Genomic DNA, 60,948 nt, shown 5'->3' with positions numbered 1-60,948 from the left:
CGTTGGATCTCACAGATCGGGACCCTAAGGCCCCCACCCACTCCCATAGCAAGGCTTAAACTGGGGCCTGCATTGCAGGGCCGGCTGCCAGCCCCAGCTGGGTCGGGAGAGGCTGCCGGGCTTGAGTGGGACGGGCACCTGGGCAGACCCACTTGGGGCTGGAGGAGTAATTCCACACACAAGGCAGAGCTGGGCAGCGGGACAGTTTCCAAGGGATTGTATTGAGGTTCCTGGTCATAATAAATAGAGCTACAGTGAGACCGGCACGGAGCGACTTCACGGCACGGAGCCCAAGGCTACACTGCCAGGGCGCCAGCAGGGCTTGCCGTCCATTGGCTGCTGCCCTGGTACCCACCTCCGAGCTCAGCAGCCTTCATCTGCTCCCCTCCCTCACCCCCTGCTCCTCAGGGACGCAGCCAGGTCTCGGGGGGGAACAAAAACCTCCAGGGCAGTGGCTTTGCGCCGGGAGTGGGGGTGGGGGGAGAAGGGGGCTAAGGACAGCAGGGAGCACCCTGTCCCAGTTCCCAAGCCGCAGAAAGGGGTGGGAGGAGCAGGTCTGTCTATCACTGCTGCCAGCCAATGGAGAGGGGGCTGAGATGTGGACAACAGAAGGTGCAGGGGGGGGGGGGGAGGGGGAATTTGGGGGGGGGGATGGGCAGGGTGCTGTTCAGAGGCTGCGGGGGAATGGGGAGGAGCAGCAGCCTCCTGGTCACTGTGCCAAGGCCTGGCTAACATCCTGCACCAGCATGGTGCCAATCACCATCTTCTCACTGTTGACAGTTAGGTGGGCCCTGGCTCCTTCCTTCCGCTCCAAGGTGATGAGGACGAGGCTCCCGCTGGTCACCGTCTTGGCAGCGAACCTGCCCATGGGAAAGGAGGGGGCATGAAGGCACTGTCCTAGGGCAACACCCAGCTCATCCCCAGGGCTGTAGCCCAGTGCCGGGAGAGGTGGCCCTGAGGCAGACAGCCTGTGCCTCAGCACTGGGTCTCTAGCCATCCCTTCTGCCTGCGTAGCACTGGAAGGGGCACGGTTGGGGCAGGGACTTCCCGCTAATGGCTGCTCCATTCACCCACCTGGTGTGGCCAGACCTGCCGACCACAGAGCTGCCTTGCAAACCACAGGAGAGCTGGGTCACAGCCTGGAGCCCCTGTCCGGGCAAGGGACTGCCACAAGCAGCATGCCAGTGTCACATCCACTTTACAACAGTGTCCCCTGGTACTAATCTAGCCCAGGAACTGGCCGCCAAAGGCACCAGGAGCTGGCAGATCCCAGAGCAGCACAGGCAGGTCCCAGAGCGGGTGAATGCAAAGCACTGAGTAGAACATGGACCCGCCCCAGCCAGTGCCTGCCTGTTTCCCAATGGGGCAACAGGGGCTCTGGCCACAGCCCCTCTGTAACCCACAGCTCCTCGGTGCGGTGCTGTCTCCCCCAAGGGATGGCCGGCTGCTCCTTTCAGCTCCAGCAGTTGGGACTTGTGTGTGTAGATCGGGGTCCCCCGCACCTGTACTCATTGTCTGCTCCGCAGGGCACGCGGCTGACGTTGGCGGCTGCCGTCACTCGCTGGACGATCGTGTGGTCACTCTGGCATTTGTCCGGCAGCGTCAGCTTCTCCGTGATCTCACTCATTCCTGTCAGCTTGCCTGGAAAGGGGATTGGAGGGGGGTTAGCCTGGGGCAGCTCTGCAAAGGGTTGGGTGGAGCTATCCATGCGGCTAATCCGGTTTAAAGGATGGACATGGACAGGGCTGCATCCAGCCCCCTGAGACAAGCACCTTCCCTGATTTGAATGGCAGGGCTGAGCTGCCCGAGGACCCTCCCTGCAGCGGCTGGCAGAGGTAGGGCTGGGCCTTTGGCAACAAGGACGAAAACCATGCGGGGTGGGGTGGAGGGGAACAAACCGGTGCCAGGGACCAGTTCACGCAGGACTCTTCCAGACACCAGCTCCGCCCAGCATTTGAGGACCCAGGTGAGCTCCTTCTGCTTGGGCCAGTACTACCCCAATAGATTCTCCTGCAAGAACATGGCTAGTGGTTCAGGCGATGACCTGGCTCGGAGTCAGGTGGGGGTAGCTGTCTGGGTCAGTGTCAGGCTCTCTAAGCCTGCAGAGTAGTGCCGGGCAGGGCCAATGGGCTGGCTCTAGTGGCACTGTAACAAGCTCCTGTTGTGCCTTGCTGCTTATGTCAAACATCAGAGGCCCAGGAATAGCGTGTGCTAACTATACATGTGCCAGACCTAAGGGCACACCCTGCTGCTCCAGCTGGTTTCTAACACACAACACAGTGAGTGCCACTAGAAGGCCCACAAATTATTTAAAGGGACACTACCCTATTCCTATGCATTACATCAATGGGACAAGAGCCAGGAGGGCTGCAGAGTGCCTGTTCACAGGGGTGGGGCGAGATAGTCCCTTGGGGGCTCCTCCCAATTCACCCCAAGCCCTGGGGTCCTAAAAGGCCTGAACCCCCCCGAGCACTTCATGCACTGGCTGGGGGGTGGTCACACTCTCCCTAGGGCAGACCAGTTCCCCTTGCCCAGCCCATGCTGGTTCTGACATTGGGCTGGGCCTCCTGCACTGGCTGGCCTCAACCTGTTATTGAATGAAGTCAGAAAGCTGAACCCCATCCGGGTCTCCCCGTGTGAGCTCATCCCTGGGACGGCTGTTTGTAGTGGGGAGCTTTGCTGCAGGCTCCGATCCCACTGAACTGTAACTGTGCCTCGGAGATTGCTCTAACACTGCACAAGAAATGGCTCAAAGGCCATTAGCTTCACTGGAGCTTGTGCAACCATGTCCTGCAGGCACTGTCCATTGTGTGTGAAGGGGGGAGGGGAGCAGACATTCCCTCCTTCACCTGCTAACAGGGCTCCAGGGCTCTCTACCCTGGGCCCAAGTCAAACGATCATCATTAAACCAGTGCAGGGTGGCTGTGAAACGCTCCCATTCCAAGTGAGCAGCGTTGTACCATGGGCCCTTCTTGTCCAGCCTCCTGCAATAGCCACCAGCAGCTCCTCACAAGGAAGGCAACCCCCGCAACACACTGAGCCAGCTGTCCACTGCTGTCCAGCAGGACGGGAGTTCTGCCCCGGCCCCGCAGTGCTCGGCTTAGCCCCTACCGCTGCAGGAGGTCTGACCTTAGCCTGCCGGCAGCAGAGCCAGCCGTGGCACTATTGGCCACAAACCCATTTGGTTCAGGAGAAAAAGCTAGAAGTAGTTAAATATCTTGAGCTTGGCTACAGCCAGCTACTGAAAGGGCTTCCTGACAGGACAGGCGGGGCCCAGCTGGCACAATGGGGTGACATGAGGCTGGACTTGCCCTAGGGAGACAAATGTGGCAGCCTAGGGGAACTGGCAGGAGCCCCCTCGCTCGTTTCACCTAGTCCAGCGCTAATGCTAGGGCCCAATCCGGCACTGGCCCCAGAAGAGGGGCTGGACAGGGCAGCAGGCCTTTTCCATTGTATACGACTAGGATTCTGACATCATAGAATAGAATAGAATCATAGAATATCAGAGTTGGAAGGGACCTCAAGAGGTCATCTAGTCCAACCCCCTGCTCAAAGCAGGACCAATTCCCAGCTAAATCATCCCAGCCAGGGCTTTGTCAAGCCGGGCCTTAAAAACCTCCAAGGAAGAAGACTCCACCACCTCCCTAGGTAACGCATTCCAGTGTTTCACCACCCTCCTAGTGAAATAGTTTTTCCTGATATCCAACCTGGACCTCCCCCACTGCAACTTGAGACCATTGCTCCTTGTTCTGTCATCTGCCACCACTGAGAACAGCCTAGCTCCATTCTCTTTGGAACCCCCCTTCAGGTAGTTGAAGGCTGCTATCAAATCCCCCCTCATTCTTCTCTTCTGGAGACTAAACAATCCCAGTTCCCTCAGCCTCTCCTCATAAGTCATGTGCTCCAGACCCCTAATCATTTTTGTTGCCCTCCGCTGGACTCTTTCCAATTTTTCCACATCCTTCTTGTAGTGTGGGGCCCAAAACTATTTTTTTAATTTTTTCCTAAAAAAAAAAAAATAGCATGCCAGAGTCTCGTTCGTTATTGGAATTAACCAGACAAATCGCTCTACCAACTAAGAACGGCCATGCACCACCACCCACAGAATCGAGAAAGAGCTATCAATCTGTCAATCCTTTCCGTGTCCGGGCCGGGTGAGGTTTCCCGTGTTGCAAGCAAGTCCTGCCTTTGGAGAGAGGCAAACCCCTTCCCAGTGAGGGGGTGGGAATGCGAGGGGCTAACAAGCCTAGTGGGCCAGTAGAACAGTGCAGGCAGCCAGCCCCAGGCAGGAGCTGCCAAACAAAGGCCTGGGGAGTCCAGCTCCAGCCTGCTGGACTGGGGCAGGCCCGAGGGGGTGATGTTTGCAGTGTCAAGGCTGGTGGGGAATTGATCATTAGGGGACATTGCTGTAAAGCTGCCTCCAGCAATGACCTCAGGAACCATGAGACTCAACTCTGGTAGAGGCTGCACTGGGCCTGGGCACACCTACCCATGGATGCAGCTGCAGTGGGAGGCGGACTGGCACAGGGTGAGGACTATACATGGAGGACGGAAACCCCTCTATGTCCTACCACGGCTCTCTGAGTTGCGGACCGCCCAGAACCTCAGCACCAATGAAATTAATTTCCTCTAGCTCCCCACTCTTCTCTCTGTGCCCCTGTACCCCCAACACCAGCCGTTCTGGAGCTCTGCCCACGACCCAGTTTGGATTACCCCACCCTCCACCCCATGATCCAGCTGGCAGGACCATGCTTCAGCAAAGGGCCTCTCCCTTTACCAAGCAGAAAGAGCCTGGGAATGCACATGTCAGCAGCCTCCCTGTTGCCATGCTGGTATGGAAACCTGAGGGATGCTGGCTTCCAGTGTGGTACCCTGGCAGGTGGGATTGGGGGGGATGGCCAAGCCCCTCCTGCAATTTGCAGACAGACCACCCTGGGTGCCCTGGGTGCAGGGCATGTAAAGCTTCATGTTGATTGGGGGTCCTGACATTGCACTGATGGTGCAGAGCAATGGCGCACCATAATGGCAGCACAGGTATGAGAGGTTGTGGCTCTACCTACCACCTGTCACCAAGAGAGGGCGCCAAGAAACACCTATTGGAATTTAACCCTTTTGTGTCATGGGCTCCCCTTCATCTGCCTCCCCGGGAGCTCCCTGCTGCTAGAGCATGGTGCCTAACTGGGTGCAGCAGGGGAGGGAAGATCCCTCTGCCACCAAACCTTTCCCATCCCCAGTCTGGGGATTGTGGAATAGTCACCTGAGCTCCCCTCGCCTGCAGCTCTCAGGATCTGGCTGGGACCTGAGCATGGCCGCTGTAATGCAGCCAGTCAGGCAGGCACTGGGGGGTCCTGGCCAGCCAGATGAGTTCCTGGGACTGCCAGGCAGATTCTGCAGCCTCAGGAGGTTCAAATCTGACCGCAGAGCTTCCCCTATCCCCAGCCTGGGCCCGTCCCAGCGAGCACTCAGAGCTGATCTGTAACCTGTTTCCAGGTGAGCCATTAGACAGGAGTAGCCCTCGAGGCCACTTTGGGCACAAATCCTCCACCTTCCCCACCCTCTCTGAGCCGGGCTCTGGGGATGGTTGGGCCCGAGGCGTGTTACGGCACTCAGAATAGGCGCAGGTGCATGCCACAGTCACGGCCTGGTGTGGCCAGCTCACAGTGCTGAGGGCTTGTGTTTAGGGTAAGGATGCTGCCAGGCAGCCCGCACTGGGACACCAGGGACCCAGTGCCTGAGTGCAGCTCCAAAAGCTGCAATGCAGGAGGGTGGCTGGTCAAACACTCGTGCCAGATGCTGGCTGCTCCTCTGAACCTTGGGGGGCTGCAGAGTGTGGCTGGGAGCATCCCCAGTGCAGGCTCGGGGGGCAGATGGGAATTGGGAATCCTACCAGGGCAGTGTCTCGGTGGCATCTGAGCATGTCTGCTTTCCCAGCCATTTACATACCCATACCGGGATTGGGGACTGAACCTGGCACCTGAGCACCAAGAGCCAGGCCTCGGCCTAGAGGACTGACTCCAATAGGCTCAGCCCAGAGGGCAAGCCGTGACCACACACACAGCCACTCCCATACGGATCCAGGGGAGTCACCAGGAGAGTCCAGAACCACGAGGGACAGTGAGGTAGGGAGACAGGCCAGCACCCAGGGTCCAGACCAGGCAGGGCAGGGAGTGGAGGCAGGCTGCACATTAACACGGAGCTATCCTAGGCTGGCGCAGGAGGAAGATGCGAGCCCTGTGGAGGGAGGGGAGGCGGCAGAGCAGTGGCTGGGCACACCTAGAGGAGGAGGGGCAGTGAGTGTAGATAGGGTTATCATACGTCCAGTTTTCCCTGGACATGTTCGGCTTTTCGCTCTTTAAATAGTCATTCGGGGGGGATTTCTAAAAATATCTGGGATTTCCCCCCGGTCGGCTATTTATCGACTGAAAAGCGCCTGACAGGGCAGCAGAGCGCCGCTTGCACTGGGGGCTCGGCAGCCAAAGCCCCTTCCCGGCTCCCCCCATCCCCTGCAGCCTTAGCACACCGTCCGGCAGTGCTGGGGGGCGGGGGTGTGTGCCTGTGAGGGAACGCGGCGGCGGGGCTGGCAGCGGCGGCCAGAGCCCCTCCCCCGATTCCCCCCTCCTCCACAGCCTCAGCACGCCGCTCAGCAGTGCTCGGGCGGGGCGGGACGCTCCTTGGGGCACGGAGCCAGACACCTGCTCTAAGCCGAGCGGCACGGTAAGGGGACCGGGGAGTTGGAGAAGGGGGGCAGACAGGGAGTGGGGGGGTTGGATGTCGGGAGTTTGGAGGGCAGGGGTGTGGACAGGGGTTGGGACAGTCAGGGACAGGGAGCAGGGGGGCTTAGATGGGTGGGGGTTCTGGGGGTGCTGTCAGGGGGTGGGAAGTGGGAGGGATTGGCTAGGGGGCGGGGCTACCCCCCAATGGAGTGTCCTCTTTTTTGAAAGTTCAGATATGGCAACCCTAGTGTAGAGCCAGGGTGGAGGAGAGGGTGACGCATGGTGAGAACGGCAGGGTGGGGGAAGTGACCTGAGCAGCGGGAGATGGGGGTGGGAGAGGAGCTGGCCAAGGGCACCCGCCCGTAGCCCCCCGAGGAGCTGCAACCCCACGCTTAGCCTGGATACTGCAATTCAGGCTGCAGCTGCCCTGGTCTGATGCGGCAGAGCAGCCTGTGGAGCTGACAGCACCAGCATGCACTGACACTGCCTCAGGAGCCCTGCACCTGCAGAGACACGTCCCAGTATGCAATGCTCTGCTTGGTTCAGTCACCCTCTGCTCATACCAGGGTGGCCCATTGCATGCTGGGAGCATGTTGTCTGATCCCAGACAGCCCCCCGGAGAAGAGACCCCCAATATGACGGGCCCACACCGTGACCTGCTCGATGAGGCCTTCTGGATTCTGCCTGATGCTCCTTACTGCTGGGGGAGCTCCGTGGGGCCCTGGGAACCCATCTCCTCCTGAGCCCTCTGGCGGTGCTGCGCCACATCCTCCCCCCCCCCGCCTCAATCTCCAAGGCCAGGCCCTAGGCTGGGGAGGGGGCTAAAACAGTGCTAGCTTGCTGATCTAGAGAGCAGCTCACAGCCATGGACTCACTATGGGGCTGGCAGCAGAGCTAATGCTAAGGCTGGTAGAGGGAGTGGGGGAGGTAAGGGGGCAGCAGCGTCTCCTCCTCTGGGAGTCGCTCCTGGAGCTGCGACTTACCCGCACCCGTCCTTAACAGCTGTGCTAAGGAAAGCAAGGACGCAGAGGGGAATAAAATCGGTGTTAACATCAGCCGTTGGCACAGCCCCGCAGAGTGCAGTGCAGGGAGCCCCGCCTGGGCTAAGTTGCTGGGGGGGGGGGGCGGAGCTAGAAGTCACACAAGCATCAACTGAGAGGTGCTACCAGGGAGTGGCGGATTAGCCACTGGGCCTACGGGACCCGTGCCCAGAGGCCCTGGCCAATTGGGGGGCCATGGAGCCCTGGGCAGGTGGGGAAAGCCCCCGCGCCATGACCCTGCTCCTGGGCAGCAGGGCCAGGCAGGTGGGGCCGTGGGGGAAACCCCTGCGCCTCTTGACCCCGCTCCCCAGCAGCCAGTCGGGGGAAACTCCTGCCTGCCCCTACCCCTACTACTTGGCATTCACACTGAGTGCAGCAGCGGGGGAAGCCCCCTGCAACTCTGACCCCGCTCCTCAGCGGAAACTGGGGGGCAGCAGGGGAAGCCTCAGAACCAAGACCCTCGCTGCAGCCCCGGGACTGGAGGAGCTCTCACTACCTGCTGCAGCCTCAGGGCTGGGGGAGCGCTCACTCCCTACTGTGGCCTGGGGCTGTGGTGGGGGGGAAAGAGCTTCTCCAGACTTGGGGCCGCAGTGGAGAGGTGGAATGGGGGGGACCTTTGGTGGAACAGGGGCGGGGCCCTGGGGAAGGGGCAGAAAGGGGTGGGGCCATGGGCAGGGTCACATACAGAGGCCTGGACCTGTCATTGGCCAGGTGAGGAGGGAAGGGGTCATGAGGTCTTTCACCCTGCTCCGAGTGCCAGGGATGCTGGACTCTGGAGACCTCCCTGCTTGGGCTGGGCAGGGCAGGGAGGGAGGCTGGGTGCCCACAGCAGGGTGAGCTTTGCAGACGCTCTAGAGGCAATCAGCACGCTCGCTCAGCACTCACCTTGCTCCTTCTTGAACTCGTTCTCACTCATGAATACTGGGGCCATGAGCTCTCCCACCGGCGGCTGGATGGAGACGTAGAACTGACGCGAGTGGGTGCTGGAGGAAACATGCCACAGTGAGAAGGACCCAGCCTGGTTGACCCCGGGGAGTTAAGGGCAAGTGTCAATCCCCACCATGCTCTGCCCTGCATGCCAGGCCCAGCTCACCAGCAGTGGCAGCCACCCCTCTGAGAGCGCTCCAAAGCCCGGTGCAAAGGGGGAAGGTGCCACTGCCCCACTACAGGGGTGGGGAAACTGAGGCACAGGGGGAGGAGGGTCAGCAGCAGATCCCACCAGCGCTCAGCAGCCAATGCAGCAGCTTGTTACCATCCAGCCCTTGATGCTCTCTGGACAGCAGGGAGGAAGGAGCTCATCCGTGCCCGACCAGACACCCTGTTTCTAAGCACACGCTCTGCCATGTCAGGCAATGGGGCAGCCCAACAGCTCAGTGCCAGATGGTGGGCTACGTGCCCACTGCTGCCTAAGAGAAGGCAGGTCCTGGCTTAGTTCCCTTCTAAGGGGTGTGTGTGAATCCATGGTGGTGTGGGAGTCACTGACTGAGGGGGCCAGGAACAAGAACACTTCTCTGCTTCCTCATCCTGTAGGGCCCATTTGTGAGCCCCCTCTCTGATCAAAACAGCAGCACTTGGGCTGGAATGGCTTCGCTGTGGACTCACACGGGGATCAAAGCCACCCTGCGCTGGTAACACCTGAACGCCTGGCATTAGAGCTCCACTAGGCTCCACAGTTACCACCCCACTGAGATGAATGGGGCACAGCCCTGCCCTGGGGTCCCAAGGTGATGTGTCTGGTGGGCCGGATCTGGGGCCAAGAATCCGACCTCCTGTGGAAGGGACGCACACCAGCCCAGCCGAGCGCTGACGAGGGTCCTGGAGCCTTGCTAAGAGGGGTAACTCCTGCCTGTGCCCGTGGGGGGCAGGGAGGGGAACTCACCACAGCTGGAAGTTGGCCGCCTGGGTGGAGTCGCAGAAGTCGATGCCCATGATTATGTTGGCGGTGTCGCCAGGTGCTAAGGACTCTGTAAGCACAGGGACAGCTTGTGACGCAGACATAGCGGTCTCCACCTGGGCTGGGCCAGGCTGGCAAGGCACACAGTCATGGAATCCCCTTGGTCTCTGGAAGGCAGCCTAGGGGAATCCCAGCCTGTGATGCATGAACTGCAATGGCTTTAGCCAGCTCCCTGCTGCACATACACCTCAGGCCAGGTCCTTCCATGAAGCCTACAGGGGTGTGGGGTCTGTGTGTGTGTCCTGAGGATGCATGTGCAGCCCTCAGCCTGTGACTCCGCCCACAGGGCCCCGGGGGAGGAACGCTGCTCACTTTGGGGGAGGGTTCCGCCACCTAGAGGTGCCCAGGCCGGCACGGCTGACGGGGGCTTCCTGCTGGGACCTCCCAGGTGGGGCCATCAGCCTGGGAGAGGCCAGTGCCAGTGACGTGAGGATCCATCCCCCATCCCATGGCAAACTGGGGTGCAGGTAAAGACACCGTTGCCCTCGAACTTACCCCCAAATATAGTGTGCCTGGGTGACAATTAGGGCCCCATTCTAGTGCCCCCCGAATGACTCCTAGGAGATTGCAGCTGCAGCACATGTAGGCAGAGGGGCCCAGATCATGTCTCAGCCAGGCAGCTTCGTGAGGCATCTTCTCTGCCCTACCCCCCGATTTTGGTCCACAACTGAGCAGCTACCCCCACCCCACCCAACACAGAGCATTTGGTGGCAACAGCCTAGCTGAGGGGCTCGCAGCCTGGCCCTGGCAGTGGGAGGGGCTGGCCGTCTGGGCTCCCGCTGGTCAGCGTGAAGCCTGCATCCTGAAAAGCCCAGAATGTGCATCACGCCAGGGAGCCTCACTCAGTGGGCAGCATCAGGCTTCGCCACCGACTCACTGCATGAGCAGCCCTGGCTGCAGCCCTGGGAGAGCGAGCCTGCCTTTGGGAGCCCCATCATCCCAGCCCAAGGCCAGCCGGCTTTACCAATCTCCTGGAACTCCTGGATTCGCATCCCAGACACCAGCTTGGGCTCGCTGACCCGCAGGTTCTTCACCTCCGACTCTGTATTGTTGGAGAACTGGATCTGCACGGCCACCATGTGGGGGTCAGGGGGGAAGGGCTGCCGGTTGAAGTAGTACTCCACCGAGAGCCCCTCGCCCGCCATGCGGTGCAGCAGCTCGTAGGTCTTCACGGTGCTGAACACGGGGCTGAGCATCTGGGCAGAGGGAGGGAGAAAGGCCGTTGGCACACGCCGGGGGTGAGTCGCAGGCCGGGGAGCAGTGATGAGCCAATCCCTATGCTCCAAGGCAGGGGAAGCGAAGGAATCACTTCAGGAACTGATCCCACCTCCACTGCTACCTGCAGATGCCTGAGGCCCTGGGCTGGGGGAGCAGGACTCTGGGTGACTGGGCCGGGCTTGCGAGTCCTTCCCCCTTTTGAGCCGTGGCATTGGGACAGTTTTTGGAGTGGGGGTGCTGAGCTGCACCCCTCTTACCCCTGTCCGTGCCCCTTACTGCCCCCTAGAGCTGGGGCCAGGAGCAGGGCCGTGGCTCTGGGAGGAGGGGATGCAGACGGGGCTATGGCAGCAGAGGCTAGGGCCACAGCTAGGGGTGGGTGCGGAGCCCTGGGCATGGGGCTGGAGGCTGGGACACTGGGGCCAGTAGCAGAGCCCTGGGGACCGGGGGCCGAGCGGGACCCCGGGCTGGCAGCGGAGCTCCCAGGCGCGGGGCTGGCAGCCGAGCGGGAGCCGGGGCTGGCAGCGGAGCCCCCTGGAAGCAGCAGGGCAGGCAGCCAGGACTCTGGGCAGCAGGGGTGCAGGGCCGGTGGCCAGGAAGGGCCTGTGCCTATGCTCTTGGGGTGGCCTTGTTCTCCCAAAGGAACCCCAGGGCCTACCTGCTGCCCCATCACTAACTCCCAGTCCTCCACAAGAGGGGGCGCAGTGGGGGATCCCCCGGCAGAGTGCAGCGCAGGGGAGGCCTCACTGTGGCTTTCTAGGCCTCCTTACGCAGCGCTCTGGAAGGCGGGATCCAGCGGCAAGGCCGCTGTCCCAGCATGAAGAACCAGGGTCACTCACGGTAGGAATCAGCGAGGCGTCGGTCAGTGTGAGTCCCTCCAAGTCAGTCACCAGGCTGGTGGAGACAATAGCTGGGGAGGAGGCTGGCTGGGGTGGAGCGGAGGTGACTGCGAGGCAGAGACAAGTGGGTTAAGAACAGGTGGTAGCCAGGACTGTCGAAAGCCCAGCCCAGTCTGTCGGGACCAGACAAGCAGGGGCAGGGAGGGTGTCACTGGTTACGAGTCTCCTGACGCCTGGGGTTTGTTCTCCCATCAGTGTTGGGAGTGGCAGGGGTTGTGCAGGTATTGCCCAGAGCCTGGGGGGGGGACACGACCCCACCCCTGGTGGCTTGGAAAGTGGGATATCCAGGAACGCCCAGCAGAGCCCTCTGCTGCCCCTGTTAGCAGCCCAGGTGGACTGGCAGTCACTTGATGAGACTGCAGGAAGTAGCAGGGAGCCTGGGAGCCGCTGGGCATGGGGGTGGGGCACTGCCCTGAATACAGACTATGAAACTGACAACCAACCGCAGAACAGAGCTGAGTGTGGTGCCTCCTCGGGCAGGTCTCATCCAGGGCCCAAGCCCAGCCCCAGGGGCGCTGCTCGCTCTGCCGCTGCCCAGAGCCTTTGGTTTTGCTCTAAGCTACCTCTGCTGGTGCTGAAAGGTGCCAGGCCCAGCCCAGCAGCCACAGCACAGTAGGTGGCAAGGCTAGCGCCCACTGTGCCACCCAGCCCTGCCCTGGATGGGGCACTAGGGCTGAGAGGGCATCTCTATCTCCAGGGTGTGCTCACTCCTCAGCCCCGCTCCCTTGCCCAACAACAAGGGAGCCAGTTAGTTAGAGGCCAGCTCGGAGAGTGGTTTTGTGATGGGGACACAGAGAGGACAGAGACCCGATTCACCACCCCATTGAGAGCGAGAGTGGCTGTGTGGGTAAAGGTCTAGCAGGGGAACCAAGAGACCTGGGCTCTATTCCCAGCTCTGCTGGTGACTGTGGGCAAATCACATTTTCCTCAGTTTCTCATCAGTTCAATGGTACACTTTTCAGCCAAGCACTTAACAAAGGTGGTCAGTAGCATCACCCCCATTTTACAGATGGGAAAACTGAGGCACAGAGAGAAGCGACTTGTCCAAGGTCACCGAGCAAAGCAGTGTAGAACCAGGACTAGAACCCAGGTCTATCCTGTAAGCCTCCCTGGGGGATTGGAGAAGGATTCATTGTAAAGTATTTGTAAAGTGCTTTGAGATTCCTGGCCAGAGAGGAGCAGCGGATCATTAATTCGAACTGGCTGAAAACTTTTCACTGAAATAATTTTTTTGACAGAAAATAGCTTTTTCTTTGGTGACAAAACCAGACATGTTCATACACAAAAAATCCATTTCCATCAAAAACTGTAGGGTTTTTGTCATAAATGCTAAAAAACTTAATTTGTCAGTTTCTGGCAACCAATTTTTTTTGGTTTTTACACAGAAATGTCAATTCTCAGCAACCAAAACACACAAAAAAATTGTTCCATTTTAAATCCATACCAAAAATTATTATTATTTTTTTAAATGGAGATATCCTATCTCCTAGAACTGGAAGGGACCTTGAAAGGTCTTTGAGTCCAGCCCCCTGCCTTCACTAGCAGGACTAAATACTGATTTTGCCCCAAATCCCTAAGTGGCCCCCTTAAGGATTGAACTCACAACCCTGGGTTTAGCAGGCCAATGCTCAAACCACTGAGCTATTCCTCCCCCCTTTTCTGAGGGAGACAGACCAACATTTGTGCCAACATTTTTCATAGATCAGAATTACTGTTATCTAGTTGTACTTCTGTAGCCTGGGAGTACTAGGCGCTGCACAAACACAGAACCAAAAGGTGGCCCCTGGCCCATAGATCTGCAATGTCAGAGTCTTAACTTCCTAGTCAGACTTTCCACAGGCCACTCTCCATCACCCTGGACATCCTGGGACAAACCCAACCTGACCTATGTGGGCCAGCACCACACAGCACAATTATGGGGCCAGGGGTAGACTCTTGTGCTATTTATGTGGGATGAGCTCACACATCTTAGAACGTGGCTCTTTTCTCCTTAACTAAAGAACGGTTTTCCATGGTCCTGGAGGGTGAATTCCCATGAGGGAAATTTCTCTCCTGCCTGGATCCCAGGTGCTCACTCAGACGCTGAGAGAAAGGAGGGTGGGAACTAGGGACACCAGGTTGAAATCCCCCCCATGCAAAGGGTTGGGCAAGGCCTAGGCACCAGAGGAAGAACATGCTCCCAGCATCTGCAGCCACATAATAAAGGTAATGTCAAGGCTCCCTCAGCACCATGGACAGATCACACAGCTATGAAGAACCAACCAGCAGGCAGCTCATGAGCCCAGTGGGAGGATATCAGAACTACATGCATAAGCACTCCCTCCCTGTGCAAGGACACAGGCGCTGCCCCTTTAGAGCATGCAAGGGTCCCAGAGTGCTTTGCAGGCAATTATGATTATGCCAGGGCCAGGGAGGCATTAGTTACATCTCGCAGTGGACTCAGGAGAGCTGAGGTCTATTCCCAGCTCAGTCACAGTTCTGCTGGGTGACCTTGGGAAGTCACTTCCCTGACCTATGCCTCAGTTTCCCCATGTGTAAAAGGAGATAATGATACTGCCCTCCTCTCTGAAGTGCTTTGAGATCTAGGGATGGAAAGTGCTGTATTAGGATTAAGGGTTATTATTACTACTACTACTACAACAAATGGAGAAACAGACAGAGGAATTTGCCCATGGTTGCACTGTAAGTAATAAGGACAGGCAGAAATTGGAACCCAGGAGTCACGGCTCCCTGTCCCTCTCTAACCACTAGACTATGCTGCAACAAAATCTAGTCGTGCTCATTGGGCCAAGTCCCTTCTGGTCTCCTCCCCTGAGGCTCGCTCTGTCACCAAACACAGGACCCCGCAAAAGAGCCAAGCCACTCCAGAGCCTCTTGGGCATCCCTCAGAGTCTTGTCTCAGCCCCCACCTTCCCCACACTGAGCTCAGGCTGCTCCTGAAGAGGGTCGTCTCATCCCCTGCTCACTCCTTCCCCGAGAAGCCACATTTCCCAGGACACCTGCTCTCGGGCCATAAGGAATCCTGTGCACACACTGAGCGTGACACCACTCCCGTCCTCAAAGTCTGTCCCAAGGAGAGTCCCTGTGTCTTTGCTGCACACCCCTCTCCCCAGGCCCTGGCCCTGGCTGCCCTGCAGGCTCATCCGCGGAAGCAGGATTTCCTAGCACGTGGGCCATGCGCTGCTTGGCCCAGAGAATGGTTTTAACTTGCGATGCTGCATTACCCATGCCAGGGCCACGCATCAGGCTGAACACAGGATGCTGAGCCCACAACACGGCAGTGCAGGATGCGAGTGAGGCACCACTGTGGCCCTAGTGTTACACTCAGCATGCGGGTGAGAACAGACTAACCCACTGCCGTGCTGGCATTAGGCACCTGCCCCCTTGCAGTCCCAGAGGGCCCCCTGAAAGCCACATTTGGCCCACAAGGCCCTATTCGGCTCACTGGGCATCAGATGCTTCCCTTGGTTCCCCGCTGGTGGCTCGGCTATAAGGATGGCCCCGCTGCCTAGCTCCAATTCTGCCTGGGGTCAGCCGGAGCTGTGTAGCAGCAGAAACCCCAGTGGGGAGCGGGAAGGAACAGTTGATGCCTGGCGGGCCAGACGGAAGGCCCTTGCCAGCGGCTCCGGTCCCTGTGCTCCCCTGCAGGCAGTGCCAGGCGGCCTCTTTCCCCCCCTGCAGAGCATCCTCCAAGCTGTCACGTGCCAGTCCCAGGTAGGGTGACCAGATAGCAAGTGTGAAAAATCGGGACGGGGGTGGGAGGTAATAGGGGCCCATATAAGAAAAAGGCCCAAATATTGGGATTGTCCCTATAAAATCAGGACATCTGGTCACCCTAGTCCCAGGCCTCGGCGAGGGGTGCTCAGAGGTGGGTCAGTGCAGGGATGTTACAGCCCAGGAGCAGGCACGGTTGCACAGGGAGGACACAGAGGTAGAGCCAGACCTGAGTAGCAGGGCCTCCTGGACAGCAGAGCCCCCAGTTGGGAGCAGGAGCCAGGCACAGGGGGAGGTGGGGATAGGACAGGCTCTGGGGGAAGCTACCACCTGTGTCCCCCACTGTCCCCATCTTCCTCCCAGTTCCAGGTAGGGCCTCCAGAATTGAGCTTTTCAGGGGGCTCCCCATCAGACAAACACCATCACTAACTCCCGTGAGAGCCAGGCAGCAGGCAGGCAGGGAAGCTACAGATCCAAACAGGGAGGAGGAGAAATGGTAGCAAACCAGGGGAGAGATGGGGAGATGGAGGGAAGGTGTCAAGAGAAGTCTCCCTGCCTCTCTCCCCTGCCCTGCCCCAGCCCATAGTGCAGTGGGGATAAACCGTGGGGATGAGCTGTAGGGCAGCGAGACTCACAGTCATCCAGGTCCAGCAAGGAGATCTCCTTGGTCCCTTTCCTGGAGGCCTTTGGGGCGGGTTTGCTGCTGGGAGGCTGCAAGAGAGGACAGAACTGGGGCAATATGACTGTCAGATGGGGCGGGGGAGCTTGGAAAGGAGCACAGGGCCCAGCGAGGCCCAGCCCAGCACTGGCACGGGGAGCCCTGGGTGCAGGGTACTCAGAGAGGTGCAGGAGCTGAGTCCCAGGCCCGTGCATGGGAGGATGGGAGCCCCGGCCCACCTCTCTGCAGGGCAGGTGGGTGGTGCCAGGGCTCAGCGGCAGCGAGCCCCTCCCTGGCCGCCCAGCCCATCACCTCACCGTGGTTCTCCTCTTGCTCTCTGGCTCTGACTGGGATTCCTCTGCCTCGGAGCCTGAGTCTGACTCGGACGAGCTGCTCTCTGAGATGCTGCCCTCCTCCCATGAGGTCTCGGAACCCCCTTTCCCTTCATGCTGCGGCTTCTTCTTCTTCCCCTTCTTCCCCTGCTCCTCCTCCTCCTCGCTGGGGTCGCTGGGGGAAAGAGAGGGTCAGGCACAGGGCACCACCGACACCTCGCACGCCCCTTGGGCCCCATGACTGCCAGGAGGCACCTGCTACCAGTGGCTAATTTACATACTTTGATATCATTGGATAAGAGCCACGGCTGGGGACCATGCGTCTGAGCTAGACTCACCCTCTCCGGCAAATTTATCTGGTGGGATAATCACATTGTGCCGATGTTGGGGTGATATCACCCCAAGCTGTGACACACCCTGGGTGGCTGACACCCTCCCCACCCACCCCATCTCCACCACTCCTGCGCTGTCCCCTGCTGGCTGAGCGACTGACATCCCCCCCACCAACACTCCTGCATGTCCCCCTGCTGGCACTGGAGCAGCTGGGCCCAGCTTTTCAGCCTGGGATCTCTGCCTGGCACCCCGGCCGATGTCAGTGAAAGGAGGGGGCACAGGCAAAGGTGCTGGGTGTTAAAGGCATGAGAAACATACATGGTGGGATGGGCTGTAGTCCCCCCATGTCCCCGGGGGTGTTCCCCAGTCCCCAACTGGTTGCACCTCCTGCCCCCACTTCCCGCCACAGTCTGTGATACCTCCCAGCGCTCTCCAGGCAGGCTTTCCGGGGCCCTTCCTTTCCCTTCTTCTTCTTCTTCTTCTTCTTCTCCTCCTCCGACTGGTCTCCACTCTCCTCGCCCCGGCTTCCCGAGTCAGAGCCACTCTCGCTGCTGCTGCTGCCACTCTCGCTCTCCGACTCACTGACAGATTCCGGTTCTGGGAGAGAGAGAGAAAATCTCAGTGTTGACAGCCCTTGCCAGGCACCGTCTGCAAGGCCGGACTGCCCAGTCCCCTCGCGCCCCCCCACCCCCACCCCAGCTGCCACGCCATACTGCCATCCCATGCACTTGATCCTTCCCTCCAGGGGCATTACACTGCCATGGTCGCTGGGCCAGGGGTTCCCCCAGGTGGTGCGCTGGAGAGGGGGAAAGAAGGGAGTCATCACGTCATTCCCATATGTGCACACAGATGCGCCCTGTCCCCCATGGACGATGCTGGCTGTGCCCGCTCCCCACGAACAGCCAGGAGGCAGGACTGGATGGTCCCTCCAGACAACACGTTGTGCCCTGGGCCTTTTCCAGGGAGGAAAGGCTCCTGAGTGACAGTCAGTCCAATTCGAGGACCCTGAATGCTTCTTGGCATTAAGTGGGAAGGGCTCTGTAGCCCCCTGTCATCTGGGCACTGGCCAAGAGCTCACAGCCCTTTCTAGTCAGGCCGCTGGCAGCGCAGCCTGGGCCAACAGGGAAGGTGGGGGATGCAGAGCAGAGAAGCTTTGGAAGGGCTGGCCCTTTGCCCCTCAGACACATCTTATCCCCCCACCCATCGGGAACGTGACAGAGCCCACAGCTCATATCACCAGCAGTCGGGAGTGGATTGCACTGCCATCCCCATGCAGCAGGCGCCAGAGCTCAGCACTGCACAGACAGGTAACGCAGGAGCCTGCTGGCCTCCAGCCGTGAGAGCACTGCCAGGGCTGGGCAGTGCCACCCTGCTGCCCGGCACAGAGACGGCCAGGTCCCTCACCACTGTCTGCTGATTCCGTGGGCCCGGACTCTCCCTCTGAATCCGAGTAGAATGGCTTCTCCACCTTCTCTTTCCTCTTCTCCCGGCTGGTGCACTTGGTCCATTCCGGGACCTGCGCGGGAGCAGAAAAGGAGGTGAGGCACATGCCAGCCCCAGTGAACCCCCCACAGCAGAGAGTTGGCCCAAGGAGAGGAGCTCACAGAGGCCAGGCCCTTCCAAAGGGATTCTGCAGTGATGGACAGGCTGATTCCCAGGAAATGTCCCCAGGGTCAGTACCATGGGGGTTCTGTCCTGAAGAGGGCATGGGGACCGCACAGCGATGCACGGAGCATGCACCTATCCCTCTTCTCACCACCCTCATGGCATGATGCTCACCAGCCTTCTCCCTGACGGGTGGACCACCCAGCAGCAAGCGCTGGGGGCAGATCCATCGACAGGCATGGCAGGGCTCTGGCTGGGGGCTACGCTACTGAACAGGTGTGTGCTTATGCATGTGCTCAAGTTTAGCCCTGAGAGATTAAAAGGAGTTTAATCTACACACACGTTTGTGTGGAGGGTGGGGGTGGGGGTCTGTCTTTTACTCTCTGCTGAGATGTCAGATCCTTTATGAGTGTTATAGAAAAAAGCCAACACATGCGCACACACACAATTCCCAAGTGCTGAAAGTTAAAAGCAAGAGAGAGGGGAAAGGCATCATAACAAACACACACGAGCCACCTCTCTGAGCTCTCCCAGCAACCCGATGTGGCTTTCAATGAGGAAGGCGGTTTCTTCCTGCAAACGAGGGAGATCGCTGTCACAGGAGCAGAGCGACTCTGCAGGGCGTCTGCCCCAGCCCCTCCACTCCGCGCCCCACTCCTCCTGCCTTAAGAATCAGGACAGGAACCACCCACTTCTGTGGACACCTGGGAGGGTCAGCAGCTGCCGGGAGCTTGGCACCAGAGCCCAGGGGCCCCTGACACCAAGGCTGTGGGTAGTGCAGTGAGCACCGTTCCCCGGGATCACATAAATGGAGCACAACATGAGGCCCCATCCCCAGAGCCCGGCTAGCACGGTACCTCCACATTGCGCACAGATGGGTCAGGGGCCTCGTCCGGCCAGTCGGGGAGCTCCTGGTAGCCCACTGCCTTGGCGTTGAGGAGGTGTGAGAGCGAGCCGAGTTGGAAATGGTCCCGATCTGCAGCAGGAGGGGAGAGTTCAGAGCGCAGCCCTCCTGGCCCCACTCCCCACCCTAGCGGCTTCCAGCCTCACAGCCCAGCAGGCCCCATGTTCCACATCACCCAGCCCTTACTGGGAGGAACTGGTTCCCCTCTCATAGCCAGACAGAGACCCCTGGGTCCCATGCACCTTGCCGTACCTTTGAAGGAAGACTCCAAGATGGGGGCGGGCTTCTGCGCCAGGAAGAGCTTCTTGGCGTACTTGTTAAGGGCCCCGCTCTTCTCGGTGGGCACGATGAGCTGACGGATAAAGCGGGCCCGGTCCCGGATGTCGTAGTTCTGGTCGTACTTGGCCAGGTTCAGCACATACTGGGTCAGCAGCTTGCTCTATGGCGACACTTGGCAGCTCAGCATCTTCCCTGGGACTTTACAGGGCTATCGCGCTGAGCAGAACCCCTCCCCACCACACAGATGGGGAAACAGAGGTCCAGAGAGTGGAAAGGACTTGCCCAATGGCACCCACCCCAGCTCTGCTGATTCCCTGAGCCCAGCCCACACATCCCACACTGAGCAGGGCAACCCTAAGTGCAGGGACTGTGGGCTCAATCCAGCAAAGTGCTGAGTGCCTTCCACACACCCTGGCTTCTGCTGGCACAGAGCTACTTGCAGGATCGGGCCCATGGGTTGCAGGCTCGGCTGGCTGGCTGTGCTGTTTCAGACAGAAGTGTCCCGGCCCTCACACAGCACCCCACTGCCTGGCAGGGGCCAGGGCACTCAGAGACAGCTGCACCCCATCCAAGAGAGCCCAGCACTGTCACCATGGGGACTGGCCAGCTAGGCGGCCCTGCAGCGTAGGGTGGAGTCAGGCACAGCTGCAATGGTCGCAGTTTCCTGGCAGTGGTCAGGGGAAGCCAGTGCAGGGGGCACAGGCTCAGTCAGCCCTGCACTAATTGCTTGTGCAATATCTGCATGGAGCCTGCTGGGGCAGAGCCAGCTGCGTGGCGAGAGCAGGGTCTCGGAGCCGGTTTGGGAAGCTGCTGATGCTGCCCCACCCACCCAGCTGGCGCTCACCTGCTTGGAGTTTGTCAGGTAGAGCTTGGCTGCCAGGTTGATGACCTGCAGCTTGACGATGTCCTCCTCGCTGGTGAAGGACTTGGCCATCTTGCGCAGCACATCGGGTGCGATCTTGGGCACATGCTCGCAGTACTCGCCAATCAGCCAGAGGATGCTGGCCCGGGCCATGGGCACCTGCAGATAGGCACATGGCAGCACCCCAGCTCTGCCGAAATCCCTCGCACCCAGCCAGGGCAAGCTCCAGAGGGATGGGCTGGGGCCAGGAGCATCACCCAGAGCCGGTGCAAGTGCAGTGCAGTCCATGGGAGACCTGCCTACACCCTGCAGCCACTATGTTGTGGACTCCGGAGGCCAGGATTTGCGGTCCTGTCCAATGCCCCCGCTGCTCCCCAGTCCCACCAACCCAACCAGTTCCTTCTCCCAGTCAGGGCCCAGCTGCTGCATTACCTAGCACATCCCAGGATCCTTTGCACTGGGGCACCCAGCACAGGGAATTCTGGGACCCAAGCACCGAGACCCTAGGGAGTGGGGACAGGGCAGAGAGCTCTGGGAGGACAAGATGGCCCCACTCCATTCCAGGGATGCCCCCTGAGGTCACGTCCTAGGTGGGTGCCTGCCTGTGTCCATCTTGGGAACCACAGCAGCAGGCCTGCACAGTGCTGCCCCTTCCAGGACACACACAGCTGGGAGCCTGGCAATGCTCACCCATTGCAGCCAAACCAGGGAGCAAGCAGGTCCTGCTGGGGCTGCGCTGGCAGTTTGAAAAGCATGGCCGGTCCCTCCTGCTGGGCCAGTCCCTCCCAGCTGACTCCAGAAGGCCCCCTGGGGCAAGCGCTGGAGGAGGAGTCCCAGCCCTGGTGGCACAGGGGATTCGAACTCAGGGCTTCGCAGAAGCAGGGGACCAGACACTGAGTGCAGCATCCCCTGGGTAGGGGCCTGGTAAGGGGAGAAAGGGGGCAACAGGCAGCAGCACTTCCACAGGAAGGGCAGCTCAGGACACCAAGGACCCCCCTGAACTAACCCCTGCTCCTTCCTACGGGCACAGCCCACTCCACACTCACCCCCATACAGCTGGAGCCCCCAGCCCCTCTGGCAGTGGGAACAGCTGGGCCCCGAGCTCAGACATACCTGGATGTTGTCGGTGAGCTTGGCCATGTGCTTGATTATCTCGCTGTGCTGAGAGGGCTGCATCTGCAGCAGCTTCTTAATGACGACCACGGACTCAGCCACCACTAGCTCTGGGGGCAACAGAGATCCCCAGCCGCCAATGAGCGCAGAGACGTCTCTGTCCCCCGCACTGCCAGGACTTGGCCACAGCCAGCTCTGGGGTGAACGGTTCCTCTCCCCACCCTGCTGGGGCTGTGCAGGATCTCAGTGCATGAGGGGCCTCAGCCAGGGGTGTGCTATTGAACGCTGTGATGCTGACAACACACAGCTGTGGGAATTTGCTCAACCAGACATTTAATTCCCAGAAGATCGTCCCAGCGCAGGGTGCCCCTTCCGCCAGCTCTTCCCAGCCCGTGGCCTCCTCAAACCCAGCTGGAGCTTGTCCCGGGCCGGTGGCCATCACTCATTGCTTGATCTTCCACTGCAAGCTCTGAAAAGCACTATCTCCCATAGGCAGCCCCTTGACAGCTCCCCCTCACCCCTCCCTGCCCCTGGGCCGCAGGTTCTCACCATCCCTGTTGGAGAGAAGCTGCACAAGGCCATTCAGGCAGGTGTCTCGGACCTTCCCGATGTTTGTGGCGCAGCGCCCGATTGCCTGGATGGTGGCAGCTACAAAGTCCTTGTCCATGCTCCGGATGTAGGTCTGTGGGACAAGAGGCATGGCAGCTTTCCTGGCATGCACCGGGAGTCAGGACACCATGCTGGAGCAGCCCTGTCTGAGATATGATCGCGTGGGCTCAGGCTACATGCAGGGTGGCTCCCAGCGGCTGCACTAGCTCAGGGCTCCCAGCAGCTGCTGTAGCGAAGGTCACAAGGCTGTCTGTAAAGCCCGGTTTTCCCCTAGTCCCCATGTTTGGGAACAGGCCCTGGTAGGGCTGGACGTTTCTCATTTCCCCCCGTTTTAGGGAAATCCACCCAGCAGACGTAGTCATTTACTTATATTCCAGTAGCACGTAGAGGCCCTGATGAGGATCAGGCCCACTGTGTGGGCATGTACAGACACCTCAGCCCTTGCCCCAAGGAGTTTACATGAGACCCAATACACATGCTTTCCCCCACACTCATCGCAGAACAATCTGGCTGCTTCCCCCGGGCCTGTGGCTCCATGCCCACTCTCCAAACCCAGTGAGGAGCAGGGGCTGGGCCAAGGCCAGGGTAAAAACAAAAAGGGGCTTTGTTAATAAAGTGGGGAGGGTTTGGGCCCCCAGAAACCTGCACCTACCCCTTGGTGTTTAACTATGAAACAGCCACCGCCAAGCCCCACAGAACCAGCCGGCTCCAGGACCAGGTAGGGCTGGCCACAAATTTTCCATCAAAATTGTCTCTACTTTCCATAGAAAATGTAGATTTTTTCATTGAATAACCAAACAGCTGAAAACCAAAGTATTTGGATTGCACTAAACAGTCATGGAGCCTCTTGGGAACTGTAGGGCCAGGCTCCCCAGCCATCTCCCATGATGCATGCAGGAACGCCCACCATTGGGGTGCATCCTGGGAGATGTAGTCTCACCAGGGAGTCCAGTCCATGGAGGAGAATGGGAGCATGAAACAGCCGAACTACAACTCCCATGAGGCACCGCAGCAGCATTCCCAAACTGAAATATTCCATTTTCCATTTCTTTCCCCCACCCAAAAGTCCATTTTCCGCCCAGCTCTGGCAGTGGGGATGGTTCCCAATGGCAGGTGGAGATGAGATTGTGAGAGTGAGTCTGCAGGGAACCAGCAATGAAAGCCCTGAGCTCTCAGGAGAAGCCCCAGTCTCCCTTCTCTCTGTAGTGGGCACCAATGAGGTCACTTGCCACAGCAGGTAGCCCCTCCCAGGCTGTGAATGGTTCCTCCCTTGCTCATGGCTGGGGGCGAGCAATCAAGGCGAGCGCACACTGCACCCAAAGCCCCTCTCTTTTACTCCCATGCTGACAGAATTATCCCTGAAATGCTTCCAGCTCTGCCACACGCTGCCCCCACCCAGCTCCGCCCACCAGCCCCCGGCCCTGAGTACCTGGAACTCCCGCAGGATGGTGGAGATGTTGGTTTCGTTAGCGAGGTTGGTGAGAACTTCCAGCTGGAGAGGAGAGAGAGAGAGAGCACAAGAGCGTGTGTGTGAGAGAGAGATGGAAAGATTTACCCCCCATGTGCCCAGAGACAGAGGTACCTCCAAGAATCCTGCCTGTGGGGAGAGTGAGAGGAGCCAGACTCTGGGCGCAGCAGACTGTGCATGTCCGGGCTCGAGGAGAAGGTGTCACATGGCTGCATGGAGCTCCCCATGGGGTCCAGAGGATCAGACGGTGTTTAGAAGGGAAGGCAGTGCCTACAAACTCCCAGAGGTGGTGGGGGCAGATCGCCTATGGCAGGGGAGTTGGGTAGCTCGGTGCCAAGGCTATGTCCGGGGTGCGTGTAGGGAATGCCTCGCTGTAAACATGCTTCAGGCCGTCCTGCGCATTTGACTCACCTTGAGGATCTTAATCTGGGTGGGGTCCGTGGATCTGATGTAGAAGCTCTTCAGATATGGCTCAAACATCCCCTGCATGGACAAAGCAGCTTTAGCAGCAGCCCAGTTACCCTGCTGGATGCCAGCTGGGGGTCAGTCAGGGGACAGGGCAATGGACCAAGTGCATGATGGGGGATTTCTCTGCAGCATCTAGCACTGGTCCTTATTGGAGACAGGCTGCTGGTCTGTCCCCCATGACAGGAGGTGGGGGATTGGACTGATCTGACACCGCAGAGTCCCCGCACACAGCCCAGGAATGGGTCAGTCCCAAGCCTCAGGCTTGGGGGAGCTCAGCCCCAAATCCCTCTATGCTGCAGCCCCAGCCTCTAGAGAAAAGAAGGGCGATTTCTCAAGTGCAGGGAACCAGGACTCACCCGCCGCTTAATGGACATCGTGGCCACGTTCTGCAGCACCACCCACTGCACCTCACTGCCGAGAGAGAGAGAGAGAGAGAGATCCATCAGCTGGCCCCGTAGAAGCGAGGCAGCAAGGAGAATCCATGCAACAGGCTGCTCGTACACAATCCCCCACTTGACCCAATCTGGGCCAAATTTACCCCCTCCCTACTGAATAACAAGCCCCAGCATCAGATTCTACCCTGAGATGGGCTGTTTCAGGGGTTTCTCCCTCCAGGACCTCACTGGTTCCATCTCAGAAACTTTCATACGCCTGAGATGGAGCCAATAGGACCTATCTGGTCAGGCTGCCAGAAGAGCTCTGTGCAGGGCCTGAGCCCTGACAGCCTGTGACACACAGACTTCAGCCTCTGGAACAAGTTGTGACGAATGGGGACTGTTCTTACTGTGGTCTTTGAATGCTGACAGGGGAGTGTGGCTAGGATAGTCTGCATTGGGGGATGGGAGAGTGACCAACGGAGAATACCTGAGCATGTAACATGAGAACCCAGGAAGGGGTTAGAGGCCAGGTGACATGTTTGCCCGGGAAACTGAACAAAGGTTGTGGGAGGGGTCGCTGAAGGGAGAGTTTCAGGAGCTGGCTGGTGGGACGGCTGGGAGGCAGACAGGGCTCTGACCTCCCAAGGGGGCTGGGGTGCCCGGGGACCCCAAGATGGACCTAACTGAGGGGGATCCTGTTGTCTGTGCCTGCAAGACCTGTCTTGGACTGTGTTCCTGTCATGTAAATAAACCTGCTTTACTGGCTGGCTGAGAGTCATGGTGAATCGCAGGAAGCTGGGGGTACAGGGCCCTGAGTCCCCCACACTCCGCGACACAAGTCATGGAAGAAAGTTCAGGTGGTTGCTGGAGAGAAAGAAAGGGGTGTGTGGGGAGAGGGGGCGAGCAGAAGACAGAAGGAGGAAAGGGAGAAAGGAAGAGAAGCTGTGGTGGTTGCAGACCTGTGGCTCCTCAGAAGACGCACCAGTGCCTTGGCAATGACCCCAACCTCGGCCTTGGGTGCCAGGTGGAAGTACAGCTGAGCTACAGCCATCACCACCTGTGGGGGAGGGGGGAGGAGAGAGACAAGAGGTCATAGGAGGGCACTAAGCAATGGGCTAGCCACTACAGGCTGGGTGCTGCCCAGGGCTGGGTCTAAAGCACCTGACTGCAGAGACGGATGTCCCATTTTCTGTGTACTGCCCCTTCACGTGTTGGGTTTCCCTGAGGCAGCAGCCAGCAGGAGAGCGCTGCTCCCAGCGAGACCCCTGTCAATGACCTGCTGGGCAGAGTGTCCAGAGCTCCAGCGGTGTCAGGGCAGGGGGCTTGCTGAGCTTGGGGCCTACACATCCCTGTTCAGATGTAGAGCGAGTCACCGGGCGCGCGCTCCCACAAGACACAGTGCATTGTGTCTCCTTCCTTGGGGAGCCCCCATGTGCCGGAAAACCCACCTGTCACTCCTCAGGCACGAGGGGAAGTGTCATACCAACGGGACCCTGGACTCAGGGCAGTGGAGGGGCTGACTGCAGCACCGCAGCTCTGTTGGGGAATGCAGGGGGCTCACCATGTCGTTGCAGTTCTGTGGCAGGGGGGCTGTGGCTCACCGTGGTGTTGCGGCTCTGCGGTGGGGGCATGTGGCTCACCAAGGTGTTGCGGCTCTTGTGTGGGGAAGGGCGAGAGGCTCACTGTGGCATTGTGGCTCGGGGGGCAGGGCGAAGCAGAGAGGCATGAAGGTCACCGCGGGGTTGTGGCTCTGAAGTGCGGGGGGGACAGGGCGAGGTAGGGGTGCTGGGGGTTCACCGCGGTGTTGCGGCTCTGTCGGGGGGGCAGGGCAAGGTGTGGGCTCACTGTGGCATTGTGGCTCGGAGGCGGGTGCAGGGCGAAGGGGCACGTAGCGTGGTGTCACAGCTCTGTGGGGGAACAGTGTGGGGGAGATAGGAGACTTACCGTGGCATTGCAGCTCTGGGGGGACTCACTGCAGCATTGTGACTCTGCAGTGGCGGGGGGCAGGGCGAGACGGGAGGGCGTGGGGCTCACTGCGGCGTTGCGACTCTGTGGGGGGGAGCAGAGCAAGGCAGGAGGGTGTGGGGCTCACCGCGGCATTGCGGCTCTGTGGTGGGGGGGCAGAGCAAGGCGGGAGGGCATGGGACTCACTGCAGTGTTGCGGCTCTTTGGCGGGGGGCAGGGTGAGGCGGGAGGGTGTGGGGCTCACCGTGGCGTTGCGGCTCTGTGGTGGGGGGTAGGGCGAGGGGGGCATGTAGCTCACTGCGGGGTTCTGGCTCTGTGGTGGGGGGGCAGGGTGAGGCGGGGAGGCCATGTAGCTCACTGCGGCATTGCGGCTCTGCAGCAGGGGCTTCGTGTTGCGCAGTAGCAGCCGGTGGTCAGGGTCCATCACATAGGGCTTGCGCTTCACCAGAGAGGCTGCGTCCGGCTTGTCATCCTTGGAGTCTTCCTCATCGGAGCCGTAGAAGGCCTTCTCCGGGTTCTCCTCCAGCAGGGACTCCTGCCAGGCACAGTGTGTGTGTGTGGGGAGGGGGGGGCGGCGGATGCAGCACTAACTCCCCCTCAGCGGCCCCCCCAGCCAGTAAACCCACCCCAAAGACTCTAACTAGGAGCTGATACAAGTCAGGCTTTTCCTCTCAGGCCCCACTGGCAGCCGCTTGGACTGGCCTCCCCAACAACCCCAGAGCAGCGACAAGACCCCGAGGGATCCCTGCATTGGTGAGGACAAGGGGAGGGGGATCAGGGCCAGCCTGTGCGAGCCCCAGGACAGCTTCACAGGGGTCGTTTTCTGATCCAGAGGGGACACAGATCCAGAGGGGAGCGGTGATCACCCAGGCTGACCTCCTGCATAGCACAGGCCGGAGACCCACACCCAGGGCTGTGGCTGAACTAGAACGGAGCTTTGGAAAAATACCGTCTCCATGTACAGCCTCTGTGGGATGCAGGATCTCCTCCCTAGCTCACATGCTTCAGAGTGTGCCTTGTTTCTAGTCCAAGCTAAGGTGGGGATGCTGTGTTGCCACCACATGACAGCACCATATGGCGCACCACCAAGGAGCCACAGCCGTAGGGGCCGTGGGCACCCTGAGCCAGACGCTGCCCAGTTGCCTCAGACTGAGCATCACTGCTTCAGGTCCCGCAGCTCTGAGAGGGGCAGTGCAGCCACGTGTGCCAGGGCTGGGAGGCCTGGCACTAGAACAGAGCCGACATAGGACCCTAAGTCAGTCTCCTCCCTTTCTGCACTCTGTTCCGGTATGAACTTCCTTCCCTGCCTCACTGGGGTCACGCATCCCCTGCCCTAGTCTGACTCACGTTCTGGTTGGGGCTGAGGAACTGAGTGCGCGCGTAGCGGGTCAGCATATTGATGATCACCACCTGGCCCCACTCCTCCACATCGATCAGCAGGTTGCACAGCTTCCGATAGTTCTTGTGGATCAGGTCAATGCGCTCGGGGCAAACCTCCTCAAAGGCCATCACCACGCTGCCTGCCACCAGCTGGGACAGAGGGGAGAGAGCAGTAGTGGGGAGGGCAGGGTGGGAGGGAGAGCGACGTGATCTGCACTGGGAGGTGCTATTCTCGCTTCCCACCAGCTGGCGCTGTTTCTGGGTCTCTCCCCAGGGAGCTCTGGGAAGGGCTCCATCTCAGCCCTGACATGGGGGGACAACCCCAGGGCAGGGTTTCTATCAGGACTCTGCTCTGAAGGCACTTCCAATAGGACACATGGGTAGGAGACTGGGATCAGCCAACAGAAAAGCAGGGTCAGTGATGGTTACAGTTTAATAGCACCCCCATCCAAGGGTGGCAGAATGCTGGCCCTTTAAGAATCCAGCTCCTGGGTTATCTTCCTGGGACCCCTGGAGTTGTACATTCGATGGGCCTTTGCCTGAAATTTGGGAAGGGGATCCTTTAATAATACAGTGCCCCGCTACCCCCACCCCACGTGGTTAATGTGGCTCCCCCAGGATACCATCTCCACTCACTGTGGTCTTATCCGCCAGCAGCTTCTCAATCACTTCGATCAGCTGGTCCTTCTGATCCGAATCCAAGCTGCAAGGGAGAGTCAGCAGTGGGTGATGCTACCAGCAGGGGGAGGGGAGAGGTACTGGAAGAGCCCTATCCCCCGCCCCCCCTGAGCGAAAGGGGAGACAAGCGAAGCAGGCAGGACTGTGGTGTGTTGGAAGAGAATGAGGCAGGATCTGCTGTGCTGCACCTCACCGACCTTTGCAACTCTGCAACAGCGCAACTAGGCCCCAGATCCCCCTGCTCCTAGCCTATGAGCCAAGGAGAATCTCCATCAGTTGCTAGCAGTGTTGGGCCAATGATCCATAGCTGAGCAGTCCCAATTCCATCCCCTCTCACAGAAGCAGTAAATAGATAGCTTTTGAGCTTCCCTGCAGAGCAAACAGCTTGATCCCAATTAGAGAGGGGTCCCTATGAAGCGTTTGGCTGCTGGTTTCATTTCTCCCTCCTCTAGGTGTCAGCTGAAAACCTCCACTCAATGTGCAGCAGCAATCAAAAAACCAAACAGAATGTTGGTAATCAATAAGAAAGGGATAGATAATAAGACAGAAAATATCATATTGCCTCTATATAAATCCATGGTATGCCCACATCTTGAATACTGTGTGCAGATGTGGTCGCCCATCTCAAAAAAGATATATTGGAACTGGAAAAGGTTGAGAAAAGGGCAATAGAACAGCTTCTGTATGAGGAGAGATTAATAAGACTGGGACTTTTCAGCTTGGAAAAGAGATGACTAATGGGGGATATGATAGAAATCTATAAAATCATGACTGGTGTGGAGAAAGTGCATAAGGGAGTGTTATTTACCGCTTCTCATAACACAAGAACTAGGGGTCACCAAATGAAATTAATAGGCAGCAGGATGTTGTGAAGGCCAAGACACTAACAGGGTTCCAAAAAGACCTAGATAAATTCATGGAGGATAGGTCCATCAATGGCTATTAACCAGGATGGGCAGGGATGGTGTCTCTAGCCTCTGTTTGCCAGAAGCTGGAAATGGGCAACAGGGGATGGATCACATGATGATTACCTGTTCTGTTCATTCCCTCTGGGCAGAGGTGAAAGTAAGCTGGTCTGATACGGCGTACCAGCAAGAGCCGGTGCGCTGTACCGGACCGGCTTCCCCAGGCCGGTGATTTAAAGGGCCTGGGGCTCCCGGCAGTGTCCGGAGCCCCTGGCCCTTTAAATTGCTGCCAGAACCCCACTGTCGGAGCCCCCGGGTAACAGAGGCGGCCAGGAGCCCTGGGGCTCGGGCGGTGATTTAAAGGGCCAGGGGCACCACTGTGGTAGTGGCGGCTGGGAGCCCCTGGCCCTTTAAATCACCGCCGGAGCCTTGCCGCCGCTACCCCAGGGCTCTGGCAGCGAGGGCTCGGGCAGCAATTTAAAGGGCCCGGAGTTCCAGCCACCGCTACCGCCCCGGCCGCAGCTACTGCAGCAGAGTCCTGAGCCCTTTAAATTGCCCCCGAGCCACAGGGCTCCCAGCTGCCGCTGCAACTGGTAGCTCCGGCGGTGATGTAAAGGGCCCAAGGCTCCCAGCTGCCACTACTGCAGCCAGAGCTCTGGGCCCTTTAAATCTTGATTTAAAGGGCCATGGGATTTAAAGGCCACGCCCCTTCCGATTGAGGCCACACCCCTTCCGGTTGAGGCCCCTCACCCCAGCTCAGGGGTAAGTCCTTTAAGTTACTTTCACCTCTGCCTCTGGGGCACCTAGCATTGGCCACTATTGGAAGATAGGATACTGGGCTAGATGGACCTTTGATCTGACCCAGTATGGCCGTTCTTATGTTCTTAGCTAATGCGGCTCGGTTCCTTCTAACAATAACTAAAGGTTAAATATTTAACATGTGAGATGCAGGCACATAATCACTTAGTGGTATTCACACCAGGTTCAGTGAACTGTATGTTCATTCTGGGTCAAGTGCAAGGTAGGTTGTGCTTTATTCTCCTAGCCTCCTGCTTTATCCCTTCCATTCCTCGGCCTCTGACCCACATGCACCTTCTTGCCTGGAGTTTAGGACAGTGCCAGACACTCTGTCACCTTTCTGCAGCAGCCTATCCTATTGTATAGTGTCCCGCCCACCTTTGGTTCATTACGGCCTGTATTGATCCATGCTGCAAGGCCACGTGCTTTCTGGGTCCATTCATTCTATGGACTATGAAGGACCCAATAGCCTGAGGCAGACCGGAGTGCTGGGTTTTGACAAGGAACTGTCCAGTAAACAAAATCCAACAGCCAAATTCTGGGCTGTTACACCATGAACAAGGGGGAAAGCACACCCAGAATTCAGCCCAAGGATTCCCGGTCTATATCACACGCATTGTCTCAGTGGCTAAAACAAACAGAATTTAAAAAAAAAAAAAAAAAATCAAATCGACTTTTCACTCTTATTCCGCCCGTTTATTTGCTTCCATCGTTTTACTCTCCACTGGAGCAACAAAAACAGACCGTAGCCAGTTTCTTGCTAGTTTCACCCCCCCCAGGTTTGCATACGCCAGCACAAGCCTGCAAAGTTTGCAAAAACAGCCCTGGGGAGTGTTTCCAGATCCATGGATTGGAAGGCCAGCCTGCATTAGGATCGGCTAGGCCAAGCTCCTGTATCACAGGAGCCAGAGAATCTCACCCTGACTGAGCCCAGAGTCTGTGGTTGAACCAGAATGTATCTTTAGGGTTTAGATCCAAGCCAAAACCCAAGAAATAGCACCAACCTGATCTCCTTGAAAAATATATTTTTTAAGAAACCCATCCAAACATTCCTATTAAATAGGAGGTTTTGTAAAACTTTAAACAAAATCCCCACATGCTCAAAGCCCTACATCTTGGCCCTCAGTGGCCCAATAGTGGCTCTTTCAGATGTTTTCCATGCCAGTCATGTATCAGTAGGATCCAGATGGCTTGTCAGTTACTGTAGCTGCATTATCTGGGCAGTCAGTGCTTGACCTGGCAAACAGAAGTGTTTGGCTGCTGGTCTTGTTTCCACTTACTGTTCATTTCCTTGAGAAACATCTCACCCACAGCCCCTCCTGCTACCTGCGGTTCCTGGCCACGGTACTAGGGGGAGCAGTTCATGAGGGGTTTTTTTTTGGGGGGGGGCAGTGGGATGCCCTGCTGCATCACTCTGTATTGGCATTGAACAACAGGGGAGAGGAGCTCCTGGGCTCACATATTTGTGTCCCCAGTGAGAGAACAGAGGGTCTGACCCCCAAAGAATAAGCAATTGAATCAACTGGTTGTATACCAAGTTCTTGTGTATTAATATACGTCAAGCAGGGTCGTTTCTGAAAGCTGGTAATGCTCTGCCCTGGATGGTCAGTAGGAGATCTGTATCCAGGCTCTGGCTAGGAATGTAGGCGGGGCTGTATGTGTAGAACACTGTACTTGTAACCGGGGTGCTATGGCAGCACCTCCTCACAGCAGAGTGGAGCCGCAATAGGGCAGGGAGGCGCGCCTCCCACGCTAGCTGTTCACACAAAATTAACTCCACACCAGCCCTGAGGATGAGTTCTGGGTGGCTTGAAAGCTTGTCTCTCTCCCAACAGCAGCTGGTCCAGGAACAGATGTTGCCTCATCCAGTGTGTCTCCATGCACCTAGCATCCTACTACCGAGGGAAAGACAACGGCTTTACAACTTTAAAGTTAATAGAAAGCCATTTAAACTGAGAAGAAAACCCCAGTCTTGGAACACTAAGGCAGGAGGGAGTTTCCCCTCTCTGTGTAACCATGGATGACCATAGTCTGAGAGAAAAAAAACCTTGTTAGAAGGGAAGGGGGTTGAAGTGAAGGACCAGCATCTAAGCGGGGTGCTGTCCATGAAACACGGGATCCCCTCTATAACAGGGGGCATGCAGGGAGACTGTTCAGAGGCAATAGGTAGTGATATTAGAGAAGGGAAGTTAGCTCCTAGAGAAGTGTACAGCCAGGGCCGCGCCTTTATGTTTATTTTCTGTGTAACTCAGCTGTTTGCTTCCTTGACTATTCCGTCTTTGAATCTAAACAAACTTCTTGTTGATCTATGCCCCATGCAGGTCTCCGGTGGGCATGCTGTGTGTGGCAAAGTGAGCTCATAACCTGGGGCAGGTTTCACCCCTGCAGGGGTGCCGAGCCAGAGGGGAAAGTCCCGGTGTCTGGCAATTAAGAACTCAAGCAGATGGATCTGGGGGGAGTTGGGACCGGAAGTGCTTGTTGCGGTCACCCTGCCAGGAGTAACTAGGCTGATGGAAGCCAGGGTGAGACCTTTTTGCTGGCAGGCTGGCTACTGGGGTCAGAGCTCTGAGCCATAGCAGCCTAGCATTAAGGCATCCAAAGTCACAAGGCAGGTGGTGACAGAACCCCATACTGGTCTGGGTGATCCCCAAAACGTCACAGTCCTCCATGCACAAAACCAGAGGGCTCCAGAATTCTGATTCCGTGCAATCTGACTGAGTCACAAGAGGCCCCAGGGCACCATCACCCTGTGCCCTGTACCTTCCTCCGTGAAAAGTGGGTGGCTGGGATTTGGTGGTGGGAGTCCCCACTGTGCACCGGTGTAAATGACGGCCCAAGGTGCAATGCACGGGCAAAGTGAGCCCAGCATGTATTTCAGGAGGGGGGCGGGGATGCAGCCCATTGTCCCAGTTACCTTTATAGCTTGGGGATGGCATGAGCAGCCGTCTTGCGCAAGCAGCCGTCTTGCCGCCTCCTTGATGGCCAGCATCATGATGGGCACTATGATGGGCACCCGGATGCTGGAGAGAACCCGCAGGGCACTGGCCCGGATCAGCTGGTTGGGATCCTGCAGTGGGGGGGACATGGAGGCAGCTCCAGGAAGGCTTCACCGCGGAGCACCCTTCCTGACTCAATCGGGCAGGGTGAGGGCCCCGCAGCACCCGGGGGTGCCAGAGGGAAGCAGAGGGGTTCGCTTGGCACTGCACTGCACACTTGGAAATTGATTCCCTGCGAGGTGAGACTCTTGCTCATTAACACAGATCTGCAATCTCTCTGGCCAGTGCCCCCTTCGGATCCCAGGCCTGGCTCCCGGGGGCTGGGGGGCGGGATTTAGCTGGAATTGTGGGTGCTCAGCACCTCCAGGAACCAGCCCCCCAGGATTATGGTGGCCCCATGGGGGGCGGGGAGGGGGGAGAAGTGAATGGCCAGGGGCCCTGCTGCAGTCTGAGCACAAGGGCTCCAGAGCAGAGCTGCTAGGGACACAAACCTGGTACCGGCTCTTTTGATCTCACCCCATTCTCTAACCCCTGCCCAATCCCACGGGAGCCCCAGGCCTCCCAGTGCCAGAAGTTGGGCCTTCCCCATAGCTTCTCAGAGGCAGGGGTCCCTGGAGGGCCCCCCACCCACATAGGGCTTTATACCAGGACCCTTTGGGGAAGGTGTGAGCAGCTGGGAAGGGGAGGAGGGAGCGCACTCCCCCCATGCAATCCACTGCTTTGGCTCTGCCTCCGCCTGCGCCCTCCCCGCCCCGCCCCCGCGGATCACAGCCTCACACCTGACCCAGAGCCCAATAACCCCACATGCTGAGCTCTGCCAAGTGCCTGGAAAGGTCTGGCTGGGGTACAGCGGCCTCTCTGCCAGGGGCCCCTTTGAGTTCTTCTACCCGCTACTGTCCAGTGTAGCACTGGACCCCTGGATCCACATGGCAAAAGCACAGACTATCCACAGCAGGGCCAGCGCTGGCACCCACCATCAGCTCTCAGGGACTGGACTTCTAAGGGCCTGTGCCAGCTGACTCGGGCTTGGGCTAAGGGGCTATTTATGGGGTGTAGGTGTTCGGTCTCTGGGACCATCCCACCTTGCAGGGTCCTAGAGTCTGGGCTCCAGCCTGAGCTTGAGGCAACTGGCACAGGCCAGCGGCAGGTTTTAACTGCACTGTAGACACACCCTGAAAGGCCCCCAGCTCTTCACCATGGGGCCATCTGGTTCCAGCCTCCCCTTGTGCCTATCGCTTCATTCTGACCAATCTGCACCTCCAAGAGGAAGCGGAGATGCGGACAGATACTGTGGGGGCAGCACTCTCTCTTCCTCCACAGCAGCACCCTGGGAGCTGGGCACCAAAAGAGCACCGGGTATGGAGGGGAGAAAGGCAAGGAATTGCTTCGAACATGCCTGTGCATCAGAACCCAGCACAGCCAGCCACCCCCCAGGGCCAGCTTCGGCAAAGCACTTCGGGATTAGGCACTGCCCGGGCTCACTTTGTGGTGCTGCAGTGACATGCAGAGCCCACGCCATGCTGTGCCAAGGGTGAAGGGGCAGCAGGTTGTTCTGAGGTGGCACTGGGATGGTAACACATGGGAGTGGGATGGGCGGGTGCCTGCTAGGGAGGATCCTAAGAGAGACCGCCCCAGTTTGTCCCTTGTTCTCTGTCAGTCCAACTGGGAGAGGCTGGAGTGCAGCTTTGGCATCAGGAGTCGTGGTCCATTGTTGCAGGTGGGATTAGGGTACCTGTCCCTGACCTCACCCATAGCAGGTTGAGCTGACAGCCCCGAGACCTGTATGTGTGGAGCGCATGGATGAATCCAGACTGCAGCACCATGGGCCATTAATGGGGTGGGAGGTCTCACTAGGGACAGTGTGGGGGCTGCTTCCTGGGGCACTGGGTAACCCCAAATGTCAGGGCTGCAGCAGCTGCTGCTCACTTGGGGCATTGCTAACTTTCCAGCAGAGGCCCCGTTTGGCCTCCCAGCCTGCTCCCTTCCTCACTTCCCCCCATCTGCTGGTCTTCCGGGCGGGCTGCGCCGGGGAGATTCCAGAGGGTGACTCTCTGGTCAGCTGGACGATAGGAACCAGAGAAGTGTGTCCGAGTCTCACTCCGGGGAGGGCCCCCAGTGCTGGGGAAGGTTTATAGTTAGAGGGCCACAGCAGGATGCCCAATGTTTCTTGATTGCCTTCAGTCTGGGCGCGGGTGTGTGGGGGCGCAGGTGTGTGGGGGCGCAGGTGTGTGGGGGTGCAGGCATACAAAAGCCCCTCCATTCAGAGGGCCTGGTCCATGGCCACAGGGTTTCCCTGCCCCTGGCTCTGTAACCTAAGCCCAGGCAAGACCACCCCGATCCCAGCAGTGAGCACCAGCAGAGGCATCTACTGCCATTGCTGGAAAATAGGTGGGACAGTCCTCTCCTGCCTCGGTTTGGGGCAGCACCATCCCCCAGCCCACCGTCAGCCCCTGAGGTGCCCACACTCCAGTCCCCACCCCCTCTGCCCGTGACCTCTGACCTTTAGTCCACGCTGGAAGGTGGAGATGGAGAGCAGGGCCAGGTCCTGCTGTTCTTCCGCATAGCGGACCAAGTAGACATACACCAGCTTCTTCACCTGCCAGACACACGGGCAGAGACCGAACCCTGTTAGCCAGGCTCCAAATCCCGCTCCACCCTGTCTGCTTCCCTCCCTCATTGCTTCCTCCACTGCCATGCCAGGCTGCCAGCGAAGAGGGGTGATTGCCCCCACATCTAGAGGCCCCGGGTATCGAGGCGGGGGGCAGAGGCAGGAGGGCATGAGCTTAGAGGAGTGGGCTATGAGGAATGTCACAGGGAAGTTATGCTAAGCAAGCTGAGTGCATCACAACAGCTGCTTCTCCCAGAATCCTCTTTGCTGCAGCAGGGTCTGGGCTGGATTCTGGTTCCTCCTGCAATCCTGGGCTGGGATGCCGTCCCATGTCCATCTCTCTCCACGTGGCCACCCTGCTGCCCAGTCTCGGGGTGCAACAACCCCACAGCCCTCCAGGCAACCCCACCTGGCCATCGCTGCTGCAGAGGGCAGCAGGATCCCACTGGGTGTTACGGGGGCCCCTCAAAGCCAGCTTGCCATTGCCACTTAGCACAGGGAGTGAGTGTCCTATATGGGAGCAGTTTCCTGCCCTGGCATATGTGTGCAGATCAGACCCAGGCAAGCTGCAAGCAACCCCCTGGCAGGTACCGTCCCTCCCAAATGCTGCCCCCTGCTGGCTCGCAAGTTGCTTGTTGTGACCCCGAAGGAGATGCTCACCTCAATGTTCTTGCAAGCCACGTTTTTGACGACAGCTGGGAAGAGGTCGGATGCATTCTTCCCCTGGCGATCATCTGGGGATGTGAGAGAAGAGACTGTGACCTGACAACACATCTGCAGGCATCCCAGCCTGCGCCCAGCACCAGGCTGTCAGAATGCCGCACACATACAGCAGCACTGGGGGGAGAACCCAGGAGCTGTGGGGCCAGACACATGGGCCGCCACCACCTGGGCTAGAAAGCAGAACCCCACTAGCTTGTGGTGTGTGTGTGTGTGTGTGTGTGTGTGTGTGTGTGTGTTTACAGCACCGAGCACACTGGGGCCCTGATCCATGATTGGGGCTCTGAGGCTCCATCACAATACCCATGATAATAACAGCAGTATGTGGCCTCACAGCCCCCTCTAGGACCCCCACCACTAGAGGGCATGAGTGCCCAGACACCTGATCCACTCCGAGCCCCTTTAGCAGAGGAGCTGGCTGCTGCCCAGCTCTAGAAAGTTGGAGGGTGGGGGCGTTATGAACATGGTGGGAGGGATAACAGAGCAGCGCGGTCCGGGGGAATGAGCCCAGGACTGGAAACCAGGAAGGACCAAGTTCTATTCCTAGCTCTGAGATCGGCTCACTGCGTGATCTCAGGGAGGTTTTTTCTCTCTGTGCCTCAATCTCCCTATCTGGGTACGGGGATGATGATTCATATGTGGCGAAGGTTTAAGGCCATAAGGGACCACCAGATCCTTTCAGTCTGCTCTCCTATGTCTCACACATACACCACCCCACACGGGCACACTAAACTCACCCTCCGAAATTAGACCAAGGGATCACAGTCCACAGGCACCTAGATAGTATGTGCCACAGGCAGAGAACAGGAGCGACCAAGGGGCACCAGTACCCAAAGCCCCCTCAATGGCAGGGAAATGGTTAATGAGATACACCCAGGTAATCCTGGCAAGTGACCCGCACCCACACGCTGCAGAGGAAGATGAAACCCTCGAGGTCCCTGCCAATTGGATCTGGGGGGAAATTCCTTCCTGACCCCCGCATATGGTGATCAGTGAGACCCTGAGCATGTGAGAAAAACCAGGCAGCCAAGCAGCTGAGAGAGATTGTGCTCATACCACCTCAGAGCCTGGCCCACCCCGCCTAATGTCCCCCCTGCAGCTTGGCCGTCCCTCAAGTTTCAGAGGAAGGAGATCAAAAAAACCTCCAATACCCAGAATACGTGTGGGGGAGAGACCCTTTCTGACCCCTGCAGGTGGCTATGTGAAGCCCTGAAACATGAGCTTTGGGAACAAATGACAGTGGGGAGGGAAACTCCACAGAGGGGAAACTGAGGCACTGCGGGGCAGCGACTGGCTCAGGTTGCACAGTGACACTGTCACTGCTGGGGCAGGAACTCAGGAGCTCCTGGCACTCAGGTCATGTCTCACTCCCACCCCGCCCTGCGGGAGACACTCACAGCCACGATCCTCTTCATGGCCTCCAGCTTCAGTGAGTCCTTGTTACTATCCAGCATTTCCTTCAGGTCATCGTGTCTGCAAGTCACAGGGACCTTTGTCAGCAGCCGAGCGGACACAAACGTAACAAGTTTTGGCAGCTCTCAGCCATGCACAGACAGAGCGTATGCCACATACACCAGCCCACAACTGAGCATGAACACAGCCACTGCCCCCACTCCCAGCCTAGTCCATGGTGAGGGGACCAGCTGATGAGGCTGACCGCTCAAAGGCTCCCCCCACTGAGCAGAGATCCAGTAACCGCAGCCATGGCCATGTGCTACTAAGGCTGAATTGCTGCCCTACAAGGGAGTTCAGGCCACATGCTCTCTGGGGGACCCTGGAGAAGCAGGAACCCCTCCCCCCAATGCTGCAGCTGAAGCAGATACCACTCTGCCCGGCCCCTTCCAACGGAGGAGCTCGTAGCGCTTGACAATTTATTTTTACTCTCCTGAGTCCCCGGGGCGGGGTCTACATCACCCACCTTTCACAGACAGAGAAACAGAGGTAGAGAGGGCAGTGACACACCCAAGGCCAGAGCTGGCAATAGAAGCCAGGACTCCTGGGTTCTAGCACACTGCCAGGAGAAAATGGTCTCTTTTTGCAGATGCGTGTGATGCTGCCCCACATGATTCCAAGTGACATTGTGATCACTGTGCAAAGCCAGTCTGTTAATGACCCCCTAGGAAGTCCCCATCACCAGAGGTGTAGCCCTCCCTATTGCCCCAATGCTGGGTGCATGTATGTGTCTGATAATTCTGACACATAGACAAACAAAATTTGATGGAGAAGAGCCAACACAACTTTTGTAAAGGGAAATGGTGTCTCACCAATCTCTTAGAATTCTTGGAGGGGGTCAATAAACATGTGGACAAGGGGGATCCAGGGGATATAGTGTCCTTGGACTTTCAGAAAGCCTTTGAGGCTCTTAAGCAAAATAAGCTGTCATGGGATAAGAGGGAAGGTTCTCTTGGACCAGTAACTAGTTAAAAGACAGGAAACAAAGGGTAGGAATAAACAGTCAGTTTTCAGAAAGGAGAGAGGTAAATAGTGGTGTCCCCCAGGGATTTGTACTGGGACCAGTGCTGTTCAACATATTCATAAATGATCTTGAAAAAGGGGTAAACAGTGAGGTGGCAAAGTCTGGAGATGCTACAAAATTACTCAAGATAGTTAAACCCAAAGCTGACTGTGAAGAATTACAAAGGGATCGCACAAAACTGGGTGACTGGGCAACAAAATGTCAGATGAAATTCAATGAAGATAAATGCAAAGTAATGCACATTGGAAAACATAATCCCACCTAGACGTACAAAATGATGGGGTCTAAATGAGCTGTTACCACTCAAGAAAGATCTCGGAGTCATTGTGGACAGTTCTCTGAAAACATCCCCTCAAGGTGCAGTGGCAGTCAAAAAAGTGAACAGAATGTTAGAAACCATTAGGAAAGGGATAGATGATAAAACAGAAAATATTACAATGCCACTATATACATGCATGGTATGCCCACATCTTGAATACTGTGTGCAGTGCTCGTAGCCCCATATTGGAATTGGAAAAGGTTCAGAAAAGGGCAACAGAAATGATTAGGTGTCTAGATCAACTTCCATATGATGAGATATTAAAAAGACTGGAACTGTTCAGTTAGGAAAAGAGATGACTAAAAGGGGATACAATAGAGGTCTATAAAATCTTGAATGGTTGGAGAAAGTGAATAAGGAAAGGTTATTTACCCCTTCACATAACACAAGAACCAGGGATCACACAGATGAAATTAACAGGCTGCAGGTTTAAAACGAACAAAAGGAAGTATTTCTTCATGCAACTCACAATCAGCCTGTGGAGGTTATTGCTAGGGGATATTGTGAAGGCTAAAACTATAACCAGGTTCAAAAAAGAATTAAATAAGTTGATCGGGGGATACATCCATCAACGGCTATTAGCCAAAATCTCTGACTGCCAGTTGCTGGGACTGGACGACCAGGGATGGATCACTTGATGATTGCTCTGTTCTGTTCATTCTCTCTGGAGCACCTGGCCACTGTCAGAACACAGGACACTGGGCTGGATGGACCATTGGTCTGACCCAGTATGGCCATTTTTATGTTCTTATGTGCACAGCCACAGAAAGCAGACCATGCCCTGCTTGTAGACTGACAGGCCATACCCTCTGCCCCCTGTCCCACAGCATGGACTATACATGCCACAGATCTGACATGCTGCCACCTTCCAAAGCTTTGTGGGTCTCTGGCCCATCAACTGACCGAGTGCCAGAGGAATAGCAAGGAGGATCTAACAACAGGCAAACTGGAAAGTGTTCCTGTCCAGGGACGGGGGTTGGCGGGCCCCCCAGAGGCCAGATGCTTTGTTGGAACCTCTAGGCTCTGGGTGGCTCATCCCAGCAGCAGCTGGTGGATATCTGAAACACCCCATATCTGACACAAGGTCCTGGCCCCCCAGTGATAGCTGTCAGACCACGAAGGCTCAGCAGGGGGAGATTCTGGGGATGCCTGCTGGCTAGTTCCCCTGATCCAAGGCACCAAAGAGCCATTCGCTGGCTGTCAGCTCTCACGGTTTGACTGTGAGTCTCAGGATATTTGATATTTGAGTCAAAGCCCCAGTGCTTGATTCCTGTGAGTATGGGACAATCTCAGCTTTAGTTCAGAGAAAGGGTTTTGTTCCTAGCCCTCCTGGATGTGCAGAAAAGCTGGACGTGACCCGAGCGCAACTGAAAGACTCAGAACCCAGAAGGTGAAGACCCTCCCCACCCCAAAATGCACTGGTTTTAAAATCTCTGGGGCCCAAACTCCTGGCTTTTGGATAGCTGAAGCGGGAATACTGCATTCGCCAGCTGGTAGGATGAGCACCCCTCGCCCCCCAGAGCACTCAGGCCTGGGGTGAGTCAGCTCCCCACCCCAACAATGTGCATTAGCAGGCCAATTCACTCCCTTCTCTGACGCTGGGTGCAGCAGGCTGATCTGCGCACCCTGTGGTTGAAGAGAGAGTGCCCAGCCTGCTGGGTTCTGCTCTAGCCCTCGCGGGAGCTGGGGTTCCACTCCCTGTCCTGAGGAAGCCAGGAAATTAACAGACAGCGAGGTCAGGAGATCTTTCGAACCTTAGCCTGGGTGGGGTGAAGGATCAGGCCAGATCCTCCAGGGGGAGTCACTTGTCCAGGGTAAGGAGCTGGGCCAGCCCTGCTCTTGGATCCAGGATCCATGGAAGCCTGCCAGTGCCGACCCCCATTCCGATCGCACGCTGTACCCCGAAAACATGGCTGGGTTCAGACTCCCTCAGCGCTGCAGCCATAAACTCTGCCCAGGGAAACCTTTCCTGCAGCTGGCACCGCACCCACCTGTGGCATGGGGCCAGGCACAGGCAGCATGTACAGCACACAGCACCACTTTATCTCTCAGCACCGGCTTGTGAGGTCTGGCTGTGCAAAGAGAGGGGGCCAGCTCAGAGCAGTGGGCCACAGTGCCTGGCTCATCCTGGGCAGGGCCATGGCACATACAGATCGCTGGCTGTCACAGCAGGGACTCGGCCCAGCCCAGAGCATGGCAGCTGCTATATGTGCTGTGGATGCCGAGTTTGTGGTGGGATTATTGGGGGGAGGGAAGGAGAGGGAATGTCTCCTATCCCCCTGCCTCTCCTGTATTTAGGCTCACAGCTGTAAGCAGTTTCCACTACCCCTTTCCCTCCAGCTCTGGGACTTGATCTGTCCTTCCAGCTGCCTCTGAGCCCTGACGGGGGTTAGTCCTGGGACCTGGTTTAAGGAGGCCAGCACCCAAAGCTCTCCTCCTCTGTTCTAGAACAGGAACCCCACTGCCAAGGCCACAGCAAGGAGGCTGCCCCGGGACAGCGAGGAGGGGAAATAGACACGGAGAGGTGCCCTTCCGAGCCACTTCCCAGCAGCAGGGACTGCTCACAATGGACCTGATTCAAACCAGGGCATGCCACTACAAGAGAAATGGAATTACACACACTCCTCTCCTCTGCAGGAGACATGCGCTAATGGACCAGGCCTCACAGGGAGAGACGCAAGGAGCTGTGCAAGAGAAGGGGAAGGGCCGAGTTGGTCACAGTCTGAAAGTGGCGCAATTCAATTTGTATTTTTATAATTTCAACGGATAAAATAGATGTTCATTTTTAAGCATATTTTTCATTTTTTATCTATTTAATTGTTCAGGTTTGTGGAAAATTATAGGGGGAGAAGAGGGGGTCAGACAATTATTTAATGATAGTAGAGGTCAAGATTCAGAAAGTTAAAGCTTTATAACCATTAAAACATAAATTGCCAGCGTCATGTCAAAATAGACAAAGGAAATAGACATTTTTTAAAAAAATCAAACTCTAGTAATTTCTCAAGCAGCATTTCTCTTCCTTTGCCCTACACGTGGAACAAATATTTGACAACGAGCTCTTTGATCTAGCAAAGATATAACAAGTTCCAATGCCTGGAAGTTGAAACTAGACAAATTCAGATGGGAAATAGAATCATAGAATATTAAGGTTGGAAGAGACCTCAGGAGGTCATCTAGTCTAACCCCCTGCTCAAAGCAGGACCAACCCCAACTAAGTCATCCCAGCCAGGGATTTGTCAAGCTGGGCCTTAAAAACCTCGAAGGATGGAGATTCCACCACCTCTCTAGGTAACCCATTTCAGTGCTTCACCACCCTCCTAGTGAAATAGTGTTTCCTAATATCCAACCTAGACCTCCCCCACTGCAACTTGAGACCATTGCTCCTTGTTCTGTCATCTGCCACCACTGAGAACAGTCAAGTTCCATCCTCGTTGGAACCCCCCCTTCAGGTAGTTGAAGGCTGCTATCAAATCCCCCCACGCTCTTCTCTTCTGAAGGCTAAATAACCCCAGTTCACTCAGCCTCTCCTCGTAAGTCATGTGCCCCAGCCCCCTAATCATTTTCGTTGCCCTCCACTGGACTCTCTCCAATTTGTCCACATCCCTTCTGTAGCGGGGGGACCAAAACTGGACATAATACTCCAGGTATGGCCTCACCAGTGTCGAATAGAGGGGAATAATCAATTCCCTCGATCTGCTGGCAATGCTCCTACTAATACAGCCCAATATTCCGTTGGCCTTCTTGGCAAAGAGGGCACACTGCTGACTCATATCCAGCTTCTCGTCCACTGTACTCCTCAGGTCCTTTTCTGCAGAACTACTGCTTAGCCAGTTGGTCCCCAGCCTGTAGCGGCGCATCGGATTCTTCCTTCCTAAGTGTAGGACTCTGCACTTGTCCTTGTTGAACCTCATCAGATTTCTTTTGGCTCAATCCTCCAATTTGTCTAGGTCACTCTGGACCCTATCACTACTCTCCAGCATATCTACCTCTGCCCCAAGCTTAGGGTGTGAATTTTTAACAATGAGGTAATTAACTGTTAGAACAAAAAGAACAGGAGTACTTGTGGCACCCTAGAGACTAACAAATTTATTAGAGCATAAGCAAAGAAAATAACAGAACACCACTAGCTGTCACCTTCAGCCCCCAACTAAAACCTCTCCAGCGCATCATCAGAGATCTACAACCTATCCTGAAAGATGATCCTTTACTCTCACAGATCTTGGGAGACAGACCTGTCCTCGCTTACAGACAACCCCCCAACCTAAAGCAAATACTCACCAGCAACCACACATCACTGAACAAAACCACTAACCCAGGAACCTATCCTTGTAACAAACCCCAATGCCAACTCTGTCCACATATCTATTCAAGTGACATCATCATAGGACCTAATCACATCAGCCATACCATCAGGGGCTCGTTCACCTGCACATCTACCAATGTGATATATGCCATCATGTGCCAGCAATGCCCCTCTGCCATGTACATTGGCCAAACCGGACAGTCTCTACGCAAAAGAATTAATGGACACAAATCTGACATCAGGAATCATAATACTCAAAAACCAGTGGGAGAACACTTTAACCTGTCTGGTCATTCAGTGACAGACCTGCGGGTGGCTATATTACAACAGAAAAACTTCAAAAACAGACTCCAACGAGAGACTGCTGAGCTGGAATTGATATGCAAACTAGACACAATCAACAAAGGATTGAATAAGAACTGGGAATGGCCGAGCCATTACAAACATTGAATCTATCTCCCCTTGTAAGTATTCTCACACTTCTTATCAACCTGCCTGTACTGGGCTAGCTTGATTATCACTTCCAAAGTTTTTTTTCTCTTACTTAATTGGCCTCTCAGAGTTGGTAAGACAACTCCCACCTGTTCATGCTCTCTGTATGTGTGTATATATATCTCCTCAATATATGTTCCATTCTATATGCATCCGAAGAAGTGGGCTGTAGTCCACGAAAGCTTATGCTCTAATAAATTTGTTAGTCTCTAAGGTGCCACAAGTACTCCTGTTCTTTTTGCGGATACAGACTAACACGGCTGCTACTCTGAAAACTGTTAGAACAATTTACCAAGGGCCATGGTGGATACTCCATCACTGGTAATTTTTAAATCGAGACTGAATGTCTTTCTAAAAAAGATCTGCTCTAGTTCAAGCACAGCTACAGTACTTGAAGCAGGGAGTAATACAGGGAAGCCTTATGGCCTGTATTGTACAGTGGGTCAGAATCTGTGACTAAAGCAGCAGTGAGTAGATGCAATACATGTCTGGAAACAATCAGGAGAGGAGAGGGGCAGAGCCAGGAAAGCAACAGGCTGACAGAGCAGGTTATAGTTTGCATGTTAATTTGGCTAAAGAATCCAGTTCAGTTGTAATGACCGCTTGCTCCAGTCAGGATACAACGGGCTCCCATCACTCAGAACATACAATCATAGAAATGTGGGGCTGGAAGGGACCTCGAGAGGGCATCAAGTCCAGCCCCTGCTCTGTGGCCGAACCAGGTAAACCTAGATCATCCCTGATAGGTGTTTGTCCAACCTGTTCTTAAAAACCTTTAATGACGGGGATTCCACACCTTCCTTGGAAGCCTGTTCTGGTATTTAACTATCCTTAAAGTTAGAAAGCTTTTCCTAATATCTAAGCTAAATCTCCTCTGCTGCAGATTATGCCCATTACTTCTTGGCCTACATTCAGTGGACATGAAGAAGAATTGATCATCGTTCTCCTTATAACAGCCCTTAACATATAGGAAGACTGGTATCAGGTCCCCCTCAGTCTTTTTCTCAAGACTAAACATACCCAGTTTTTTTAACCTTTCTTCATAGGTCAGGTTTTCTAAACTTGTTATTATTTTGATTACTCTCCTCTGGACTTTCTCCAATTAGTCCAAAACTTCCTTAAAATGTAGGGCCCAGAATTGGACAAAATACTCCAGCTGAGGCCTCACCAGCGCTGAGTAGAGCAAGACAATTATCTCCTGTGTCTTACATACAACATTGCTGTTAGTACACCACAGAATACTATTAGCCTTTTTCACCACTGCATCACATTGTTGACTCCTATTTAATTTGTGATCCACTATAACCCCCGGATCCTTTCCAGCAGTACTGCTACCTAGTCAGTTATTTCTCATTTTATGGTTGTGCATTTGATTTTTCTTTCCTATGTGTAGTTCTCTACACTTCTTTATTGAATTTCATCTTGTTGATTTCAGACCAATCCTCCAATTTATCAAGGCCATTTTGAATTCTAATCCTGCTCACCAAAGTGCTTGCAACCCCTCCCAGCTTGGTGTCATCTGCAAGTTTTATAAGCATATTCCCCACTCTATTATCCAAGTCATTAATGAAAATATTGACTAGTACAGACCTGATACACCCCCAAAGTTTGACAGTGACCATTGATAACCAGTCGTTGAATAAGGTCTTTCAACCAGTTCTGAACCCACCTGACAGTAACTTCACCTAGACCACTTTTCCCTAATTTGTTTCTGAGAATGTCATGTATCAAAAACCTTGTTAAAATCAAAATATATTGCATCTACTGCTTCCCCCACCCACTAGACCAGTAACCATGTTAAAGAAGGAAATTAGGTTGTTTTGGCATGATTTATTCTTGACAAATCCATGCTGGCTATTCTTTATAACCCTATTATGCTCTAGGCACAGAGCAACAGGTGCTATGGGTCAAGTGCAACAAGGACTCACCTGACATACAGCCACAGATGGGCTCTAATCCTATGGGACTTTCATCATGGCCCTGGTTACACAGCCTCAAGCCCCCTGCTCCAAACACACAGGCTCCTAAGCCCAGATCCTCAAAGGTATTTAGGCTCCTACCTTCTGTTGATTTCAAAGCCCAGTGCCAGAGCTAGAGGAGAATCTTCCTTTGCTATTAGCAGAGTGGGGCTTATGACACATTTGAGCCCTTTACCCTAGTCTGTAGAGATCAGTAAGGCACTCAGATAACTCAGCACAGGAGCCATACCAGGGAAATGGCAGCAAGTTGTCTCCCCCACCCCGCTACCCACTTGTCAGAAATAAACACCAGGCTGGTGTTGTAAGTGTGATTAAATTAGGCAAATAAAGCATTGCACAAACTCCCAGGGATGTCTGAGCAACTTATTCCTGCATGGACCATGTTTGCTTGGTTTTACAGTGTCTCTGCACAGCCATTCCCTGGGTCTCGATTTGATTGTCATCCCTTGTCCCCCAGGAACTTCGCTCGGGGGTCCAGTTTTGAACCCCGAAGTTCAGCACTGAACTCAGGGCCCAAGTACCAAGTCTCACATGGGAATCAATGAGGTGGCTGAATTTCAGTGCCCCCCACCTCCTCAGCTCCCAGAGAGTTGGGCCCAGGCCAGGGGAGCGGGCTGGCCAGGAGCCAACCCCACAGGGAGAGGAATGGGGGGAGGGGGAAGCCAGCCCCGCAGCTCTGTTAATGTATTCAGTCTGCAATGAAACCGGAGACCCCAGGAAACCAGAGAGGCTCCTGGTTGTAACCTCTGGCTCTGCACAGGGCCCAGCTGTGGTGGGGGAGGGGAGGCGAGGCCTTGGTTGATCATTTGGTTGTGGGGGGCAGAGGGATGCACAGGGCACTTACTGGAGCTCAGCAGTATCTTGCTGCCCATGGTGAGGTGCCTGTTCCCCACCTGGGTGTGCTAAGGCAGGGGGGGGAGGGGCACTGTCCAAGGCTACACGGTGAATAAGGGGCAGAAATGGGTCAGAACTGCCCAGGCCTGTGCCAAGCACAAGGCCAGCCCCCCTCCCCAAACCTGTCCCTTCTCCCTGAACTCCAGTAGCCAGGGGCCCCCAGTCCCATTTCCCCTCAGCCCCAGCTCTGCATCCGACAGTGGGGCAGACCTCCCACACCCTGCCCCCACCATCACGCTGCAGAACCTGGCACAGCTGGGCAGGGGGCAGCTTAGCACGAGCCACAGGGGCTGAGGGGCCCAGGAAGAGGTGGGCAGGGAGATCTAGCCCCCTTGCAGACTCTGCCCACAGGAGCAGGGCCCAGGAGGCTGCAGAGCTGCCCGCCTCGGTCAGGGAACCTAACCCGCAGCCACCTGTGAAATATTCATCCCGTCAGGAATCCACTGACAGCACCATGGCAACCTCAATGCTAGGCTTCTCTTATGCCTATTCCATTCACAGGCCCTGGGCAGCTGGGGTTACACACGGGGTGGGGGGAAGGGAGAGGAGGGTGGCAAGGTGCCTTCCTCCCAGCAGTCTCTGGGGCCAGGAGGAAAGTGAGTCCCTTATGGGCTGAGTTTGTTGGACCTCAGCTGGACCCCAGCATCTGCAACATGAAATCCCTTCTGAACATCCCCCTACTGCCCCCAGCTGGATGCCCCTGGGCCTGTCCCCCCCCAACCTGGATATTGGGGTCTAAGCACAGTGGGCAGGAGCTCTCCGTAATGGACACTAAGGCCTCTGTTGCCAATTAGAGACAGAGCCTCCCCATCCCCAGCTGGGCAGGGACACATCAGCATGGGTTAGCGTACGGGCTGCCCACCCTGCAGCTCCCTGGGCTGTCCCTGGCCTGGCGATCAATAGTAACTGACCCAGCACCTGTGTCTCTTTTTCAATTCCACCTGGGGCAAAACTCCCAGTCACAATGTGACCCCGAGGGCAGGAACTCCCAAATGCATGGCGGGGGGGACTCCGGGGTCTGAGCTCATCACACAGGGAGCTCCCTGTGAGTCACTGGACACTCCATGCGCACATCCCCAATCAGGGATTTAATAGGGACAAAAACCAGCCAGCGCCTCAGCTGGGGTAAATCAGTGGAGCACCACTGGATCCAATAATTACCATCAGCTGAGAATCTGGTCACAGCATTTGATAGTGTCCTTTCCACAGACTTCTGTAGCAGGGATAGAATTATATATTTCATTCTATAGGGTGCTTTCAAACAAAACCCTATAGATAGTGTATAACCCTCGATTCAATTCTCTGGGGCTTTCCTATAAGGGATCAGCCCCTTTGTTAGCACACCTGAGGCTCCCTAAAGGCATAGACGTGACATGGGGACAAAACAGTCCAAGCCATTTCCAAAAGCAGCCCCAGAGTTTCCAGGGAATAGTACATCTCCAATTCAAGGGCAGATGCCGCCGAGCCGGAGCGAACTCCGCCAGTGTGTTCTGAGGTTCGAGCCTCAAGACTTGCAGAGCAGGACCGGATTGAGTCAGAGCTAAGCGTGAGGAGGGTGGGCTGGGGCTGGAAGGGGGGGGACGAGAAGTCACACCTTCTAGCTAGGCTGCACCTCCCCCCAAATTGGGAGGGGGGCATTAACCATAAACACACCACAGATACTAGCTTGCCCAAAATGCAGCACCGCAGCATGGACAGGGAAGGCCCATGAAGCAACACAGGAGCCATTGCCATGGTGCTCGGTAGAGGAGGAGCACCCAGCTCCCAGAGGGGTAGGACCAGAGGTATTAAGGATGGGAATGGAACAATTAGATCTGCAGGTGGGGCTGAGACAAGCCCCCAGAGCACAGGGAGACTTGTCCAGACCCAAGCGCCTCTAGAGCAGGCTGAACCGGAATCCTCCATCCAAACCTTCCGTGCGGTGGGGTCATCTGATGGGTCCCCAAACTCTGATTGAAGCTGGGACCACGCCACAGAGTGCGAGGCTGCCCCTAGGTGACCCCCATGCTCAGGCGCCAGGTGAGGCTGAGTTGGGCGCTTTCCTTTCTAATACCCTATTCCCAGTCACCTGTTCTGTGCTCCCAGACTTGTCCTGTCTCTAAGGGAGCAGATTTGGGGAAAGCCGGAGCTAAATCCCTCCCAACGAACAGCAAAACCGCCATTTTGTGCTGCCAAGAGCCCTTACATGGTTCCTCTGGGGCAGGGAGCTCAGTGGGCACGGAGCCCCCAGTGCGGGGGATTCACAACTCCAGCATGGAGCAAGGAACTATGTATCGAGGTGCTGCTATAGTATCCTCATCATCCTCTCCTTCCCCTGCCCCCAGGGCCAGGCCCAGGTGAGAGAAGGACTCACAGGGTGAGGGCACCACTTCAGGAACAGCAGGCACACAAGGTGCAGCAGGGTTGGCACTCAACTGACACGAAGTGGCCTTGCAGGACCGCCCTGGGGGGGAGGGCAAGTGGGCCCAGAGGACGCAAGGTCAGGACTGGACGAAGGGAGACACAGAAAACAGATTTCACTGGGCCAGCTTCACCTGCACCCTCAAAGAGATGGGCCCTTTGGACAGCTCCATGGACACAGCAGGGTGGCACTCGGCCCTCAAGGCTCAGAGGTGCTTTACTGGCAGTCATTAAAGCTGTACCCTTGTCTGTCACCCCAGCATCCCAAGATCCCCTCATAGGTAGACATATGCCCCCCTGCAGCCCCTGGTGACTCCTTCCCATGCCCCCATCACCCAGCAAGTGCCACCTGAAGCATGCTTGGCATTGACTGGAATGCAGGCCCTTGTGTCCCAGAGAGACTCTGTCCCAGACACACACTCAGCAACTCCTGTTACAGACTGGTAGGGCCAGATCCCCCACGGGCCAAGCTGGGGACGGTGGAAGAGTTAGGTAGGGCGGAGGTTTGAAGGGCAGACCAAGGGGCTAGAGCTCTCCTAATATCACTCTGATTGGGTGTGTGATGGGGGCAGTGTTGTGAAGAACCCACTCCCCTTCTCCCTCCCTTTCAGTGCAGATCAGGGATTTGTAGGAGCAGGAAACCCACTCCCAGTTTGACAATGGGGAGCCCGGGGGCAGAGTCTCTCTGGGAAGAGGCTCCTCCCATCTCATCCCACTATTGCCACCATTCAGTTGAGATCTTAAGAGGACCAGGTTGCTAGCATTTTATTCCTAAGGGGAGGATGGTTCTGTGTCCTCCAAGCACTCTCATCCCTTCCCTGCCTCCCAAACTCACAAGCCAGGCTGGTCAGAAGGAAGTGAAGAGCCCCCCTTCCCACCAGTGGCCCTACCGTAGTGGCTGTGTCTGGCTGCCACTGGTGCTGTTCTCTGGGGCAGCCACCTGCTCTGGCGACTTGAGCAGACGGAGCTCGTCGGCCTGCATAGCGTTGTACCAGACCTGCTGCCCTCCGTCAGGTGTCAGCACCGGGCTCTTGGCCTCTTCACCTGCCATTCCCTGCTGGAACCTCACCAGGTTCACCGCGCTGGCCGGCAGCTGCAGCAGCTTCTGCATAGGATTCATTGCAGCTGCAGAGGGGAGCAGGGGTCAGCGACAGGCAGAGAGAGGCGATGGCCCCTCAATGACAGGGACGCTGATTCTTCTGCAGTCAGTGTGCCAGCCCTGAAAGGGTTAACCTGGTTCTGCCAAGCTCCCCCTTGCCAGCGCCCCAGTGGGGTTCCAGCACAGCTGGGGGGGGGGGCTTCCTGCCCCCTCTCTCACCAGCACACCTCTGGATCCCCCAGGGTTGTTGTCTCTGATCCTGGATCCCAGATCCTGAGCTGGCGGGTGCGATTCAAGGCACAAGGAGGGAAGGCAGCGAGGAGCTGGGGCTGGCTGCCTGTGAGGGGGGCACCCACATGGCTATGGGGGAGCAGCTGCTGGTCTCCCCGGAGGGCTTGGCTGGCCCTGGCACAGCAGGCTGGAGAGGCTCCTCCTGCCCGCACCGCGCTGCCCCAACCGCCCCAGCCAGACGCTCAGTACAGCCCAGCCACGTTTGCAGGTCGGCTGGCTCAGCTCTATGACTCAGCTCCGCTCCGCTCCAAACTCCCCTCCGCCTGACAGCCCCCGCCCTCCTGTCCCCGGGCTGAAATCTGATGCTGCAGCAGCTGGCAGGCAGCTGAAAAGGAGCCCTTGCTCCTCGCCTGGCTTGCAGCGCCTCCTGCTGGCCACACACAAACTGCCACTCAGAGTGAGCCAGCCCCCCCCCTCTCCTGGGGAGCCCCTCCCATCCCCTGCCCCCCAGGGACATAGGGTCGACACCAGCTAAGTCCATGCTAGCTGCCAGTGCTCAGGACCTCCAAGCATCAGGCCCAGAGCGTGACTGGACCTGCCACCTGTGGGCACCTGCAGGCTACGAGCTCCCATCCACAGGGCACAGGCAGGACAGGGCTGCCAAGCACTCAGCTAGGTGCAGGGAGGGACTCACAGCGGGTGGTATCGAGGCTATCTAGAGTCATGCTACTAAGGGGTTCAGCTGCTCTTTCTTAGGGGCTCAGGGGAGACTTTCATGGGGGCAGATCACCCCACATCTGCCACTGCAGGTTCCTACACCTTTCCCTAAGGCATCTGGTGCTGGCCACTGGCAGAGATGAGACACTGGGCTAGACGGACCTTGGGTCTGCTCGAGCCTAGCGATGCCACTATGCCTACGCCACGGACTGAGGCAGCCCCCAGAGGATTTAACAGGGATGCCCACTCCTGCCAGAGGATCTCATTCCAGGGATCCAGAGAGTCGTTCCAGCCCCCAGTCAGTTCTTCTGTAGGAGGAGGAGGCCTGAACCACCCACTGGCCTTTAACTCTTCAGTGTCAGGGACACTGTGCTTGGCTAAGGACCCAGCCACGACCTCACCAGAGCTGGGGGGAGCCTGTGGAGTGGACCACAGCAACATCCCCTGCACAGAGAGCTGAACTTCATGCACTTATCCCACAGAGAGTTGCCCCCGACGGGAGTTTCTGAGAGCAGAAACCCCTTGCTGCAGGCTCGGAGCTGTCTGAGACCAGGCAGGGAATTCACTGTTCTCATTTTCCATTCACTTCAGCAGGGGCAGGCTGGGGTCACAGGGAGTGATTCCCGCTCCCCACGCTGTGCATGAGGGTCGAACACCCGGCAGCCATCCCAGATGGAAGTACCACAAGGCAAGTGGACGCAGCACTGGGACAGGAGGGAGCCATGGAGCGGGTCTGGGAGGAGGGAGCGGGGCGGGGAAGGAGCCAGCTGCAGTGGGGTTCCCAGGTGCTGGCCAGAGGGAAAGGCAGCCCAGGAAGCTGCTAGGTGAGAGGGGGCTGGGCGAAGGAGTGAGAGAGGACAGTGCCAGGCTCATGGGGCCTCCAGCAGGCGTAACCCCCTCCAGGACACCCCTGAGCAAGGACCAGTCACTGACCCGTGGCCCTGACCCGTGCAGTGCTCCTCTGGTGCAGCACTGCCAGCACCACACAGGGACAGAGCCATTCACACAGGCACCACGGCAGCCAGCACTGCAGATGAGTCACCAGGGCTGGGGTCTGCGACAGCCAGCGCATCATGCAGCATCACACTGGGCTGCAGCACAGACACGGGGACCTGAGCTGACATATGGGCGTTCAATGCCCCCGGACCCAGACGGCCTGGACACATCACCCACCTGGGGAGATGTCACAGCCTCTGGAGCCGGCCGTGCCCCAGACGCCAGACGAGGGGAGGGACAGAGGGGCAAGAGCCCCAAATAGACACCAGTTGGGTTGGTTCTGTTGGGGGGGGAACAGCACCATCTAGTGGCCACTGTGCATGTTTGCCCACCCCCTTGTTTGTGTCTGTAGCTCTGTTTGCATTCCAGTAGCGCCTGCAGTGCCCCATTGTGCTGGGCTTGGTACAGACACATGTATTAAGAGGCAGTGGCTGCCCCTATATTTACAATATAAATAAGACACAGAAAGCATCACTAGCCCTGTTTTATGGATGGGGGGGCTGAGGGATTTGCCCTGGTCATCCAGGGAGTCTATAGCAGAGTCAGGCCCAGAACCTAGCTCCCGAATCCCAGCACAGCAACTCAACCAGAAGCCCATCCTCCCTCTGTCATGCAATTCCTGTGCCTCCCTGCCCCCAGCCCAGAATTTTGCACTAAGGTGCTAAATTCCAAACGTGGATGGGTGTTCAGACCGGACTGTGATCTCACACCAGGTTTACCTGTGGAAGCAGCACTGGCTCCTGGCTTACCCCAGGGCACGAGACAGGAGGAGCAGGCCTGGAGTGTTTCGCTGAAGCCAGAGCCCCACGGACGGTCGAGCTCCTTCCCAGGCCGCCATATCCACGCTGTACACACAGCACCACAGCAAATGCTGCTGAGCCAAGGCCAGGCCAACTCATCTAGACTCCTTCTTAGCCCACCGGGCCATTGAGTGCGGGATCTGAGCTGTCCTGACACCGGGATAGATGGTGCTCCCAGTACCTCTGGGCTGGTATCAGAACGTTCCCAGTGAAATCCTACCTGCCTTCAGGTTCACGTTACTCACGGAGAGCAGGGAAGGAAAAGTTCAGAGACTATGTCAGAAGGGAAAACTGAGGAAAGAGGAGCCAAATTCCGGTGATGGGTGTCAGCTTGACAGTGCTGGAGAAGGAAATCCTCAGGGCAGGTACTGTCCCTGCCTCTGTCCCCTGTTCTGTAGGGAGCCCGCTACTAGGGGCGAGATGGGCACTCAGTCTCCATGGCCAGGCCAGTCCTTGGTCCCCATCAGGGCTGCCAGCAAGCAGCCCCTCAACTCAGGTGCCAATCATGGGGGTGGTTGGTGTGGGGGATACCCACCCTGGTAGTTCCAGGGCCCACCCCTGTGAGTGGAACCCCCACTGGAGTCAGTGTGGGGGTGGCGCTGGGAGCATTTACAGGCTCACCCTGAGCCCTTGGCTAGTTTGGCTCCTGTCTCTGAGCAGTGAGGATTCTCGCAGATCCCTGTAGCCCAGGCCCGGTGGGACAGGCCGATCGATACCGTTGCTGGACAGTGGGGAGCTGCGTAGATCCCCAGCACTGCTCTGCACAAGGGTTAATCCTGGGCGTGCACTAAGTGGCTGCAGCCGTCCTGCTGTAAGCCTAGTGGGCAGACGACACTTTAGCCCCCATGCCCCTCTGGAGCGTTACTGGGATCTTTGCTATTCTCCCCCCTAAAATGGTGTGTGTGTGGGTCTCTGCCATTCCACCCACCTCACAGCTTCCAGGGGGCCCCCTGTCTCATGAATAGCTCCCATTCCTGCCGATAGAACCCCGGTGCAGCAGCAGTATGAAAGCGACAGGATTCTTGTGTGGAGCTGTTTGGGAATGGGGGCAGGACTGGAGTAGCAGGGGGCTCCAGGTCGGGATTGAAGGGCACTGGCAGAGCTGACTAGGAGTTGGTCTAGCTCCTGCCTGCACTGTGCCTGGCTCTCTCCATGCTCCCAGCCCCTACATTTACCCTGAAGTTTATCCCAGAGCCCTGGGCAGGGCGAGTTCCCGTTTGGGAGAAGGGCCTGGAACATGCAGAGTCTCCATTCCCTGCTTTCCCGGCAATATTGGGGATCCGGTGTCCTCCCGGGACTGGGGCACCTGTTAGAAGACATGCAGGATTTGGGAACGAGACTCAGTGGGAGTGGGAGGCCGTGACTGTTTTGGGGAGAGCCCCATGTTCCCAGCTGAGCCTCAGCTCAGCTGTGATGGTGAATGGCCAAGGTGTGGGCCTGGGGCCTAAACCATCCAGGTGACAGAGGCCCACCAATCATCTCCCCTCCAGGCCTGGCAGTGATGCTGCGCTGGGTTGCCTTGCCACAGTCCCAGTGCAGGGGGCGCTGGAGAGCACTTGGCTCTAGATCTGATGGGCTGAGGGGATGAGTGAGCAGGGGGGCACCATACCCCCAATAGGAGTCTTGGGCTCAGACAGGCATGGGGCAGAGCACAGTCCCCACTGAACCTACCCTCTGCTGTGGGCAGCCTGGCAACGTGGCTCATTTACAGCCCCAGCAGCTCTGCACAGACTCTGGCAGCGTCAGCCTGGAGGGGCTGTCCTGGGCCCCTCATGCTGCGGTTGCCTCGTTATTCCCACCCCCTGCAATGGTTGCAGGCCCGTGGCCGCAGCAAGAAGACTCAGGCATTGGTTTTGGGTTCACAGGCCTCGCCCGGCTGGACCGTCGCTGGGAGTGTCTGACTCTCACAGAGCCATTCAAAATAGTCTGCCCAAGGAAGCATGCCCAGCAGGTGTGGTACAGTCAGTGAGAGGGCGGGGGCACAAAGCCCACCACAGGGAGCCCAGCAGGACAGGCCCAGAGCAGCTCCCTGGGGAACCTGTGTGAAACAGGCCTGGGGACCACAAGAGGCACCAATCTACACCCTGCTTGGCAGCCTCCGGGGCTCAGATTTCCCCTCTCCTCGCTCAGACCGAGGCCTATTGGTGAGTGCGGTGGGCAGGAGCTTGCCAGTCACTGCCCGGCTGCGCAGGCTCTGAGGATCCATCATTTCAGCCTCCCCAGTGCCACTTCCTCTAGCCGGTTCCGCCTGCGCTGAGACTCTCTGGGAGCCCACATGCCACCCCCAGCCTCACTGGTGCACCTGGCAGCCTTCAATTGCACTCTACAACGACCAGACAAGCTCTAGCCTCGTGGTGGGGTTTGGACCCCTGCAGGCACCTGATTTGCAGAGACTTCCATGGGAGCTGGCAAAGACCTTCTGAAGCTCCAGAACCTTGCACAGAGCCCTGGACATTGGTCTGGTCCCTGCCCGCAAGCCTGGAAAGTTGGCAGAGGAGAAGCCTGGGCAGAACTCTGCTGCTCCATGGTACGTGGGGGAAGGAGCTGTCCCCAGCCTGCTCAGAGGATGGAAACTGACTCCTTGAAGTGCACCGGGGCTAAGTGAGGCTGGGACCCAGCAGCCTGCCCCAGCTGTAGCTGCCAGATGCACTTCAAGGACAGCCCTACGTACAGTGCATAGGAGTGGTCTAGCTGGGAGAGAAAGGCATGGATGCTTTCCCCCACCGGACACAAACACGACCCAGCTGTGTGATTCAAACGGCAGAGCGATGCATCCCCAGCCCTGAGTCCTCCCCACAACCACGTTCTCCAGCAGAACAGCTAGCCAGCATGTAAAACCCAAACCCAGCAGAGCCCTGCACATGTGGGAGGCAAAGGCAGCAGGAAGCTCTGGTGGCAGCATGATAACTAGCAGGCATCCGAAGAAGTGAGGTTTTTACTCACGAAAGCTTATGCCCAAATAAATCTATTAGTCTTTAAGGTGCCACCAGACTCCTTGTTGTTTTTGTAGATACAGACTAACACGGCTACCCCCTGATACTTAGCAGGCAGCCAGGATCCTGCTCCTCCAACCCTCTCTATTCCCTTTCATCCCAGGAGATTCCAATAAGCTGCTTTACACAGAGATCGTTTCACCTACCACTGAAATGCAACCACATAGAATGCAGCTGCTGTTATAGAGCACACAGCTACGCTGCACAACAGTTTAGGACAGGAAGTAAAGAACACCACTATGTACAGCTGGGACTGTAGGGGGAGTTAGCAGCTGGAGGACATATCAAAGAGTGGCATAGGAGCATGAGTGGGCGGGATCTCAGTTTTACATAGACTCATAGACTTTAAGGTCAGAAGGGACCATTATGATCATCTAGTCTGACCTCCCGCATGATGCAGGCCACAAAGCCGTCCCAACTGCTTCCCTTGACTCTGCTGTTGAAGTCCCCAAATCCTGGTTTAGAGACTTCAAGTAGCAGAGAATCCTCCAGCTAGTGACCCCTGCCCCATGCTGCGGAGGAAAGCGAAAAACCTCCAGGGCCTCTGCCAATCTTCCCTGGAGGAAAATTCCTTCCCGACCCCAAATATGGCGATCAGTAGAACCCCGAGCATGTAGGCAAGACTCTCCAGCCAGACCCTCATTGGCCATTGATACTATTTACCAGCGATGGCACACTGTTCGTTTGACTAAAATCACGTTATCCCATTAAACCATTCCCTCCATAAACTTATCTAGCTTAATCTTAAAACCAGACAGGTCCTTCGCCCCCACCGTTTCCCTCGGAAGGCTGTTCCAATATTTCACCCCTCTGATGGTCAGAAACCTTCATCTAATTTCAAGCCTAAACTTCCCCACGGCCAGTTTGTATCCATTTGTTCTCGTGTCCACATTAGTACTGAGCTGAAATAATTCCTCTCCCTCCCTGGTATTTATTCCTCTAATATATTTAAAGAGAGCAATCATATCCCCCCTAACCCAAGAGATGGCACCTCCAGCAGCACGGTGCCTTCCAGCTATTAGCATCAGCGCTCTGCTGCTGGGAAAACAGCACCTCCTGCTGAATCATCAGCACCAGATCTGTCCCAACTGGCACTGACAGAGTGCTACTGTCCAGCCATTTCACACCAGCTGGCTGCAGGCAGGCAGGCAGACAGCTGCTGACAGATGGCAGGTGAGTGGGGGGTCAGCAACATCCCCACAGGGGGTTACGCACCTCAGAGAGGAAGGGATCGGGCAGATGGGGCAGTCCCACCCCAGCACCAGGCCGCAGCGGGATCAGGAGCTCAGCTTCCATCTGAGCAGGCAAAGGAAGACAAATCTGCATCTACACCACTCGGGCTGTGGTCAGGAGTGAGCTGTCCAATGTACTGGAGCCGTTCCCTCCAGCAGGGCTGGGGAGGACTGATGGATCCATGCTCAGGGATGGGAGTGAGCCGATCCTAGTAGAGTGCTCTTCCCACTGCAGAGATCAGGGCAATCAGAGGGAGGCGCACAAGTTCATTCAGGCCAGGTGCCAGCCTGTAACAAACTCCAGCAATGCTAAGGAACCTGGGCCGGTTACCAAACCTGACCTCCGCTCTCCACACCAGTCTCCAATAGAGAACAGAGTCAAGTTCCAGGTCTCAATCCTGATCTTCAGAGTGCTCAATGGCCTGGAACCAGCATGTCTAAAAGACCCTCTAATGCTCCAGGACTGTGGATTGTGATCAACATCTCTGGCACCATGGAGCTCTCTCCAGTAACTCTGTGCAGGAGACAGAACTTCTCAGGGGGCCAGTCCCAGATCGCAGACTGACCTCCCCCAGGAACCAAGGGCCATCCCAAACCTCCCACCCGCACTCCAAGTGCAAAGCACAGTTCTGCCTTCTCTAACTCAACACTGAGCAGCATGTACATAAAACCAAAACCCTACCAAAACAAACCACTCCACTGCACATACAGCCCTCTCCCTGGGGAGAGGATGAGAAAGCACAAACCACTCGTGACAGATGTCTGTCCAGCTGCTTAATGCTCGACTGGAAGGTGCTTAGATACCATGGTGACGAGACAGTGTAAGAACCCACCTGGATTGCAAGCAGAGGAGTTGCAAAGAAAAATGGAGTTTCCCCATGGGAAGGAGAGAATCCCACCTCCTGAATCTCATGTGGAAACTTGAGCCTGGTTCTCTGATGGGGATTCCCATCCACGCTCTGCCCCTAATCAATGGTGCCTTGCTTATAAACAGCAACATACCCGCAGCCCATGGTGAGCTGCCTGCCTGATGAGAAGGTTTGTCAGAAGCTAATGCTGAGCCAATGCTGACAGCACCTGGGCTATCAGGAGCAAGCTGCAGAGTGTTAGAAGCAGCCAGACCAGCTGAGCTAAGTCAAGGTGAGCAGAGGCAGCAGGGAACAGCCTTCCCCCTGAGGATTTGGGACATGTAACTAATGGAGATTGTTGGCCTCCGAAAGGGCAGAGATGGACCCTTGGGTGCATCCCGTTACTTATTCTAGGAAGCAAGATGAGCAGCAGAAGCACTGCTCTCCCTCCAATGAGAAAACGAACAGCTGGTGGCGAGACAGCCACCTTCTCAGTTACAAGCGGCACTGGCCGCATCAAATCAGATACATTCCCAGACAAAAGGCCTCTCCCAGTTAACTCTGCCCCAGGACTGCCACCCCCTGCCCTGAGACAAACATCCCCCTTCAGCATTAGCAGTGAGCCACATTCACCCATTCCCCTTCCATACTGGGGTATGCACCGCACACCCACTGCGCAGGCTGCCTGGCATTCTACACAGACCACCTCCCATTGACACGTCTTCTTCCAGTGCCCGGGCAGCCTCTTGCCTCCGCCCTGCATACAGGCAAGACCCCTCTAGGCCCCTCTGCCTCCAGCCAGTGGCAGATTGTGGATGGCTCTGTGCATCTGAGTTCCGTGCTCTCACCCCGAAGCCCAGGACTTGTATTTAATTCCACGACAAGGGTGTCCAGTCGTGTCGATCTTGGCTTCTCTTTCTAACCTGGACATCTCACAGCCCCACCCTTAACTGCAGTGAGTTCTATTGGAGCTCACCGTACTAAACCTAGAAAATACACCCCGAAATCCTATCACTAACCACTGAAATGAAGCCACCTCTGGAGCAGGACACAGGAGCTGAACATCCCAGGAAAGTTCAGGGCAGGAAGCAAAGAGCACCGTCCTGTCCAAGAGATGCTGCCGAGGGAACTGAGGGAGGCAGAATGTAATCCCCTCCACTGGAATCTGACAGAGCCCAGGGATCAACACTCCCATCCTAGAACCCACAATTTAAAAACCACAGGTGCTCCTGGCCTGTGTTTAACAGCTAATCCCAAAAGGGGCACCTCCAGCACTGACTCACAAGGAAGATTGCTGCCTCCTGAGTCACCAGCAAGACCATAGCTGGCACCCAGATTGTCCCCTCGCAGGTCTTCCGTCCTGGCACAGCCCTAGTCATCTTCCAAGATCTGACACAACACAATCAGGGATGGTAAAACTCCTGCTGCACCTTTGTGTTGTGAGAAGTGTGATGGCTCAGCACTTCATTTTCATTAATATTTACACACACACACCCGCTTTTAAGGGCTAGTCTGTCACTCTGGGCTACCAGTAAACAAGGAAATAAAATCAAGATCTATGTTAAAACAGCACGGGAAAGATCAGAGCTAGAAGTGGGCTAGTGCTGGTGAGTTGGGCTGAGAATCCGTGGCTCTCATTCCTGGTGGGATTTTAAGGTGAGCTGCTGTATCTTCAAGTTTGGATAGGGTGAAATCCAGCCTCATGCAGTGGCACCCAGTAGAGCCCGGGATTCTATTCCTCTGCCCAGGGGAGAAATCCATTTTTGAATCCAACCCACAGTGCCGTTAGTTGGCTTAGTAAACAGCTGCTACCAACATTTCACTCCATTTTTTTTTAAACCTTCTGTTTAGATTAGCCTGGCACCATTTTAACCATTGGCCTGAGGTAACATTTTGAGATGAAGGGAAAATTTCCTTAGTTTTTCATTCTCCCGACTCATGGTGAAGAACAGAGAGGAAGGATGGCCCAGTAGTTCGGGTGCCAGCCTGGAACCTACGTACAATTCCTGGCTCCACACAGGCTTCTTGTGTGACCAAGACAAGTCCCAGATCCCCAAAGTGATTTAGGACCCTCACTCCTGTTGAAGTTCATCTGGGCCTTAATCTCTCTGGGCCGCGGGATAAAAGCTCTTCCCTCCCTCGCAGGGACGTGGTGAGACTAACTACATCCAGGCCTGTGAGGTTCTCTGATCCTAAGGAATGGGGATCACACAAATACCCAAGAGAGCGCTGATTTCGTGCCTGGGCTAGTGAACATTTGCAGTGTTTTCCAAGGCTGCCATACATTATTAATGGCAAAGGATTTTTCACATCTCGTTTGCCTCCCCTCACTTCTTCCATGTGTTAAGTCTGGGTTTCACTGAAAGGCCCCAATCCTACTGTAGTGCATAGGAATAAGGCAGTATCCCTTTAAATAGTTTGTGAGCCCTCTAGTAGCCTGTGCCATGTTCTAGGTTTTAGAAGCCACCAGGCAGCCATCAGAGCAGCAGGGTGTGTGTAGCTAGGTCGGGCATGTCTGTGTAGACTTAGTAACATGATTGGTTGAGACCCAGCTGTGACTCGGTGGTTCCTACAAC

General features: G+C 56.5%; 1 protein-coding gene across 1 annotated transcript; it reads right to left on the bottom strand.

Moving 5' to 3' along the window:
* Positions 1–200: 200 nt before the first annotated feature.
* On the bottom strand, positions 201–51,056 carry LOC117883986 (AP-3 complex subunit beta-2-like). Its single transcript, XM_034783977.1, is given in 29 exon segments — positions 201–860; positions 1,503–1,641; positions 8,639–8,736; positions 9,633–9,717; positions 10,672–10,903; positions 11,762–11,868; positions 16,171–16,246; positions 16,511–16,700; positions 17,278–17,455; positions 18,263–18,374; positions 18,980–19,036; positions 19,321–19,439; positions 19,620–19,806; positions 20,491–20,667; positions 21,622–21,731; positions 22,171–22,303; positions 23,660–23,722; positions 24,110–24,181; positions 24,523–24,577; positions 25,503–25,600; positions 26,867–27,043; positions 27,856–28,038; positions 28,525–28,591; positions 33,184–33,225; positions 33,227–33,336; positions 35,766–35,861; positions 36,534–36,607; positions 37,987–38,066; positions 50,347–51,056. Coding segments are annotated over 29 exon segments (3,498 nt in total). The 5' UTR covers positions 50,577–51,056; the 3' UTR covers positions 201–709.
* Positions 51,057–60,948: the final 9,892 nt, after the last annotated feature.

This window comes from Trachemys scripta, chromosome 10, assembly GCF_013100865.1.
Source record: "Trachemys scripta elegans isolate TJP31775 chromosome 10, CAS_Tse_1.0, whole genome shotgun sequence".
Classification (NCBI taxonomy): Eukaryota; Metazoa; Chordata; order Testudines; family Emydidae; genus Trachemys; species Trachemys scripta.
The sequence above is the reverse complement of the archived record's forward strand: the minus strand, read 5'-3'. Positions and strand labels throughout refer to the sequence as shown.